Below are 60,948 nucleotides of genomic sequence, written 5' to 3' on the forward strand. Positions count from 1 at the left end.
TATAATTCATGATATAAACCCCTTATTTGCCACATATGTTGCAAATACCTTCCCAAAGTCTATTTGCCTTTTAAAATGCTCCTTACAGTATCTTTTCTCATGTGAAGGTTTTAAATTTTACATTCATAACATGCCCATGTTTGGGCTATGAATTCTGGCCCTTGTTTTCTTTAAGGCTTCCCCACTTCAAGTTTATACAAATGTTTTCCTAAAGTTGGTTTCCTAAGATTTTATATTCTACATTTAGATTTTTAATTTATCTAGAATTTTTTTGTACATGGTATGATGCATGGGTCTAACCTGCTTTCCCTCCGGATGCCAATTCTATCAGCATAATTTTCTCAATAATCTACCCTTTTCCACTTGGTCAAACATTAAGACTCATATCTACTTGAACCAATCTTGGATTCTGTTTCATTAATTTCTTTGTCTACTATTGTACCAAGTCCATCATTGTTTTAAGTTTATTTATTTATTTTGAGAGAGAGAGAGAATTTGAAACAGGCTCCACATTCAGCATGGAGCCTGACATGAGGCTCATCTCACGAATCATGAGATCATGACCTAAGCTGAAATCAAGAGTTGGTTGCTCAACCGACTGAGCCCACACAGGGGCCCCTTTTTTTTCACATTTTAATCAGTTTTTATGGTTGTAGTTATGTAGGCCTTTTGCCTTTCTTGTGAATTTTATTTCTAGGCATTTTGTCATTTGATTTTTGTATTAAAAATGAGATTTCCGGGGGCACCTGGGTGGCTCAGTTGGTTAAGCATCCAACTTCGGCTCAGGTAAGGATCTCACGGCTCTCAGGTTCGAGACCCACACTGGGCTCTGTGCTGACAGCTCAGAGCCTGGAGCCTGCTTCAGACTCTCTGTCTTCCTCTCTCTCTGCCCCTCCCCCGCTCATGCTCTGTCTCCCTCTCTCAAAAATAAACATTAAAAAAATAATAAATAATAATAAAAAATGGGATTTCCGGGTGCCTGGGTGGCTCAATCAGTTAAGTCTCCAACTCTTGATTTTGGCTCAGGTCATGATCCCAGGGTCGTGGGATCGAGGTCAATGTTGGGCTCCGCGCGGAGCTCAGAATCTGCCCCTCTCCCCTTCTCGTGATCATTCTCTCTCTTTCCCTCTCTCTCTCTCCAAATAAATAAACATTAAAAAAGTAAAACTACTGGAGCACCAGGGTGGCTCAGTTGGTTAAGCATATGACTTCGGCTCAGGTCATGATCTCGCGGTCCGTGAGTTCGAGCCCTGCGTCGGGCTCTGTGCTGACAGTTCAGAGCCTGCTTCAGATTCTGTGCCTCCGTCTCTCTCTGCCCCTCCCCTGCTCATGCTCTGTCTCTCTCTCCCTCTCTTAAAAGTAAATAAACATAAAAAAATTTTTTTTAAGTAAAACTAAACTTTGCATTTTAATTTTGAGTCTAATTACTTTATTCAATTATTTTAATAACAATAGCCTAGCAATAACAAGAAATACCAATGGGCTAGGCATTTGTCTAAGTTTTTTATGCATATTAGCTCATTTAATCCTCAATATTTCTAAAAGCTAGATACTATCATATCAGTTCTACAGATGAGGAAACTGAGACCTAAGGTAGAATTTCTTAGTCTTTCTAGGAAAACAATCTTCTAATCTGAAAATGAAAATTTTACTATTTACCAATATTTATACTAATTGCTTCATTTTATTTCCTTATTGTATTGGCTAAAACTTACAAAACAATACTGAATAAAAGAAGAAATAATAGGCATTTTTTCTTCTTCCTGATTTTAATAGAACTGATATAAACAGAAATTACAAGTAAACCCAAATGTACACTAGAAATATGATAAAGAATTATTTACAAATAATGATATAATAGTAATAACATTATAATTACTATTATGGAACAAAAAAAATAAAGGGCTTTATATGTACAAATATCTCCCATCCTTAAAGAAACTCTTGCTCAATCCCACACCCTGTTAGGATTTCTTCCTCTGTAAGTAACAGAGTGCCCGCCCCACAGCAGTTTAAACTACAAGAAGTCCAAAAGAAAGTGATCTCAGGGCAATTTAGCAGCTCAGCAAGGTCATCAAGAAGGCAAGACCTTTCTGTCATTTCTGTCCAACTGTCCGTGACACGTTTGACTTTCCTCATCATGTCTGTAACTTCCGGAGCATGAGATGGTAGCAAACGTCCACAGTTGGTAAGAGGGTTTAATTCAGGACTACCTGTTCCATTTTGTTAGAGGCGAGGAAGTTGTCACATTGAGTGTCAGGGATGAACTAGGCCTCACGGGAGCTTCTGCAGTAACAAGGATGCTATTGTGGGCTTTTCTGGGTCACTGCCCTTGGACACTAGTTACAGTCTCTGACATTCAGAGGCTAGGTCCAGATGGGAAAGAAGGTGTTTCTATTATGATGAAGAGTGAAAGGGAAGGAAATCCTGCCATTTGCCACAACATAGAGGAACCTGGAGGGCATTATGCTAAGTGAAATAAGCCAGACACAAAGGCAGATACTGTATGGTCTCACTTACGTGTAGAATCTGAAAGAGTTGGACTCACAGAACCAGGCAGTAGAACAGCGGTTGCCGCGGGCTTGGGAGATAGGGGGAAATGTTGGCTAAAGAGAACAAACTATAAAAAAGTTATAAGAAGTTATAAGAAGAATATATTGGGGGGACCTAAGGTACAGCAGGGTGACTACAGTAAATAAAACTATACTGTATGCTTGAAATCTGCCGAGAGTAGATCTTAAGTGTTCTCGCCACTGAAAAATGTATACATATATGAAGTCATCACATTGTACACCTTCAAAAAAATCACACTGTACAACCTGAACTTATACAACTTCCGTTTGCCATTTCCACCTCAATAAAGCTAGCCAAAAACATTTTTTTTTTTCATTAAAAGAGCACAGTGGAGATGCCCAGAAAAAGGCTGAGGCTCTAAGGGGACTCCCCAGAGGAAAGGTTGAAGGAAATGACCTAGACAAAGTGACAGCGAGTGACGCGAGCGGAGGCAGTGCTGCTGGGCAGTGATCATGGAGGCGGGCGAGGGTGACCAAAGGGAAAGGCAGTGACACTGGACTCGGGAGTTACGGCACCTGAGTGAGGCGCAGTCCAGCTGCCACAAAATCACCTTCACGGCGCGGGGGAGGGCGATGACTTGTCCGTTCGTCCACTGATGGCCCAACTGTTTACCGCAAGCCAACTATGCCCGGCAGCGATCCACGTGAAGACTAACCACCGGTCAACAGGACGGGTTTCCTTCTTTCCGTGAGCTTCCCTCCTGCCAGAGCCGAGGAGATAAGCAACAAGCGAAATAGGGCGCGTTTTTATAAAACTTCAGAGGAAGACAGGCGGTATGAAGACAACTCAAGCCCGGGGAAAGGCCGGAGAGTGGCTGTGGGCGGGGGGGGGGGGGGGGGGGGGGGGGCGTGCCCGTAGCAATTTAGGTGGACTCCTCAGGGCAGGGCTCTCGTTAGAGCAGGGACTTCAAATCAGTGACCCAGAGAGGCTGTGTGGGTTGGAGGAATGAGGAGAGGCCACCCAGGCCAGAGCCCAGTCAGTGATGGGGGAAAGGGGGCACGAGGTGGCGCGGGAAGCCAGGCAGCCCGGAGTCCCTGGGGCCTTCAGCTTGGTCTCATCTTCTCCAAAGACCTCCTACCTGAGATACCCTGCCATTCTTCACGGTGGGGTGAGTACTCCTCTTCCCAAAGCAGGGCTGTTTCCCTTCGCGGGGCTCTCTTGCCCACCTGCAAGGTACTTTGTCTAGTGCATGGTTGTTTGCAGACAGTTGAGAAGTCAACAGAGCTAAAAATAACAGTCTGGGCTGGAGCACGGTGATTAATCTGCTAAATTCTGCAGAGAGCCAGGAGCAGCAGGGAGACAGGCGGAACAGGCCGCAAGCACCCTGGGCAGTCTCTTTCCGGAGAAATCATCACAAAACTTCTGGTCCTGATCTATTGATTATTCGCTCACCAGTGAGAAATGCACTTCTTGATGTAAAGAAAAACAGCTCTTGGAAGGTTTGCTCCTTCTGAAGATGGCGAAGAGCACCAGCTCTTGTAATAGCATCTTCCTCTGTGACGCTGATTAAAAGAGAGAGAGAGAAGAAAAACAATGATATTTACCTAATTATGAGAGCAATATTTATGGTTGGGGAATTACACATGCAGAAAAGTATGAGGAAAAATCACCCAAGTATCACCACCTAGAGAGAACTATTATTAAGGTTTCTAATTTTATATAACTGTACAGTTAATATATATTTGGATATACCTGAGATCATTTGGGAGCTACAGTTTTGTATCCTAATTTTAAATTTGGCATTACTTAGCAATCGCTTTCCCACTGACAGTATCTTTTATAATTTCCCAAACTGGGCTCCAGGCTCCAGCCATACCAAGGGAAATAAGGCAGAGAGAGAGAGAGAGAGAGAGAGAGAGGGGTTGGGGTGGGCAAAAGCCAAAAATATGTCCCATGTGGTTGTTTTCTGAGGTAACACCATGGTGTTAAGCCTTGGCAGTTTCCTGGCTTTCCTCCCCAGTTCGTAAGAGGATGTCATACAAAGAGAACAGGAGAGACTCAGAGACCCAGGGACTGGTTTTTAGAGCAGATGATTTTATTGGGCGTATAGTGGTCAGACTTCTGGCAATGCCTGGTAGATGCATTGCTGAGGACCATGCGCAGACACACGCACACAAATGGCATGTAAACAAAATTTTGACCACCTGTATCGTGGCACACGTCCTGACTTTTGCCCTGCTAAGCGGGCCTTTCTAACCAGGGAAGCTGGCTGATTTTTAGTCTTAAGACGTAAGGAGAGCTGTCTTCAGTGAAGATACTATCGGAGATGAACTGTTGTCTGCCTGACTCGGAACCACAACTCCAACTGCCTCCTCATTTTTGGCCCACGTGAGCTCCTTAATGGTATTTGTAACGAGTTCGGCCTATGGAACATTTTAATCAGCTTTTGCATTCTTACAATTTTGGTGTCTTTGCTGTAGTTTTCATTGCTACTGTTGGCCAGGCTAAAGCAGGAGCCGAGCATAAACCCAACTCACTTCTTGACCGGCCCTGTCACAGCATGTATGTAACTTTATTGTCCTTTCTTACTTATCAGAGTGCAGAGGGTCACGTGATGAACCATTGTCACTTGAGGAACAGGCACTGTTAGCTGCCTGTCCAATAGTCATTTCCTCCTTTTGCAGCCTTGACCACGGTAAGAAAGAGCTAAAAAAGCACTGAAAAGGTAGGAATAAAAAGGCTGAATAAATATAAACTGTGACTGGTCTAAGCCAATCATGGGAATCTTAAACCTCTTTGCCAGATAATCACTTTTCAGCCTGCCTTGCTGTTTGACATGGCCGTGTGATCCAGCTCCCATGATGGGCAGAGGAAAAAAATCTGGAAAATATTTCCTTCCTGATGAATAGGATCCTTTGCCCCCCTTTTCTCATCTTTGAATGTAGTAGGAAGACCTCATGCCTAGAGCTGAGGGAGGCAGCCTAGCCATCTGGTGACGGTGAGGTGACAGCAGGAGGGTGAAAAGCTACCGTGCTCAGGACGCCTATGCTGAAGGGCGCAAAGGAACTGGATCCTTGATGACATTTTTGAGTGAGCAGTCAACTCTGGAATTGCCCACTTGGGGAATCTTTCTCAAGAAACAAGAAAATTCCTTCCAGTTTAAGGCACTCTTTCTTGCAGGTGAACCTATCCTAATTGATACATGCCAATGGCGGCCAGTGCATGAGAGGCTCAACTTTTCTGAAAGGCGGTGTTGATATTGTAGTAGCTGCGAAACTACAAACTAACAAATCCAATGTCAGGAACTGACCAGGTGGGTGAATAGGATGCATTTTTCTTTCAACTGGTGGAAGCTGATCTTTCCAGAAGATGGACAGATTAAGATGAAGGAGTGGGCAAAAAGGAATCATCCAGAATCTATATTCCACAATCCTTGAGTACAGTTAAGGTGGCATACTTTTTAGCTGTGTTTTCTGTTGAGCCTAAAAACATATGTTTTTGACAACATTTAACAGAGGGAAGTTAACCTATATGGTCTAAGAACAGGGAGTCAGACTCACAAATGGAGACCTCTCAAAGAGCTTGGGACAGGCGCTAAGGAACAACATGGGGTTTAACTTGAGCATGCGTTCATCCCAGAGCAGATGGCACAAAATAATGTGTATTCAGGATCAAAGGAAATTAGAAATATCTCTTAATTTCAGCTCTCTTACAACCATACATTTTAGTTTCTATCAATTTTTAGTGAGTGGTTATTCATTTTGCAAATTTGTTCACTGACAGTTTTAAATGGCCATCTTCCACACAGCATCAAAAATACTGTTGGATCTATACAAAAACTGAATTATGGAATCTCTTCAGGAATATGGTGTTAAGGAAAGTTCCTGAACTTTGAAGTCAGACCAACAAGAATTCAACTTTTCTGCTATTAACTAGCTGTGACCTTGGACATATTACTTTACTTCTTGAGCCTCATTTCTTAAATGAGGATAATAATATGCATCACAAACGTCTATTGGGTGATTGAAGCAAAGAATTTAAAGTACAGGGGCACATGGGTGGCTCAGTCCTTTAGGCAGCCAACTATTGACTTCAGTTCAGGTCATGACCTCACAGTTGGTGAGAGGGAGCGTCACATGGGGCTCTGTGCTGGCACCAGGGAGACTGCTTGGGATTCTGTCTCTCTGAAAATAAATAAACTAAAAAAAAAAAGTAAAGTACAGAACATGCAGATGATAAGTAATAGCTTCTCTGTCAATTAGGGTCTAACAGGAAATAGATGGAATATGCAAATTAGGATGTTTTAACATTTTTTTTTTCTTCCTTACAAATGGAGTTATTTCCAAAGGAGGGAAGTACCGAGGGGAACCACATCTAGGAAAAATTTCCAGGTTAAACAAACAGAGCTGCTGTCCAAATTTAATTTACAAGGCTGTTTATCACCTCATCGTTGTCTTATTGAAAACCAGGAAACAATCCAGATGTCTGAGTATGGTGAATTGATTACATCCATACAGCTGAGTATCATAAAACTACTAAAAATAACATTGTAAAAGTAAACATCTTGACACCAAATATATTAGTAATATAGTGCTAAGTGAAACAATAGTTTTTAAGATATTATAGAATCTATTTTGTGAAAATTACATTTCTATTATATTTCTAATCTAAATTTATATCTAGATATAATTATTTAAAGCCAGACCCTTAAGATTCTTTGGGGATCTTTTTTTTTTTAATTTTTTTTTTCAACGTTTTTTATTTATTTTTGGGACAGAGAGAGACAGAGCATGAACGGGGGAAGGGCAGAGAGAGAGGGAGACACAGAATCAGAAACAGGCTCCAGGCTCTGAGCCATCAGCCCAGAGCCCGACGCGGGGCTCGAACTCACGGACCGCGAGATCGTGACCTGGCTGAAGTCGGACGCTTAACCGACTGCGCCACCCAGGCGCCCCTCTTTGGGGATCTTTTATAAACTTCCAGCCTTTTTTCAGTCCTGAAAGTGGTAGAGAGTTGATTTCACATTTTTTAGGGGAGGGGGGGGTAGTCATCCTTGATTCACAATACTTGGTCAGTATTGTGTTTGGTAATAGGCCCTCTCAAGTGTGTTTGAACCAGAGCTGTCTCTGAGTCTCTGTAACTTCTTTGGGGTGGGGCTCAGGGTCAACATGGAAAAAATGTTGTCGTTTGCCTAGTGGATTTAGAAAGCACTCCCTTGCCAAGTGTTGCTTTTTTTTTTTTTTTGTTAATTACGTGCAGGGTATCTGGAGCTAGGAAACCAATCTTCCCTTTAGAAAAGAGACTCTAAAAAGTCATTGGACTGACCATGGTTTAGCTCCACGTGGGCCAGATGACTGATGTCCATGTGTGGAATTACTTAGAATAACCCAAAAAGTACAGCTGGGGGACTATTGTGATCTGTTTTCATTGTCTGGCTGGAGCCATACCTCTGAGGGTGGAGGGATGAACTTTCCTCTACAGCAAGGGAAGTGAACTGAAGTGGTTACAGTGTGACAGGTAGTAATGATATTAATAGGAAACATACATGTCCAAAAGTGTTGTAAGGATTCTACTTGAATCACCCCTTTAAATCCTCAAAATACCCTGTGGAGAAGATACTATTATCAGTGTAATTTTACAGAAGGAACCCATACATAGAGAGGTTAAGTACCTTGCCCACAGTTAAAGAGCCAGAAAGTAACAGAGATGGAATTCGAACCTCAGTTTGGGTGCAGAACTGGGTTCTGACATTATGATCTGTTGCCTCTGTGAAGTGTGTGTAATGTCCTTGAGTGAAGCGGGCAGGACATAAGCAAATGGGAGAAGGGGGAAGTGGGCAAACTGGAGATTAATGTCCTGCCTGAAGAGACAGCTACCAGTCAGCAACTGCTGTTGTAGAGGAATGTGGGCTCAGTGTTTCCAGATGATGTGAGTTTTCAAGAGAAAACGGAAATCTGGATTTTTAAGTAAAATTCCTAATTTCAGTTTTTAAATTTTTCTATTTTTTTAAAGTTTAATTTTTTTTTGCAAGAGAGCGGGGAGGGGCAGAGAGGGAGGAAGAGAGAAAATCCCAAGCAGCCTATGCGCTGTCAGCACAGAGCTCGACGCGGAGCTGGATCTCACAAACCGTGAGTTCATGACCTGGGCCAAAATCAAGAGTCAGATGCTTAACTGACTGAGCCACCCAGGCACTCCAAGTAAAATTCCTAATTTTATTTTTATTATTTTTATTTTTTTTCAACGTTTATTTATTTTTGAGACAGAGAGAGACAGAGCATGAATGGGGGAGGGGCAGAGAGAGAGGGAGACACAGAATCAGAAGCAGGCTCCAGGCTCTGAGCCATCAGCCCAGAGCCCCACGCGGGGCTCGAACTCATGGACCGCGAGATCGTGACCTGAGCTGAAGTCGGACGCTTAACCGACTGAGCCACGCAGGCGCCCCTATTTTTATTTTTTTTTAATGTTTTTATTTATTTTTGAGAGAGAGAGAGACAGCATGAGCAGGGGAGGGGCAGAGAGAGGGAGACACAGGATCCAAAGCAGGCCCCAGGCTCCGCGCTGTCAGCGCAGAGCCCGATGCAGGGCTCAAACTCATAAACCACGAGATTGTGACCTGAGCCGAAGTCAGACGCTCAACCAACTGAGCCACCCAGGCGCCCCTAAGTAAAATTCCTAATTTTAAAGTACACTGCTGGCCAAAACACACACATATGTAACACACATTCATACTACAATGGACTAGTAATTTCTGAACCCTGCATTAAAGAGGATGGACATTTCCATGTTCAATCAACTCCAAAAAAGAAGATAGCCGAGTTGATGGACCTTAGATGGGAGGGAGGAAAAAAACTCCACCATTTATTATGTTGTCATGTTAAGTAAGTTAATTTATGTCTCTGTTTTCTCATCTATAAGTTGGTGCGGAAAACAGTATTATCTCATAGGGTTTAGGTGGGGGTTAACTCGGATAACCAACTTTTTAGAGTACCAACCTGGGACACAGCCAGGCCAGACTAAAATATATGCAATATATAATGTATATTATAAGTGCATAGAGTAAATGTATTACATACAATATATAATTATGATTAACATAAATATGCTTTATTAGTTTAACAAAAAATTTAGAAGATAGGTGTTTATTTGAAATTATACATCATTCTGTATTATTTACTTTTTTAGTTTACTTTTAAATAATTTTTATTTTTTTTAATTTTTTTTAATGTTTATTTTTGAGAAACAGAGTGAGAGTGGAGGAGGGGTAGAGAGGGAGGGAGACACAAAATTGGAAGCAGGCTCCAGGCTCTGAGCTGTCAGCACAGAGCCCGATGTGGGGCTCAACCCCATGAACCATGAGATCATGACCTGAGCTGAAGTCGGACGCTTAACCGACTGAGCCACCCAAGGGCCCCCATACTTTCAAATACTTTTAAACAATAGCCTGTTGGGGCACCTGAGTGGCCCAGTCAATTGAGCATCTGACTTCAGCCCAGGTAATGATCTCATGGTTTGTGGGTTTGAGCCCCACATCGGGCTCTGTCCTGACAGCTCACAGCCTGGGGCTTGCTTCAGATTCTGTCTCCCTCTCTCTCTGCCCCTCTCCCACTCATACTCTATCTCTCTCTCTGAAAAATAAACATTAAAATTTTTTTAAAAATAAACAATTACATAGTGCTACTATTATTAACATAATTATGTTAATTAGAACAATAAGAAGCTGTCCCAGAACCATTTGTTCAAAAGACTCTCTTTCCCCCACTGAACGGTCTTGGCACCCTTGTTGAAAATCAGTTGCCCATAGACGCATTGGTTTATTGTGTATGTTAAGACACCTAAGACTTTTTTTTTAAAGAAGCATGTAAATCAATTGGACTAATTAGACAGGTATTACCTATTTAACTTTTTAATTATTTAATTAAAATAATAATGAACTTTATCTTTCTGTCCCGTATTTTACTGTTTTCCTTTCCCAATAATACTTCTCTGAACTCCTTACAACCTTTAGAACCTGCTTCTCTTTTTTAACGTAATGGTAAAATTGAGCGGTAAAACATAAAATTCACTTTGACTTGCAGTTTTGCTCTTCTCAGGCCTGCGTGACTCAGAATCTAGGTATGGGTCCAATGTGATGACATCAAGCTAAATGTCATCTTTTTTTTTTACTTTTTTTTTCAACGTTTATTTATTTTTGGGACAGAGAGAGACAGAGCATGAATGGGGGAGGGGCAGAGAGAGAAGGAGACACAGAATCAGAAACAGGCTCCAGGCTCTGAGCCATCAGCCCAGAGCCTGACGCGGGGCTCGAACTCACAGACCGCGAGATCGTGACCTGGCTGAAGTCGGACGCTTAACCGACTACGCCACCCAGGCGCCCCAAGCTAAATGTCATCTTTTTTTTATTTAAAAAAAAATTTTTTTTTCCAACGTTTATTTATTTTTGGGACAGAGAGAGACAGCACATGAACGGGGGAGGGGCAGAGAGAGAGGGAGACACAGAATCGGAAACAGGCTCCAGGCTCTGAGCCATCAGCCCAGAGCCTGATGTGGGGCTCGAACTCACGGACCGCGAGATCATGACCTGGCGGAAGTCGGACGCTTAACCGACTGCGCCACCCAGGCGCCCCACTAAATGTCATCTTAATGAAAGCATGTGAACATGGAATACTGAGGATTTTACTTCCAACCAGCAGATTTTCAGACTCGTAGAAATTAGTTTCCAGTGCTCCAGAAATGTCTATCCACATGTTTCCATAGGGCTGTTTTGACAGATTAGTTCTTTGTCAATTAATTAGGTCCTTTGCATCTATGGATTCATCATATAGGCGATCCAGGTCTTAAAAATATTCTAAGGGGTGCCTAGGTGGCTCAGTTGGTTGAGCAACCAACTCTTGATTTCAGCTCAGGTCATGATCCCAGGGTCATGGGATCAAGCCCCGCATCGGATTCTGCAATGAGCATGTAGCCTGCTTATGATTCTCTCTCCCTTTGCCCCTCTCCCCCACTTGCATTCTTTCTCTCTAAAATAAATAAATAAATAAATAAATAAATAAATAAATAAATAAATAAATAAATATTCTGAAACACATTAAATGCTATCGTAATTTTAACCTCTCTCAGGAAAAATAGTTTAAAATCTGTTTCTTTAATGTTTTTATTTATTTTTGAGACAGAGAGAGACAAAGCATGAGCAGGGGAGGGGCAGAGAGAGAGAGAGAGACACAGAATTTGAAGCAGGCTCCAGGCTCTGAGCTGTCAGCACGGAGCCTGATGCGGGGCTTGAACTCACAGACTGTGAGATCATGAGCTGAGCCAAAGTCGGACACTCAACCAACTGAGCCACCCAGACACCCCTCAGGAAAAATCATTTTAAAGCACTGATGTAACTTAACTTGTGAAACTGAATTTGGAGTCCACATAAGTTACCATGTAGTAAAGAAATTCAGAAGTCCTGTTTAACTCGGTGTCTTTTTCTGGTAGCATTTTTTTCTTTTGAATTGTGGAGCAGTCTTATTTCCAAAACATGGATCATTTTTCACAGTATCAGTTTTTGTCACAACTAACAAACATCAAACTCTGGTGGCAATCAGTTTATTCACTTTTAGGCCTCGTAGGGCCTCTTCAGAGATCATCAAACAATTTTAGAGAGCAGCATATACATTTCTGTTTTATCGGAATCCTTGTTTTCTTCAACGTATTTCCAAATTAGAGAAGGATATTCTTCTCATCCCACACTTTGAAGATTTGATTTTATGGTAGGCCAACATTTTAACATCTTTTATATGGAAGGCAACAATGATAGCTGTCTTATAGGCACATGCATAATGAGGCTATCTCCTGTTCTGTAAAATAAAAAAATCTCATTAAGTGCCTTTGTACATTTTGAGAGCTGAAAAAAGACTAAAATTTTTCATGATGAAAGCCTCAATTTCACAGGTAAACAAGCCACCTCTTGTTAGCAGTGTTAGATACCAAATGTACAGTCTACTTAGAAACTATGGTATATTCATTTTCTTTGGTAAGATATTTATGGACTGAATGGAACTCGGCAAAACTTAACTTTGCACTGTCTGGTGAATGTGTAGCTAGACGAACAAGTCTAGTTTGTATTTGGATAAGATACCAATAATCTTTTGTCTTATTTTTGTGTGTGTGTGCTTCCATTAAAATCTTGGTAGAAATCAAGAAGATGAGTTGAAACTCCAGTTTTGAAATCAAAGTACACGAGAGCTGAAGGGGACATTTTTTTACATTTCAATGATTCGAAGCATCATCTACTATTCCCTAGAAGCAGGATCTTGATGAGAACTGAAGAATTGACTCCACGCTGTAAGGCGTCAGCACGTCTGTCATGAAACTTTGCCCTTTTGTTTGCCCATCGGACTTTCTAGCTGCAACTTTTGAATCAAGAAACGTTCACTCAATTTCATGGAGCAGTCAAGGGAACTATAATGATAATGTATTTGTTTTTTCCCATGGGGCACCCAAGGCAATTCAGCAGCTATACTTTTCAAGTTAGCATTTGTGTCTTTTGTGGGAGGGACAATAAAGTTTTTATTGATTTAGAAGTACTTGCCTACCTCATCCCAGATTTGTGAGATCATTTCTCTATGTGCTTTCACTCTCCATCTCCACCATGCCCAATCCCACAGACTGTGCAGTATGTTGTTCTGGTTTTGTATCTCCCTAACCCAGTTGTATGTACGTCTTTCCATTTATTATTTAAGTAACACATTTTGCTTTATTTTTTAGTGAAGTTTGGGACATGCTGGCTTTGGCACTATAATCATACTCATTATCTGAACTCTTAGAAAACATGGTCACAATATTCACAATGTGAAACAACAAACTAGTGCTACCTTCATAAAAAGCAAAACAGTCCGGAGGCAATTGAGCGCAAACTGCTAACAGTCATGGTTACAATGCACTTGAGATGCACACTTCAGCTGCATCACTGGGAGTGACCAAAATGGGTGATCCATTACTGTGGAGTGCAAGTCATGGTTGCCCACGTCGGTGGACAACGGGAAATCAACAGTGGCTACAAAAGATGGGTAGTCTATGCTATATCTCTTTGACACTAAAAAGCAATGTTGCTTTCAGCCTCTATTCTTTGGGCCACTCTATGAAGTTTGTACTTTTCCTTCAACCTTCTGTACTCATCACTGAAAATCAGGCCTTTTTTCTCAGGGAGAGGGTCTACTAAGACCAGGACTTACAATACTAAAATTGAACTCCTGACAGCAAACCGAGAGGGTTGGTCACTCTAGCCAATTACATAAGATACTACACATAAAGCACTTAGCACGATGCCAAGGACAGAAGTGTTCATTAGGGCCTCAAGGAAGTTGAATCTGGAGTTAGGGCACAGAGATGCTCCGAGGTTTCCCAATGATGGGAACGAACTGGTCCTGCTATATGGAGGCAAGGAAGGAGACTGGGAAAGAGGTGCCCAATAAGGACTCTGAGAAGGGTCTAGGTTGGTAGCTTTATTTTATTTGTTGTTTATGATTCTCCATCAAGCTGCATATAAAGCTTTAGCTAGGTTTTTTTATGAGGCCCATCGGCAAGGGAGACAGCAGTGGGGCGGCTAGATGCCAGAGAAAGACCACGCTGGAGCTGTTCCTTAACAAATGAAACTTAGAAAAACCTGGGGTACACTATGAGTGTATTAAGTCCTTGCACGGTAGAACCGCCAAAAAAAATTCAGGACACCCTGTGAAATATGAATTTCAGACAAACAGCACTTTTTAAATATAAGTACTTCTCAAATATTATATGGGAAATAAACTAAGCAATTATTCATTTCATTTGAAATTAAAACTTAACTGGGGATACTGTATTTTTACTTGCTAAATCGGATAACTCTATTGCATTGGGCAAGTGGGACTTTATGAAATGTAACTGATTTTTTTATCACAATATGGGAAAGCCCAGAGATAGAGTGATCAATTGACAGACAACTGAAAAGTTAGAAACTAAAGGTTAAAAATGGTTATAACTGAATAGCAGTATTATAGTGATTTTAATGTACTTTTCCTAAATTCTACTTTTTCTAAATATTTTTATATTAATGTATAATTCAAATAGTATAGTGCTTGTGTTGGGGAGATCTAGAGAAGCACCTAAAGGATGCATTACTCAGAACTAGCTAGCCGTTGTAATATACAATCCCCAACTTCAGTAGCGAAACCCAATGAAAACTCCTTCCTCACATAAAAGTCAAAATGGGTGTTTTATTTATTTATTTATTTATTTATTTATTTATTTATTTATTTATTTAATGGACTCATGGATATTAATTTTATACTTTGAGCTACAATCTTATAGTACATTATTTACTAAGCTGCTCAAATATTTCAGCTTTGGCCATTGGTAGTTCTTTCCGTTGACTCCTGGTGCCCCTTTGACATACCTATCAATGTGAATTTACATTTTTTTATTACTTAAATGTTTATTTTTATTATTTTTTATTTTTAAATATAATTAATTGTCAAGTTGGCTAACATACAGTGTGTAAAGTATGCTCTTGGTTTTGGGGTAGATTCCCACGGTTCATCGCTTACATACAACACCCTGTGCTCAACCCAACAAGTCCCCTCACCCTCAATGCCCATCACCCATCTTCCCCTCTCCTGCCCCCCCATCCACCCTCAATTTGTTTTCTGTATTTAAGAGTCTCTTATGGTTTGCCTCCCTCCCTCTCTTTTTGTAACTACTTTTTCCCCTCCCCTTCCCCCATGGTCTTCTGTTAAGTTTCTCAAGATACACATATGAATGAAAACATAAGATATCTGTCCTTCTCTGACTGACTTACTTCACTCAGCATAGTACCTTCCAGTTCAGGCAGCTCTCTTCCAAATGGGATTCAGGGACCCAGGTTACTTCCATATTGTATGGCCTTCATCTTTAATCCAAAGTTGTCATGGCGTTGTTTCTACCTCCATTCCTGCCAGATCAAATGGGAAAATGAGCATGAAGGATTTTAAGTGAAAGAATTTTGAGTGGGAAGATTTTTTTTTTTTTTTTCAACGTTTATTTATTTTTGGGACAGAGAGAGACAGAGCATGAACGGGGGAGGGGCAGAGAGAGAGGGAGACACAGAATCAGAAACAGGCTCCAGGCCCTGAGCCATCAGCCCAGAGCCTGACGCGGGGCTCGAACTCCCAGACCGAGAGATCGTGACCTGGCTGAAGTCGGACGCTTAACCGACTGCGCCACCCAGGCGCCCCGAGTGGGAAGATTTTTATGAGCCCAGGTTGGAAGTTCCATCATCAATTTAACCCACATTCCACCGACCAGCATTTAGTAGTTTATGCCACCAGAGACATGAATGAAAAACTTGAACTGAAAGAGTTACATGTTCCTAGAATGTTTCATGTTTTTATGGCCCCTTGATAAAATTATTCTGAAAGTTATCTAGAAGGAAAAATAAGGGCGAAAACAGTCAAAAACTTCTCAAAATAAAAATGATGATGATGGGGGTGCCTGGGTGGCTCAGTCGGTTAAGCTGAGTCCGACCTCAGCTCAGGTCATGATCTCACGGTTCGGTTCATGAGTTCGAGCCCTGCATTGGGCTCTGTGCTGACAGCTCAGAGCCTGGAGTCGGCTTCAGATTCTGTGTCTCCCTTTCTCTCTGCCCCTCCCCCGCTCATGCTCTGTCTCTCTCTCTCTCTCTCTCTCTCTCTCTCTTAAAAATAAATAAACGTTTAAAAATTTCAAAAGTGATGATGACAAGTGCATGGAGGGGGTATTTTCAGTATCATATATAATATTAAAAGTTTACAATATTGAAATCACAATGAAACTCGTATCAAAAATAGACACACACACACACACACACAGAATAGAGTTCAGAAAGTGACTTAAGTATGAATTAGAAATTGCTTTGAGTAGAATAAATGGACTTTGCTTCCAAAGCCAATATATGACATGCATTCCCTTTAAAGGGTCCTACCTGGGGTTTGCACTGACTTTGGCCTCAATGAATTGTTGATGTTTTTCATTATCTGCTAGCCAACACCTCCATCCAGACCTTACTGCCCTTTTATTCAACAATAGGAAGAAGCCACCCGCTTATACTTGGGTGAAGCATGTTCAATGTCTTTGTCTGGGTAGTGGTTACACAGGTAGTTACCCATGTAAAAATCCATCAGGCTGTACATTTAAGATCTGTCAAGTTTATTTTATGTAAATTATACCTCAAAGAAAGATATTTTAAAAAGAAAAAAGTAGAATGACCTTTGAGCATTTATAACCAGGGGATCTGATTAAGCCTGGATAATTAAGAAGACTTTGCTGGGCAAGTAACATATGAGCTAGAATTTGAAGTGCAAGATGCTGTTAAACAGGCAGAAGGCAAGGCAGACCATTCTGGATAGAAGGGCCAGCATGTATGAAGGCCCTGTATTGTAAAGTGTCTTGTAGAGGCATTCATCTATATGGTCTTTTAGAACTTTTATAGAGTTGCCTTTGACATTTAGATTCTTAAACCATCTGATATTAATTTTTGCATATAATGTGAGGTATGGGTATAATTTTATTTTCCGTCATATAGATAACCAATTATGCCAGCCCTGTTTGGTAACAAATAATCCTTTTCTACTGATCTATGCTAACTCTATCATATACCACGTTTCAGTATTTGTGTCTCTTTCCAGGCTTTCATTTTATTCAACTAGACTCTACATCTCCACCAATGTCACACCATCCTTAATTACTATAGCTGTATAAAGACTCTTCATATCTTGTAGGTAGGTCTATTCATCTCTAAGTTTTTCTACAAGAGTGTCTTAGTTATTCTTGGCCTTTCCATAAACATTTTATTTTATTTTACTTTGTTTTATTTTTAAAGACATTTGGAAGGAAATGTATTATATTTACAAGCAAAACTGGTGGCCTATGTTTTCTTTGTTCTGAAACAAAAATATTCAAAGTTTGGCATTAGCATGTAATGAGTAATAACAAACCAGAATTATACTGTGATAGGAGTCTCAAAGCACGTTGATCCTTTATACTTCTCAGGTTATAGTTTAAAGCTGTGGATGTTTTTCACTAGTTCATTATGAAATTACTACTACTTCCTTTCTCTGCATCTCAATTGCCCTACAAATGTGAAAAAAAAAAAGAAAGAAAAAAGGCAATACAGACCCCAACAGTAGCTCACAGAAATCTTGAAGACTTCAGCCATCTATCCACGTTTACCTATGGCTATTCAGTTTTGCAAAAGAATCAAATAACCTCATTTACCATTACAAGAGAAACATTAGGTAATTTTATACCTTGGAAGATCTAAATTAACTGTGGTATGATTAATGTGTTAGTGGTTTGCACACTATACAGTTAAATGCTAAAACAGAATGGGCATATAATAATTCCACTTACAGAGAATTTCAAATGAAGAGGAAAGTTTCAGAAGCCATATTATTTAAAGCTGAAGAGAAAACCCCTTACATTTTAATTTCTGCAAATCTCTCAACAACAAAAAAACTATTTCTGAAGAGTCTAACAGACCAACTAAAAGCAGAAAGAGCTTCTTTTCACTCAACCAAGGGGACACGTCTTCAGAAAAAATGAAAATGTAGACAATTACAGCCAAGACTCTGATCAAGATCTATGCAGGGAAGTAATGGGGCATAATTTAGAATTATATACTTGGAGCAGTTTGAAGAAGTTCTCTTGGGAAGAACTGGTGAATTGGCAGATGAAATGTATGCAGTGATGCACAATGTGGAGCAGAAAAGCTGAGTAGACCCCCTCCTCTGAAGATTTTTTTTACAACCAGAACAGGAAACCTGAATAGCTGTGGTTGAAACCGAAGGAAGTATTTTCTTCCTACCAGATGATGTCAGAGAAAGCTGAATGAATGCCTGTAGCCAACTGTAGAGTGTCTGAAAACGTCGTGTTTATTTTCAGTTCATTCTCCTAAGTTTGGGGCTGCTGGGCTTCACAACACTCCCGAGCACTGTCAGCTTCTGTCTTCATTTCATCAAGCCGCCTCAGTTGTGGTGCCACTGCTTTGTCATATTCACCAACTATCGGTGACTCTTTTATCTTAGTATGTGATGCAAAGGAATCCTCCAGTTCCAAACTAATGAATTTCTGCTTGGGGGATAGTATTCAGGTTCCAAAAATAAAATATGAATTGATTGAGAGTCTGATTTTAAAATTAGTCCTTTTAAATACGGTAATTTTCTGGAAGCACAAAGGGACCTTCAACAGCTTGGACTCAAGGTTCCTTCACATACCAACACTGGCTTTCTTCCCTTCATCCATTATTCCCCAACAGGGCTGTGCTTTATAATTCTCTGGTAGACATACCTCTGTGCTTTCTTCTGGGACCAGTCTTCTCCACTTCTACTTCCCCAGGCCTGACTATAGCATAAGCTACCAAACCCAGAAGTTTACTTGTAACTTATTAAACAGTCTTAGAAAATGTAAAGTCTTCTATCCAAGGTTAATCCAAATATCTGTAATCACTACCTCTCCCCGACCCTAAACATTTTAGAATTAGCTTTTAAGGGGTGCCTGGATGGCTCAGTCAGTTAAGTGTCCAACTCTTGATTCCGGCTCAGGTCACAATCTCAGTCGTGAGACAGAGCTGGCGTTGGACTCCATGCTCAATGTGGAGCCTGCTTAGGATTCTCTCCTTCTGCCCCTCTCCCACTTGCACATGCACTCACTCTCTCTCAAAAAAATAAAAATAAAAATAAATTTTAAAAAATAGAATTAACTTAAAAAATTTTTTTTACTTATTTAAGTTTATTTATTTACTTTGAGAGAGAGTAAGCACAAGCAGGGGAGGAGCAGAGAGAAGGATAGACTGAATCCCAAGCAGGCTCCACACCATCAGTGCACAGCCTAATGTGGGGCTCGAACTCATGAACCGTGAGATCATGACTTGAGCTGAGATCAAGAGTTGGATGCTTAACCAACTGTGCCACTCAGGATCCCCGAAAAAGAATTAACTTTTAAGATCAGAAAAACATTTATTGGATTTTGACTGGAATTGTATTGAAAAAATACAAGTATTTGAGAGAGAACTGACAGCTTTATGATAATGTTTTCCAATCCATGAACATGGTGTATCTCTTGTTTTATTTGGGCAACTTTAATTCATTAAAGGTTTATCTTTTTTTTTTTTTTCAGTGAAAGTGTTGTGCATCTTCTGTTAGCTTTTCCTAGGTATTTATATTTTTGAAGTTTCCATAAATATTATTTTTACTGTTTCTTGTTGCTAAATAAAAATGTAATAATTTGTGTAATTACATTTTACCTAACAGACTTGCTAGATACTCTTTAATAATTTGCCTTTAGATTATTTTGGATTGTCTACAAAGAAAATCATGTCATTTATGAATTATGACCATTTTATTTACTTCTTTACAATACTTATAAATTTATTTATTTCCTTGCCTGACTGTGTTGGCCTGGGCTCCAGAACAATGATTAATGGAAGTAGTAATAGATAACCTGTGTCTTCTAATAAATCTTAAGGAGAATGCTTCATTTTTTTCAGAGGTAAATATGATATTTGTTGTAGGCTTAATTTTGTTCCAGCAGGAAGTTTCCTTTTGTTTTTAATTTGCTAACAATGTTTTTTAAAAGTCATGAAAGAGGGGCGCCTGGGTGGTGCAGTCGGTTAAGCATCTGACTTCAGCCAGGTCACGATCTCGCGGTCTGTGAGTTCGAGCCCTGCGTTGGGCTCTGGGCTGATGGCTCCGAGCCTGGAGCCTGGAGCCTGGAGCCTGTTTCCGATTCTGTGTCTCCCTCTCTCTCTGCCCCTCCCCCGTTCATGCTCTGTCTCGCTCTGTCCCAAAAATAAAAATAAAAAACGTTGAAAAAAAAATTTTTTTTAAATAAAAGTCATGAAAGAGTGTTGAAATTTAACTAAGTAGTTGTATAACTTGAACTGGTTATATGGTCTTCTTCAATCTGTTAATGTTGGAAATTATATCAATTGACTTTCAAATGTTGAACCAATGTTGCATTACCAGAATAAATTAAACTTAGTCATAAGGTAGTATGTCTTTTATATGTTGCTAAATTCAGTTTGCTAATATTTTATTTAAAAATTTTAAATCCATGTTCATTATTGAGCATTACCTATAATTTTCTTTCTTATTTTTTCTTTCTTGGATTTTAATTATCATGATTATACCATTCTCTTAAAATAAATTATAGAGTATTCTCTCTTTTATAAGTTTCTGGAAGAGCTGGTTTAAGATTGGAATTATCTATTTCTTGACTGTCAGGTAGAATTCAACACAATCATTCAATAGGATCCTGTTGATTTTCTGGCTGGTAGTTCTATCAGTTTCTGAGATGGGCTGTTTAAGTCCCCAGCTGTAATTGTGGTTTGTCTATTTCTCCTTTCAGCTAGATCAGTTTTTGCTTCATGTAATTTGAAGCTCTGAAGTTGAGTGCATACACATTTAGGATAATTATATCTTCTGTTAAGAGTTGAATTGTGTCATCCAAAAAGATATGTTGAAGTCATAACTCCTGGTATCTGTGAATTTGACCTCACTTGGAAATAGATGCAATCAGGTTATAGTGAGGCCACGTTGGATTAGGGTCAGCTTTATAAGAAGAAAAAAAATGGACACAGACACAGGGAGAAGGTAGCTATGTGATGAAAGAGGCAGAAATTGAAGTGATGCATCTACAAGCCAAGGAATGCCAAAGGTTGCCAGAAAACACCAGAAGCTAGAAGGCAAAAAGAAGGATTCTCCCCTACACGTTTCAGAGGGAGCATGGCCTTGCCAACACCTTAATTTCAGGATTTTACCCTCCCAAACTGTGAGATAATAAATTTATATTGTTTTAAGCCACCCAGTTTGTGGTACTTAGGAAACTAATGTATCTTCCTAGTGGACTGATCCTTTATCATTGTGTAATATTCCTCCTTGTCTCTAGTAATAATCCTTTGCTTTGAAATCTACTTTATCAGATATGAATATGCCACTCCTGGTTTTTTAGATCAATGTTTGCATCGTAAGTCTTTTTCAATCATTTTTTTCAACCTACCTATTTCATTGAATTTGAAGTGAATTTCTTGTACACAGCATATTTTTAAGTGATGTTTATTTATCCATCCCACTTATCTTTGCCTTTTAACTGGTATATTTAGACCACACTCAAGGTGATGTTGTTAATGCTTAAGTCTGCAATTTTATTATTTGTTTTTGTTTCCACTAGTTCTCATTCCTTTGTTTCTTTTTCTTGCCTTTCTGTGGGTTATTTGAACATTTTTTTTTAGGATCTTATCTTATTTGTAGTGTGTCTGAGTGTGTCTCTTTGTATACTTTTCATAGTGGTTGCTCTAAATATTACAATATAAATATATGACTTATTATGTTCTACTGGCATCAACATTTGAGCATTTATAGTGAAGTTTAGTAACCTTACTTCTATTTAGGTCCCTTTGCCTTCTCCACTTTCAAATATCATTGTCTTGAGTATCAGGTGGTGTTACAGTTTTTGTTTCAGTCATCAAATATAACTTCTAGAACTCAGGGGGAGAAGGGCAATCTACTGTATGTACCCATATTTCTAATCTTCCCATTGTTCTTCCTTCCTGATGCTCCAAGATTCCTTCTTTTATCATATCTTGTCTCTTTGAAGACGTTCCTTTAGCTAATAAGGGTAGGTCTGCTAGAGACCAATTCTTGGCATTTTCTTTCCTTCAAAAGTGTCTTTATTTCCTCTTCATTCCTGAAGGAGAGTTTCACAGGAAATAGAATTCATGGTTGACAGTTCTGTTCTTTCACCACTTGAAAAATGCACCACTTCCTTCTGGGCCTGCATATTTTTTATGAGACATCTTCTGTCATTGGAATTGGTGTTCTTTATAGGGAATGCATCATCTGGAAGCTGCCTTGGCCCTTCTGGCCAACCTGGTAGTTCTCAAGCCTCAGCAAGTACCTGCAGCCGGGGTGATTAACTAAATCTTTCTTCGTATATCTATAGATCAGGCATTCTTTTCAAAAACAAAGCCCATCTACACATCACCAAATTCTCTTGCACAAACCTCCCTCCCCTCTGGGCACCAAGGAACTAGACCCCCTTGCACAACCTCCAAGCTGAGATAACATCTGTAGCTGGCACCATCAAGTCTCCATGCAATCAAAAAATGCTATGGATTGGGGCACCTGGGTGGCTCATTCAGTTAAGCATCCAACTCTTGATTTTGGCTCAAGTCATGATCTCATGGTCGTAAGCCTGCTTAAGATTCTCTCTCTCTCTCTCTCTCTCTCTCTCTCTCTCTCTCTCTCTGCCTACCCCCCTCGCTCTAATAATAAATAAATAATAAATAATAAATAATAAATAAAAAGAGTAATGTTACAGATCAATGCACTCTCTTTACTGATTAACTGCCCTAAACTCCTTTAAAAACCCCTGCAACAGGCAGAAACCTTAAAGCTGGCCTTTGGACAAGATTCTGCCTTTTCCCCAGATTGCCAGACGCCTGAAAAAAGCTCATACTCTTTTTCAAACAAAACTCTTGAGTATTGGCTTTTTGAGTAATGGGCAGTCAAACTTGGGTTTTGGTAACAATTTCTATTTTCAAGATTTTTTTTCTTTTTCTGAAGTTTCCATAAGTTTAATTATGCTGTGTGTTGGCGTAGACCTCTTCGGATTTGTTCTGTTTGGGATTTGTTCATCTTGAATATATAGGTTTGTGTCTTTTGCCAAATGTGGGACGTTTTCAGCTATTATTTCTTTGAATACTCTCTCGGTCTCACTCTCTTTTTCTGGGACTCTGATACGAATGTTTGCATTGTCTCACAGGTCCCTGATCCCCTGAAGCTCTATTCTTCTTTTTCCCTCAGCCTATCTTACCTCTTGTTCATACTGGGTAAGTTCTATCGATTTGTGCTAAAGTTCACTGCGTCTATCCCCGGTCATCTTCATTCTACTATTTAACCCAGCAATATAAAAGAAATTTTTAATTGTATTTTTCAGTTCTATAATTTTGATGTTTCTTTTTTATATAACTTCTGTTTCTTTGCTCACATTTTCTGTTTTTTTCTTGTTTGAAAAGAATGTGTAATGATTGTTAAAGCACTTTACAATGGCCTCTTTAAAAATCCTTGTCAGATAATTCCAACATCTGATTCATTTCCATATTGGTATTAGATGATCGTTTTTTCTCATTGAAGTTGTGATTTTCTTGGTTCTTGGTATGATGAGTGATTTTCAATTATACCCTGGACATTTTGCCCATTATGTTAAAAACAACAACAACAAAAAACCAACTCTGGTCCCTATTTAAACACTTGATTTTAACAGGCATTTACCTTGTTTAGGTTTAGCATGCAAGTTCTATCCAACTTTTGTGAGCTCTAGTTTCAGTGACAGTTTAATTTTCAGGGCCTTTGTGGTATTATTTTGGTCTACTTGCTTTTTATCAGGGGACACTGGGATTCCCACTTGTTCCTGCTGTTGCTGCCTAAGAAAACAGAAGGATTTGTGCAGACTGGGCCATCTAGTGTCCTCCAGCAAGGAGAAGGGAGCCTTAGTTCTACAGGGACAAAGAAGCTTCCTGGCTGGGCAGCCTGTTGTGGTGGGGTCCCTCTTGCTGATCACCTGTCCTCCCACTCCAGTGTCTCTGAATGGAGAAGGGAAATCTCAGGCCCATGAAGACAAAAAGATGTGCCATGCCTTGCTACTGTTGTGATAGCACCTCTCCTGTTCATGTTATGTGGCCTCTCTAGTGTCTCTGACTAGGAGAGGGCAGTCTCAGGCCCACAAGGACAAAGCAGACTTTCCTGCTTGGGATGCAAATTGTTGATGGGGGCCAGCGGTGCAGTGCTGCTCAGCTGTCCCAGTATCTCTTGATGGGGGAAGTGAATCTCAGGCCCAGAAAAGTGCTATCCCTAACCACTAATCATTAGCAGGGCTCCTTGCCAGTGATGCCAGGCTCGCTGGGTGGTGTTTTCCTGTTTGATACTGGTGGGGAGACGGCAGGGGGAAGGGGAATGGGAAGTGGTGAATGAACCAACCTGGGCTACTTGCTGTTGCTAAGATGGGTGTTCGGAAACACTGGGTCCGAGGTGCCGTTGGGTGAGGTGTTTGTAAAATACGCTGCTGCTGGGTATTGAGATTCCAAACCAGTTTGCCATCTTTTTACAACCTTTTATTCGAGTTCTCCTTTGGCTACCTTTTGTGTTACTTCCAGGGTCTATAGATGTATTTAGTGGGAAGGAGCAGAGAGAAACAAATCTACACCATCTTATGTGAACTGGAAATTATTTACTTATTCAGTTCTCTTACCATTTGTAGACTATTCAGGTTTTCTATTCATTCGAAAATCAGCTTTGGTAAGTTAAGTTTTCTAGGACTTTATTAATTTCATCTAAGTTTTCAAATATGCTGTCAAAAAGCTTTCATTTTATTGTCTTTAAATCTCTATAGTTATAGTTTTATTATTTTTTTTTAAATTTCTTATTGTGTTTGTTTATTCTCTTTTGTTCCCCCCCTGGTAATCTTTGCTAAAGAATTACCTATTTTTTTTAAGATTTTATTTTTAAGTAATCTCCAAAACCCAACGTGGGGCTTGAACTCACAGCCCTAAAATCAAGAGTCACATGCTCTATCAACTGAGCCAAGAGTTATCTATTTTATAAGCCCTTTTTTTAAAAATGTTTATTTACTTAATTTTTTAATGTTAATTTATTTTTGAGAGAGACAGCATGAGCAGTGGAGGGGCAGAGAGAAAGGGAGACACAGAATTTAAAGCAGGCTCAGAGCCTGATGCGGGGCTCGTACTCACAAACCATGAGATCATGACCCAAGCCCAAGTCAGTAGCTTAACCGACTGAGTCACCCAGGCGCCCCTATTTATTTCTGAGAGAGAGAGACAGAGTGCAAATTGGGGAAGGGCAGAGAAAAAGGGAGACACAGAATCTGAAGCAGGCTCCAGGCTCTGAGCTGTCAGCACAGAGCCCAACGCCAGGCTCGAATCTACCAACCATGAGATCATGACCTGAGCTGAAGTCAGAAGCTTAAACAACGGAGCCACTCAGGTGCCCCATAAGTCTTTTTGAATTGCTAGTTTATACCTTTGATGAGTCTTTCAACTTTATGTTAATTTATTAATTTCCTCCACTCTGCCTTTCTTTGGGTTTGTTCTCAATTCTTTTCCAAATTTCTTAAATTGGAGACTTAGCTTATTAATTTTCAGCCTTTCTTCTTTTCCAATATATGTATCGTTTAAGACTATAAATATCCCTATAAACCCAGCAGTACTTACACAGAAAGTTTTGATATATAACATGTGGTCTCCTATAGAGGAGGGATGCCAGCTTCACTCAAAGTTTTGATGTGGAGACTGATGACACCACACATACACTGAGAGTATGAAAAAGTTTATTCCTGACATAATAAGGTTTTCTGGGGAGTAAGGTAAGCTTGAAAGCAGCTCCAAAGATGGCTTGAGAGAGCAGGAAGGGGCAACTGGCTTGGGATTTTATGGTGGTTAAGGGGTGGGTTTGAGGTGAGAGTTCCCACAGGTTGACTAGAGCTTGTGTGGCTTGAATGTCTTACTAGTACCAGAGGAAGGAAGGAACATCCAAACTTTCTTATCTCCTTGCCCAGCAGTGAGACGAAGGTGAAGGAGTGGTGGAGCCTGAAAATTATCAGCAAACATCACCAATGGAGTCAGACTCTTTATGGCAAAGAATATTACCAGTATAATTTATTTCTAAATATTGTTAGTGCCATCATGACTTCTTCTTTGACTGAGAGTTGTTTAGAAGTATGTGTGTATATTCTAAAGTATCTAACTACATGGTGTTTTTGCTGTACTTAAAAACTTCTAACTAGAGGTGCCTGAGTGGCTCAGTCGGTAAGCGGCTGACTTCGGCTCAGATCATAATCTAGTCATTTGTGGCTTTGAGCCCCACATCAGGCACCACGCTGACAGTGTGGAGCCTGCTTGGGATTCTCTCTCTTCCCCTCTCTCTGCCCCTCCCTGGCTTGTGCGGTCTCTCTCTCTCAAAATAAATAAACTTTAAAAAATAAAAATAAAAATTTCTAACTAAACCGCATTGTGATTGGAGAATGTGGTAGTACGTTAATTTTGATATGTTTCACAAGAATTTTAAAGGAATTTTAATTCTCAAATTTAGAATGTAATGTTTGAGTTAGTTTTCTCCGCTTGTTTTAAAAATTATCCTTTTCTTTGCTGTCTACGATTTCACCATGACTTGTCAAAGTTTTCTTTTATTTATTTTCTTTTATTTATTCTATTTGTGATACATGAAGGCTTTGTGTGTGTTTCTCATAAAATGTGGAAAATTCTCTGTCACTATCTCTTTGAAGATTGCCTCTTCCTCCTTTTCTGTTATTTCTGTTTTAGACTTTGAATAGATACTTCTTGGAACTTGGTGCTCTAGCCTCCTTATCTAATATTTCTTTCATTTTTCCATTTTCTGGATAATTTGAATTCTGGGTAATTTCTTCCAATGTACCTTTCAGTACACCAATTTTCTCTAAACTGTTCTAACGTGCTCCACTGAGTTTTATCAGTCTAATTATTTTATTTTTCATTTCTAGAAATTCTTGCTGGCTGTTTTCCAAATCTTAGTGGTCTCCCTTCAAATTCTTTTATTGTTTGAGCACATTTTGAGCTTTTAAATTTTTCTTTAAATATATTAAGTATGTTTATTTTATAATCTATGCATGATAATTTGAATATGTTAAGTCTTTTGGGGCCTAATACAACTGTTGTTTCTTTGGCTGTCACTTATGGGACCTTATTTCTGCCCTATTATGTTTTTCCTAGAGCTGTTTATTTGTTCATTCGTTCATTCATGTATTCATTCGTTCATTCATTCATTCATTTTGGAATCTTTGGGAATGCTTTGGGATTTCGTTGAAGTCGCATTCCTGAAAAGATGATTTGCTTTTGCTTAAGGCCACTATATCAACCTGGATAAATTAAATTATCTACTGAAAGTTTTTAGATATTTCTAGGAGTCACATAGATTGTATGCATTTGGCCTCAAACCTACTTTGGGCATGCCTGTTATTATAAATTCTCATGGGAGATTACCTACCTCTCCTTTGTTACAAGTTTGAGACAAGTAATTTTCACCCCTCTCCTCCTTTTTTTGTAGAAGGTTTATTTCTCATTTTCCTTTTGGGTTCTAGCTTTATGAAGAGATCTCCTGTTAGACTTCTGAGGTCCGACTTCACTCCTGTTCCCTGGCATAACACAGGCACTGAAACCCCCAAAGATCAAAATCTCCAGGGATTAGGAGAAATCCCTTTAGGAGAAATTAGGGATTAGGAGAAATTTCCCATTAGGGAAAAAGCAGACCTGGGTGCTCTCTTACTTATTGGGAGTTCCTCCTAGTATTACTTTTGGCCTCTGTAAATCCTTTCATTTGTCTCAACTCAGAAAATCTTTAAACAAATTTTTTAAAATAGATTTTTCTTTTTTTAAATTTTAGGTTCATGGCAAAATTGAGCATACAGTACAGAGAGTTCCCACATACCCTCTGCTTCCCTCCCGTGCCACAACCTCTCACTTCTCTGATGGATCTCACTAAACTTGTTAATTTTTCAGTTTATTTAGCGTTTCCCTTGTTGTTGAGACAGAATGCAACTTCCAAGCTTCCAAGCTTCCTCACATGGGAGACCAGAAACTAGAGTTTTACTTTTCTTTTTTATGGTTTCTCAGTGGTCTCCCCTCATCTACGGTCAACAATTTTTAAAAATATCTTATTTATGGTTTTAATTACTTCAGTCTAAAAGGGTTATTCCAGGTATCTAGTTGGCCAAAGTATCCAAAATGGAAATCCTTATTATTTTCTTTTGAATCAGAATTGTTAGCTTTCTAATTTGGCAATTTATATTGCAACTATCCAATTTATACTGCAACTATCACTTTGAGAGTTCTTGTTTCTCCTCACGCTGACCTAGGCATACCTTGAACATAGTCTGAACATCTTTACCTATATTACCTACTTCGCTGTGTCTCATCTTTATCTAAATGCCTATTGTTACTAACATTTTATTGATTTGTAAGAGTTTATTATTATAAACCTCGTTTGCCATATCTTATCTATTGTATCTTTTCCCCAGGTACTCAGTTTCCTGTGGTTTTTTTTTTTTACCTTAAATTTGATGTATTTCCTATTCCTAAGTTCCAACTCAAAAATTCTAATTCACCAGGTTTGAAGTAAGCTCTAAGAATATGTATTTAATTTTTTTTTTAATTTTTTTTTTACGTTTATTTATTTTTGAGACAGAGAGAGACAGAGCATGAACAGGGGAGGGTCAGAGAGAGAGGGAGACACAGAATCTGAAACAGGCTCCAGGCTCCGAGCTGTCAGCACAGAGCCCGATGCGGGGCTCGAACTCACGACTGCGAGATCATGACCTGAGCCGAAGTCAGTCGCCCAACCGACTGAGCCACCCAGGCGCCCCTAAAAATATGTATTTTAAAGAAATACTCAGCTGTTACTGTGAACCATATCCTGCAAAAATACTAATAGATACTATTAGTTTCATAGATCATTAGATAAATCAAAAAAAAAAAAGGTACCGTGACTCCAAGTCTGCTATTCTTCACACTATACCAGTTACACCTTTCTGACCCCATTTTGGTTCTTGCTTCCTTCTTTCTCCAACCAATTTTCACAAGACACTACCCATTACTACAAACATGAAAATCCTGTGGCAGATAAGAGAAGTATAAGCTGCTTTTCTAGTAGACATGAAGTCATTAAAACTGCAGACCTTGGGGCGCCTGGGTGGCTCAGTCGGTTGAGCATCCGACTTCGGCTCAGGTCATGATCTTGCAGTTCATGAGTTCGAGCCCCACATCGGGCTCTGTGCTGACAGCTCGGAGCCTGGAGCCTGCTTCGGATTCTGTGTCTCCCTCTCTCTGCCCCTTCCCCACTCATGCTTTCTCTCTATCTCTCAAAAATGAATAAACATTAAAAAAATTTATTTAAAAAAAAAAAAAAAAGACTGCAGACCTTAACACCAGACAGATCTGGGTTCAAGTCCTGGCTCACAGGATTATTTTTCAGCTGCTGTGTGATCTTAGCCATGATTACATAAGGAGGTTACTTAATCTCTTTATGCCTCAGTTGTCTCATTGGTAACATGTAAATAATCAAGACACTTAAACTCACAGTCAGAATAGCGATTAATGGAATAGTATTTGAAAAGCAGAGGCTTCGAAGCATAGTAAGTGACCGATCACAAATAGTAGCACTTCTGTGTTACTATTTTTTTGCTGAGCTTATGAGAATTTGCTCTAATTTTTGTACCAAGGTCAGGGCTACAGTTCTGCCTCAGATGCAGGTAATAAAGAAATATATTATCTGGAAAGAATTAAAAACCAACTGAGTAAAAGTCTGCCTGCTTTTTAAAAAAATTATTTCATTTTTTTTTTTAATTTTAGAAAGAGAACACACGAGTAGGGAAGAGGGGCAGAGGGGGAGAGAGAGAATCTTAAGCAGGCGCCAAGAGTCCAAGAGTTGGACAGTCAACTGACTGAGCCACCCAGGTGTCCCAAAGTCTGCCAGCTTTTTATCGTTACTATATAAATCTGGAATTCTAAACAAAGTACTATTCCCCGAATATTTTTTGTTGTTGTTGGACTAGGTTCTAAATAATTGCCATGGCTACTGTTAAGTTTTTATTATACGTGACCTTCAAGGTAGCAATTTTGTTGCTTATTCTTCAGTAAACATTGCATTCTACATGGAGGTTAACGATGAGAGCTCTGGCCCTTGCCATTCAGACTAGCTTCATTCATTCATTCATTCATTCATTCATTCATTTACATCCAAGTTAGTTAGCATATAGTGCAACAATGATTTCAGGAGTAGATTCCTTAATGCCCCTTACCCATGTAAACATCCCCTCTCCCACAACCCTGTTTATTCTCTATATTTAAGAGTCTTTTATGTTTTGTCCCCCTCCCTGTTTTTATATTGTTTTTGCTTCCCTTCCCTTATGTTCATCTGTTTTGTATCTTAAAGTCTTCATATGAGTGAAGTCATATGATATTTGTCTTTCTCTAATTTCGCTTAGCCTAATGCCCTCTAGTTCCATCCACGTAGTTGTAAATGGCAAGATTTCATTCTTTTTGATTGCTGAGTAATACTCCAGTGTGTGTGTGTGTGTGTGTGTATACACCACATCTTCTTTATCCATTCATCCACTGATGGACATTCGGGCTCTTTCCATACTTTGGCTATTGTTGGTAGTGCTGCTATAAACATTGGGGTGCATGAGTCCCTTCAAAACAGCACACCTGTATCCCTTGCATCTGCTGGGTCGTAGGGTAGTTCTAGTTTTAATTTTTTGAGGAACCTCCATACTGTTTTCCAGAGTGGCTGCACAAGTTTGCATTCCCACCAGCAGTGCAAAAGAGATCCTCTTTCTCCGCATTCTCACCAACATCTGTTGTTGCCTGAATTGTTAATGTTAGCCATTTTGACAGGTGTGAGGTGGTATCTCATTGTGGTTTTGATTTGTATTTCCCTGATGATGAGTGATGTTGAGCATTTTTTTTATGTGTCGGCTGGTCATCTGGATGTCTTCTTTGGAGAAGTGTCTATTCATGTCTTTTGCCCATTTCTTTACAAGATCATTTGTTTTTGAGTTTGGTAAGTTCTTTATAGATTTTGGATACTAACCCTTTATCTGATATGTCATTTGCAAATATCTTTTCCCATTCCATTGGTTGCCTTTTAGTTTTGCTGATTGTTTCCTTTGCTGTGCAGAAGCTTTTTATTTTGATGAGGTCCCAATAGCTCATTTTTGCTTTTGTTTCCCTTGCCTCTGGAGATGTGTTGAGTAAGAAGTTGCTGCGGCCGAGGCCAAAGAGATTTTCGCCTGCTTTCTCCTCGAGGATTTTGATGGCTTCCTGTCTTACATTTAGGTCTTTCATCTATTTTGAGTTTGTTTTTTGTGGATGGTGTAAGAAAGTGGTCAAATTTCATTTTTCTGCATGTCGCTGTCCAGTTTTCCCAGCACCATTTGCTGAAGAGACTATCTGTATTCCATTGGATATTCTTTCCTGCTTTGTCAAAGATTAGTTGGCCATACGTTTGTGGGTCTATTTCTAGGCTCTCTATTCTGTTCCACTGATCTGAGTGTCTGTTTTTGTGCCATCCATGCATTCATTTTGAGAGTAAGTTTGTAAGGGTTCATAATCATTCAAACTAACTTTGGGTGTAGTTTGTTTCTCCAATTCATATGATACCACACATTCTGGTGTTCAAACAAAAAATTCAAATAATGATAGCACAGTGATTGTAAAGACAAAGATACATTACTTCAACTCTGTCATTGTATGTGACCGTGAGGTTTTTATTTGTACTTAAGGGGTGCTCAGGTGGCTCAGTCAGTTGAGTGTCAGACTTCGGCTCAGGTCATGATCTCACGGTGAGTTCGAGCCCCGCGTCGGGCTCCGTGCTGACAGCTCAGAGCCTGGAGCCTGCTTCAGATTCTGTCTCCCTCTCTCTCTGCCCTGCCCCCGCTCATGCTCTGTCTCTCTGTCTCTCTCTGTCAAAAATAAATAAAAATTTATTTGTACTTAAAATTTTAGATTATAGAGATATTTAAAAGTTGCTAGAATTGATCCTGAAGAAATAAAGACATGGCAGTTTGCCAATTTTTGAATTTTGTTGTGAAATTGGATTTTCATGAATCTCTGCTTATCCTTTTGTTTAAAACTTCTCTTGGGACGCCTGGATGGCTCTGGCGGTTGAACGTCCAACTCTTGATTTCAGCTCAGGTCACGATCCCAGGGTTGCGGGATGTAGCCGTATGTCAGGCTCTGTGCTGGGCCTGGAGCCTGCTTAAGATTCTCTCTCTACTTCTGCCCTCCTCCCCCACGCCCACTGGCTCTCTTTTTCAATTTAAAACTTCTCTTAGGGGCACCTGAGTGGCTCAGTCAGTTAAGCGTCTGACTCTGGCTCAGGTCATGATCTCATGGTTTGTGGGTTCGAGCCCCACACCAGGCTCTGTGCTGACAGCTCAGAGCCTGGAGCCTGCTTCGGATTCTGTGTCTCGCTCTCTCTCTCTGCCCCTCCTGCGTTCATGCTCTCGCGCTCTCTCTCTCAAAAATAAACATTAAAATTTTTAAAAATGATAAATAAAAATAAAAAATAAAAAATAAAACTTATCTTACTAGTTTATCTTGCTTCATGTGAAAACTTTTGAAGTGAAAATTAATAAGAAATTAATAACAGGTCTTGCTATACTGTCCATTAAACAATAGTATGTGAAAATGCATTCTCATAAAGCCATTGACAAATCTGCAGAAGTCAAGGCCCAAACAGAAACTGTAATATTGTTATTCTTTACTATGATAAACTAATATGAAGGCACAAGTTTTACTACACACACACACACACACACACACATAACAAGTGTTAACCTATTCTTTCTCTCCTTTTTCTGCTCTCTATATATTTTACTTTTTAAAACTTTTTCAATTATATGATTACAAAGGGAAGTTCAATAAAAGAAAATTTACACTTTTTTCAAAGCTTTTGAAATGGAATTTTCACTTTTATTTATTTTTACTGACATGACATACTGTAAGGTTCAAAAAAAGAAATGTTCACTGTTTACATGTTTTCTGGCCATTATTATTATTTACTTCATCTCATGATTATTCCTAAAAATAACTTTGTCATCAAGAGGAAGAAATGTTAAAAAAAAGAATTAATCTACGCCAGCTGTCAAATACCCTAGATAGAACACTGGGTTTAATCCAAAAATAGGTGGAGTCTACTTCCAGAGCAGTCCAGTTACATTTTTCCCTGTCAAGCATCAGGGTTCCCACCTCACCTTCCTGTCTCTTTTCTGTTCATTCTTCTCTCTCTTCTCTTTCTCTTCATTGCCTCACCCAGCTCTGAAGTGCTGTTTTAATATGATGCACCCAGTGATAGTGGAACTGGCTCTGTGGTGAATTCATCAGAGAACAGGCTGCACAGGAAACTGAATGAAAGCCTGTGTATCACAAACCAGAAGACCAAGAAAGGTCAGAAAAGGATGCTTTATTAGGTAGCAGAGTACTGGGCTCAATTTCCTGTTGTGAGGACTCTGAATGGGGAGCACCTAGATGTCTCCACAAACTGTTTAAAGGAGCAGTCCTGTGATGGGGAAAGTGATGTGGTGGGGGAGGCCAATGATATGGGGAGGAAAAGAGAACCTAAACAAAAGGCACCACAAGAAAGAGAAATGCTTTTTCAAAACCACAATGATAAAATTCCTTTTTTTTTTTTCCACCAATGCTTTCTTGTCCTGAGAGTTGGTGGGGGTGCCATATATCCAAACAATACCAAAATGACAGAAAAAGTCAGTAGGTCTGGGTTAAAAATACTCATGGAAAATTCAAAAAAGAAATTTAAAAAGCAATAAATATGTAAATAAAACAATGAATGTTATAATGCTAATAAAATGAAATAGTCACCTCACTACAATTTAAGAAATATGAATAAATAGAGAATCAACTTGCCAAAGATTTAAAAAGTCACCAAGTGCTGGCATGGTAAGACAGAGAAATAGAAAGCTAATACATCATTTGTGGAGTATAAATTGGTGTCCTGGAGAATTTAGCAATATTTATCCTCAAAAATCTATATTCATTGTAACCTACCCCTTTAATTTGTACAGAGGAAATAACTATAAATTCTGATAATGATTTAACCCTACATAAATTAATTACACAATTATTATTTATAATATAGAAAATCTGGAAATACCTCAACTATCCAAAAATAGTGGTTGGTTAGATTATATCTTTTGACTGGAAATTTATCCAGTGACTAAAAATTATGTGCTATCAGATATCTAAGGACATGCAAAATATACTCTTAAGTAAAAAAAAAACAAATTACTAAACATTATTCCCTATGCTTAGAAATGCAACTGGAAAATATATATTGAAGTAGAAAAAAGAATCTTTATTCCCTTCTTTCACTTCACTCTCCCTACTTGCTCTTCCCTAATTCATCCCAATCCTGAGAGGGAGTTGCTAGCATTTGGGCAAATTCCGGGATTCTGTTTGGTCCAGTTACTGACTGGGAGCCATTGTGTATTAAAAGGTCCTATGTGTAGCTCCCTCTCTCTTGCTTCCTACTGCCCCCATGTGGTAGGATTGGTAAATTGAACGAAGATCCACTTGGACTAACCAACTTGCAAGTTCACCTAGTGTCTCTTTATACTCATCATTGCTTAGCCTCCTGTACCTTGTGGTGATCTAGAGAATGGAAGATCCCAAGAAATGGAATCGGGTTTGGGAAGAAGTGGAAACTCTGCTAGGCTGATAGGGAATAGGTGCTATGGCTATCCTTCAGGGTACTCAAGGTCCAGGCTGCCTGTGTAAACCACAAAGCAAGGGAGGGGATTAAAAGACACAATCGGTTATTCAAAGGCATAGGAAAAGAAAGCTCAAGGGGTAAAGGCCCCTTCTACCAAATCCTTTTGTAGCCAGACTTTGTCCAAATCACAGTAAGAAACGGTAGCAAACATCTGTTTTTATTTGTCCTGTTTTTCTTATTCTGATAAGAGCACCATCATTTCTTCCACCAAGGTTTTTAACCTGCATAAAGCTGAACCCTTTCCTGGCTTTGGGAGTTTTAACATGGCACTATCCTGGCTGAGAACAATGCATCTCTCTGTCCATGGTATTTTATTTGGAGATGAATAAGTGTACAAAAAGGGAAGATGTTTCCTTGGAACTAGATGACATGTTTGCAGCACTGAAATGAACTGCAACTCTAAAGCCTGGAAAATCTGTGTGAATAAAAGTGAAGAAGTCATCCAGGAGAAGGAGAGAACATTTGCTAAATGTGATGTCAGCAAATCAATACCTTGTACATAATAAGATATGCCATAATATTAATACCAACACAGCCAGTAGTAAAACACAAAATCTTAAGAGTATATTTAGCTTACATACCAAAATTTGATCACTGTCAGAAGAGTGGTCACAAATGAACTGAGGTTATCTTTTCCTTCTTGACTGTTTTTTGGGTTTTGTTTTGTTTTGTTTTGTTGAGTGGGGACATACTTTTCCAAGGCACAAGTTGAGTGGCTAATAACAAGAGTGTAGGATCTGGTAAAATGTAGTAATTCAGTTACGACAGTAAAAATGCAGAAAGGGCAATGATGTGAACAGAGGAAAATTCTAGGGAGTATCAAGATACAAAAATTCAGAAGGCTAAATTTGTGTTCAAGTCTAAGAGGTCAACTTTGGGTTTGAAATGAGATACAAAGAGAAAGGTCAGAATCTGCCTATACTCTGGTTCCAAGGAAGAAGTAAAAACAAGGAAATGGACAAAGTAGCAAAGGGTCAAGGTAATTTCCTGGAATATAAAATACTGGAGGGGCATCTGGGTGGCTCAGTCTGTTGAGTGTCTGACTCTTGATTTCGGCTTGGGTCATGATCTCACAGTTTGTGAGTTCAAGCCCCACACTGGGCTCCATGCTGACAGTGCAGAGCCTGCTTGGGATTCTCTGTCTCCCTCTTTCTGACCCTCCCCTGCTTGCTCTCTCTCTCTCTCTCTCAAAATAAACAAACAAACATTTACAAAATTTAAAAATTTAAAAGAAAGAAGAGAAAATATTGGAAATTCCACAAAATAAATGTTGGAGATTCCACATATGGGATGGAAGTCAGTGATAAGTCATTGTAGTTGAAAGGATCATAAATAAACACCAGCTCTCTAATGGTCTTTCTAGTGTACCTGTTTAAAAGTAACAGAATGGGGTGCCTGGTTGGCTCAGCTGGTTGAGTGTCTAGCTTTGGTCAGGTCATGATCTCATGGTTCATGAGTTCGAGCCCTGCATCAGGCTCACTGCTGTCAGCGTGGAGCCTGCTTGGGATTCTCTGTCCTCCTCTGTCTCTGTCCTCCCCCTGGCTCTTGCTCTCTGTCTCAAAAATAAAACAAACCAAAAAAAAAAAAAAAAAGTAACAGAATTAAAAAAAAAAAAGAATATAAATAAATAAATGTAACAGAATAAGCAAGCAAAAAAAAAATTGGAAAATTCAACTCCATAATTGACAGTATGGTAAACTATATGTCCAGTTCCAAGCTCACACTGCAAAATAATTTAAACATCTGGATAGTTTTTTTAATCCTCCCAACTTTTTATATGCATATAGGTATCCTAACAAGAAAGTAAGGGAAATTATCCAAGACCAAAATGGAGTAAAAGGCAAAAAGATAAATACTGTAAGATAGGTGAAAAATCCCTGGACATTAGAGTAAGAAGACCTATCTTCTATCTAATCAGAGTTTCAAGATGGACTTGGTAAGACAACAGTCCTAAAGATGGAGGCTGGAAGTTTTCCAGACTGATGAAAGATAAGAACATTCAGATTAAGATTTCCAAACCCCAAGATGGATAAATTAGACTTCCACACCTAGACACATCACACTGCATTTACAGAAGAGCAAAGAAAAGAAGACTGTAAAAGAAGCTAGAAAGAAAGGCAGATGAGATACGAAGTAATGGCAGTTTTTACAAACAGCTGAATTCTCAACAACAATGGTACTGGCCATAAGACAGCAGAATCACACCTTCAAAATCTGAGAAGAAAACATAGTATCGAATACCCAAGAAAATAAATTCTCACTCAGGAGAAAAGGGATGAAGTGAGTCTTTTCAAACAAAAATAATTTGCTATTAAAGACTCAGTTGAAGGACTCTAAAGTCTTTATGTCACGCACAAAAAGAAACTGAATTTAGTAAGAAAATGCAATGCAGGAAAACAAAGTGGTAAATGTATGAATGAATCAAAATAAATACTGACTGCAGAAATGGTATTAAAATAGTATCTATTTTGGGAGAACCATTTTCAAAAAAATAATATCCTGGGAAATATGTAAGTTCGGGAAATTAAAGTTTTCTTGTCCTTATATTATTTTAGAAAAGGCTAAAGATAATAACTTTGTATTTTGTTACAGACAGTAATGCTACTCTTCAGTATTTATGATTCTACTCTCCTTTGGGAAACGTTGGGGGCCTGTACCTCCTTGCCTACTGGAAGTTAGCATTGGCCATGAAACTAGCTTTGATCAATGAAATATGAACAGAAGTGTCACTTCCAAGAAGTACTTAAGAGTTGGTTTGAGTATCCATTCTCTCTTCCCTTTGCTGCTGTGACCAGTGACTAGTACTATTTCTGTTGAACCCTCCTCAACAGCCTGTAACCCACAGTGAGGATGAAATCTTGGTTCTTTCTGAAATTTTCAGATTGTTCATACAACAATATAAATTACTTTATCCCAACAGAAACAAGCATTGGTACTGAGAGCAGTGGGTGAAATGCATATGGAGGTGAGAACATGTAATGCCAAAATGTTTAGTAAAAAGTCATCTGCCCTATGTTGGGAGACATATCATGTACCTAATAAAGTTATGTGTGGCTCTAAGGGAAGAAGCTGGAAAACAACTTTACTAGTGAGTGTTGATAACTGTCTGCATTTGACCATTTCCTTAGTTCAGGAAAGAATTTGCATGTTTACAAACAGGAATCAAAGGGAGTAGAGAGAATATGGAAATTCAGGGACTTTCAGAAATGGAAAAGAAAACTTCCTCACCACCCCAAATGTCAAAGCTAAATGTAAAAAATATTTGAGCAACAAAGACTAATTATAACTCAGCCTTGAGGCAAAAGTCAAAATAAAGGAGTGCTCATTGTAACTTTATGAAAACTACTGGATGGATGAAGAACTTCAAATTGGGAAAAAGCCAAATAAGGGTGTCGTATCCAGCAAATTGTTCATTTAGATAAAATAACTGAAAGTAAATAGCTAAAAGTATGTGTTCTTCCCAGTGACATCGAGTAGACTCAAGTTACCTGATATTAAAGGGCATAGGGACATAGGGATATATGTGTTAGAGAAGAGAAATAGAACACTCTAAAAAAGCATATTTATTATAAAGAACTGCAGATATGGATACTGGTGCATACAGCTGATTGAAATCAAATAGAGAGCAAGTCTATTAAGTTTGGGGGAGTCTTACTGCCAGAGGAAGCAGGGCAACAAAAGGTGGAGAAAACTGCATGGCCCACAAGGAGGTTCTATTGCCCTCGTTTTCCGATGAGACCAAGAAGAATAATACAAAAGGAAGAACTTTCCAGAAGGTAGAGTCAGGGCCACAGCGAACAATGGAAAAAGAAGTCCTTTCACTCTCTAGAGTAGACTTAATCAGGAGATATTTCCCACCCCAAAGAGGGAGGGCCTTAACCATATGTGCCCACCAGAATTTCAAAACTGCTACGGACCAGTGATTGCTATGTTTCACGGAATTTTTCTTTTCCAAATGGGGGTACTTTTCTCTTTATGCTGTGCTTATTTCATCATTGTATACTGGGAGCATGTAACAAACCCAATTTTTCTTTTCGAATTAAAAAAAAAAAGTTTATTTATTTTTGAGACAGAGAGAGGCAGAGCATGAGCAGAGGAGGGGTAGAGAGAGAGGGAGACACAGAATCCGAAGCAGGCTCCAGGCTCTGAGCTGCCAGCACCGGGCCCAACGTGGGGCTCGAACTCACGAGCTGTGAGATCATGACCTGAGCCAAAGTCAGATGCTTAACCTACTGAGCCACCCAGGGGCCCCCCAATTTTTCTTTTTGGCTCAAAGGCCTTGCATCAAGAGCAAGTATATCAAGATCTGTTGTAGAGATTGCTATGTATCCATCCTACCCTACAATACAGAGGAAACCTGATCCTGAGCTAACCTTTCTCTTAGATGGGAATTTGGGGTGGCTCTCCTTTGACATGGGAGTAAGTTTAACCTACATTTGGTGAGCAAAAGGGCAAACTGTGGTAGACATTACATCTCTTCACCAGTATTTCAAGTTTTCCTTTCCTTCTACTCACACGAGAGGAGTGCATTTCCCTGCTCCCGCTAATTTGCGTGTGGTCCCGTGACTTGTGTCCAATGAAATATGAGAAGTGATCCAAGGAGACGTATTTAAGCACCGCTACAAACTGTTCATTCTCTGATCCTCCTCCTACAACTGATGCTCCCAAATGGTCAATCTTCCATCAGCCTACGGGGCAGAGGGGGCATGGAAACCTTTACAGTTGTAAGCCACTAAGAATTTGGGACGGTTTATTCCCAGTGCATAATACAGTCTCTCCTAGTGGATACTGGTATACAAGTTAAAATGTAAAGAGAAATAAAAGAATATAGAATATAACTCCAAACTGTTAGGGGAGAACAGGAATGGAAAATTAAAAATAAATCAACAAGTCTCAGAATAAAGAACAGTCCTCTACACTGAAGAAATAAAATCTTAGGAAAAGCTTGCTACATTGCCCTTCTCTTACTTCACAATAGACCATTAGAAACTGTCAATAACAATCAATCAAGAAGAAAGTACATTAGAATAAAAAAAGGAAAACAGAGAGAGAGCAACAGAGGGCAGCAAATAATATGGTAGAAATCAATTTAGATGTACAGTTGAACTTTAAACAACATGGGCCTGAACTGCATGTGTCCACTTATATTTCTTACAGTACAGTACTGTAAATGTATTTTCTCTTCCTTATGATTTTAGTAACATTTTATTCTTCAACTTACTTTATTGTAAGACTATAGTATGTAATATATATAACACACAAAATATGTATTAATTGACTGTTTGATGTTATCGGTAAGGCTTCCAATCAACAGTAGACTATTAGTAGTTAAATTCTGGAGGAGTCAAAGTTACATGTGGATTTTTGACCACGTGGGGGTCAGCACCCCCAACCCGTGTTGTTCAAGGGTCAACTGCATTAATCATATCTTGGAAGGTTTCTGCATTAATAATCTCCAAATCTCAGTGACTTACGGAATCTGTTTGTTTTTCACACACATTGCATTCCAGTCTTTGGTTGGCCTTAGCTATTCAATCTGGAACCTAGACTGAAGGAATGGCTTCAGTCTGCCACAGGTATGGTGGCAGAAAACAACTCATTAGAACAACAATGACTCAGTATATACAAGCTTCTACTGAGAAGTAGTACATTTATTTCTACTCACTTCTAATTAGTAAAAAACAAAAACAAAACAAAAACACAAAAGAAATCATTAAGGCCAAGCATCTTAATAGACTTAGATGTCAATGGGGTTATAATACTTTAGTAGGGACAGGCTAAGAAGAGACAGGGATTGTAAGGAGGGGCTGTTAGGAAGGGTCAGGGACAATTTTGATAATAATCTACTATACCAAATAGAAAACTGATCCCAATAAATGGAAATTGTCTAGACTATCCAATTTGAAGTCAGTGATTATCACACTGGATTAAAAATAATCCAACCCTCTGCTCTTTCTAAGTGCCTCACAAAACACAAGGACAGAAAAAGTGTGAAAGTCAAAGCATGGGAAAAAGAGACTAGGAAAATATTAAAGAAACTTGGGGTAGCTATACTAATGCCATACAAAATAGACTTTAAAGCAAAAAGCATTTCTAGAGATAAAGATGATCACCACATAATGATAAAGGTCTCATCAGAAAAATGTAACAATTCTAAACTTTATGGCTTAATAACATAGTCTCAAAATATGTAGACAATTTCACTATCATAGAGGAGGATTTTAACTAATTTCTTATAATAAATTAAATAGAGCAAAAAATACGGATATAAAGAATCTGAGCAACACAATTAACAAGTTAAATGGAAAGCAGAGAGAGAGAGAGAGAGAGAGAAAATACTGCACTCAACAGCTGTAGAATATATTCTTTCCAAGCACAAAATATTCATGATCATGCATACAAATGTCAGTAAATTTTCAAAAATTAGTATCACACAGAACACTTACTTAACAACAATGAAATTAAGTCACAAACCAATAACAGATGAGTAAAACTATTCGCACGTGTTTAGAAATGTTAACATTCATTTGTGGGTCAAAAAATGTGGTAATAGATGGGGCGCCTGGGTGGCGCAGTCGGTTAAGCGTCCGACTTCAGCCAGGTCACGATCTCGCGGTCTGTGAGTTCGAGCCCCGCGTCGGGCTCTGGGCTGATGGCTCAGAGCCTGGAGCCTGTTTCCGATTCTGTGTCTCCCTCTCTCTCTGCCCCTCCCCTGTTCATGCTCTGTCTCTCTCTGTCCCAAAAATAAACGTTGAAAAAAAAAAAAATTTAAAAAAAAAAAATAAAAAAAAAAAAATGTGGTAATAGAAATCAGAAAATTCTCAGAACCAAATAATGAAGAATGTCATATTCAATATTTGCGAGTAGTCAATATTTGAGAGATGCTGCTAAAGTCTTAGTTTGGGAAAAATGGATAATTGTATGTTCCTAAGTAAACACAAAAGGCTCAAAAGTAACAAACTAATAAGCATTCCAACCTTAGACATTATGGGAAAAATACAGAACTTTACAAGGCACAAAAGATATAATCAAGTTTTTTATTAAGAGAGAAATTACATAATTACATAAGAAATTTGGGGCCAAACACATGCCCCTGGATGCCTGTTTTAGACCAATCAGCATATCAACAGTATCTTTTAAGGTCCAAACTTATAACCGTGTAAGAGAAGAAAAAGGGAAAACCTGTAAGGAAGGAGGGGCAGCAGCAGAAGCGAACGGAAGCAAAGCAAGACTGTGGTTTCAGCTGGGTCTAGCCTCAGCCCCACATCTCCAGGAGCTCTGATGCACACAGCACACCACAGTCTTTCCCAACTTAGCAGGGGAGTGAGGTTTCTGTATCTCCATAACAGGCATTAGGCAGTCACTGTTTGCAGGCTGTAACAGGGATAAGTAATGCATAACTTCCAGATACCTCCTGGTGATGTTGTTCCAATCTACCAAAGGCAAGCCTCTTGAAAATGTTGCAAGTGCATTAGTAGCGTCGCGTGGAGCAGCTGGAGGAGAATGCGTACACCAAGCCAACGAAAGCAAACTCAGGACGTCTGGACACAGCACCAACATTGTCTGCTGTGCTCCACCCCTTGAACCACTCAGGTCCACTTGCTTTACACATTAGGTTCACTCCATTCTTTGGCAACTTCTCCAGGATTCTGGTTGATTACAATTTCTATGAAAACTTAAAAGAGAAGTTAGTGGGATAAACTATAGCCTCCCCAGCTGCCGTCAGTCCTGAGGTCAGAACTGACAAGGATGATTTCCTTTCTTTACTAGCCAGTCTACATTCCCCTCACCCTGTGCTTGCATTTCTGCTGGTCTAGGTGGCTTCCTGTGTGGTACTGTTACCTGAGGGGTCTGAGACTTTGGTTACCATGCTGTTGTCTGGCCACAGTTAAGCTCTGCTTGCCAATTTACAAGGTCTGGATTACCAAGAGATACCCCAGTGGCTCACATGAGTGCTACATATAAATCTTCCCTGCTACCAGTATATAGCAGTAACCTTGCCTTCCCATGAATATCAAATTCAATTACCCCTTCAAGTATGGTAACTCTTTTCTCCTCTTGCTGGTCTACTGGCACAATGAGCATAAAATGACCAGTGGCAGCCAACACCTTAAGTTTAGTGGAACTATTAATGTTTCCCTTATTGGAAGTGTTCCCTTTCTAGAAACCAGGACCTCTAGTTCTTCAACTGAAGAGCCCTAAAGTTTCAGAAACTGGAAGCAAAAGTTTCCCAAGTGGGTTGCTGGAACAGAGCGATCCTTCCCAGTCCTTGGTTCCCAGCAGTAACACAGAACCATACAGCCATCACTGATTTGAGGGGAAAATGGCAAACCTTTTCTTTAAAGTGCCAGTTGGTACATATTTTAGACTTTGTGGACCATACAGTCTCTGACATGACTACTTAACTCTGGCGACGTAGCCTAACAGAAGCCACAGACAATATATAAATGATGAGTGTGGTTGTGTTCCAATGACATCATGTTTGTAAAACAGTAGCAAGCCCGATTTGGCCTCTGAACCAGTTCGCCAACCTCTGCTTTAATACATACATATACTGTATCCTGAAGGAATACCTTTGTAAGACATCACCTTCAAACTGTTGCTTCGGCTGTGTTTCTTTGAGGCCATTCCATTGCTTTTTCAGGCTAGCAGCTTAGCAATGATGTGGGATGTAGTGGGATCAGTGAATCACAGAGACATGTACCCACTGCAGAACCGCATTTTTTTCATAAATCGAGCCCTTTGATCTGAAGTGCCAGTATGTGGGAGATCCCATGTCAGTAAATCAGATACTCTGTGAGTCCTTGAATAGAGGCGCTGACCAAGTTGGTAACAGGCAGGAAACGTAAACGCACACTTAGAAAACATGTCAATCTTAGTCAAAATGAATTGCTGCCCTCTCCAGGGTGGAAAGGGTCTCACGTAATCACTAAGTGACTCCTTAAAGATTCGCACACTAGAAGGGTCCGGCATCCGTCTCCGTGGTTGACAGGGAGGGTGGGAGCAGTAGCAAGGTCAGCTTTGATGAGGGACGCCATGCTTCTGTGCCCAGGCAGAGCCTTCATCTGTCCGCCATGGCTACTCCATTCATGAATCCATCACATCGGCACTGTGGTGGCCCAAGACCAGGGCAGACTGATATCTGCACTGCAATCTGGGTAGATGGCAGCTGTTCAGTGATCTGTTTGCAATGATCTCCTGCCCCTTTACTATCCTCTTTCCAGGCAAGAATCAGAGCAACCTCGTATGCAGGGAATAATCGGTCAGGACCTAGACACCAAGTGGTCTAGGTTTAGATGCCAGTCAGTCAGATTACTGTCAGCTGCTTTATTGTTTGTTTTCTTAAGCAGCCTCACTGAGATGTAATTCACATCCATAAAAGTCACTCATTTTCAACGTATAATTAAATTTATTATATTTCCAGTTGCAAAACCATCATCACAACCTCATTTTAGAACATTTTCATTACCCTAAAAAAACCCTCATGGTCCATTTATACCCATTCTCCAATTATCATTCCCAGCACTAGAGAGCCACCAATTTATTTTCTCTCTCTTTAGATTTGCCTTTTTTGGATATTTAACATAAACGGATTCATACAATATGTGTTCTTTTGTGACTGGCTTTTTTCACTGAGTATGATTTTGTAGCTCATCCACGTTGTAGTATGCATCAGTACGTCATTCCTTTTTATTGCCAAATTATATTCCATCGTATGACTCTACCATATTTTGTTTATCCATTTACCAGTTGAGGGATATTTAGATTCCTTCCACTCTTCAGCTACTGTGAGAAATGCTGCTATGAATATTCACGTTCAAGTCTTTGTATCAAGGTTATATGTTTTCATTTCTACTGATGATCTTAAGGAAACTGGATTCAGGCACCTTGAGGAAGGAAAGCGTCCAGTCCTATGTGAAGTTAGGCTTAGGTTTGTCCCCTGCTGCTGAGCTGAAGAGGCAGTATCCCCAAGTCCCAGTTATTTCATTTTTAGGCAACTAAGGAACACTCCCAGGATCACCATCATCAGTCAAGGCAGGGCATCTACAAACAGCCTACATACTTCCTTAATGGTGACACCTTCCTTTTTACAATCAGGAACAAGACATTTCTATATAACATTGCGCTGGAGGTTCTAGCCAGTTAAAGGCAAGAAAAAGAGTTAAAAATTACAAGAACTGGAAAGGAAGAATCAGGAGAGATGCGGGGAAAAATCAAAATAATTTACAGATAAATAACTGGAATGAGAGGTGACTGTATTTGGAATCAAAACCAAAACATACAACTCAAGTTCTTTTATATATGCCATCAAAACCCAGCTTTTAAAAGATAGGGGCGCCTGGGTGGCGCAGTCGGTTAAGCGTCCGACTTCAGCCAGGTCACGATCTCGCGGTCTGTGAGTTCGAGCCCCACGTCAGGCTCTGGGCTGATGGCTCAGAGCCTGGAGCCTGTTTCCGATTCTGTGTTTCCCTCTCTCTCTGCCCCTCCCCCGTTCATGCTCTGTCTCTCTCTGTCCCAAAAATAAATAAATGTTGAAAAAAAATTTAAAAAAAAAAAATAAATAAAAGATAAAGCCTAATTTAGAGAGAAGATTACATCTACAATAGTATATAAAAATGAGGTAGCTAGGAATAAATCTAACCAAAAAGGTGTGTGCCCTTCCAGAGGAAAACTGTACTACCTTCTTGAAGGACATTGAAAAAGGCTTCACCCGGTAGGAAGATGTGCTATGTTTATGTGTATGTGTGTGTGTGTGTGTGTGTGTGTGTGTGTGTGTATATATATATATATATATATACACCCAATATTGCAAACAAGTCAGTTTTCAAATTGACTTATAGATTCAATTCAATCTAGTTTTGGTTTTTGTTTATTTTGTTTTCTTGGTTGGTGGCTCAATAAACTGTTTCTAAAATTTCTATGAAAAAACAAAGGGCCAAGAATAGTTAGGACATTCATGAAGAAAAAGAATAAAGTAGGAATCTTGTATTAAATATCAAGGCTTATAACTAAGCTATATTCATGAGCCCAAATGGTACCTGTACAGAAACAGATAAAAACAGACTGACAAATGGGAACAGACAACTTAGAAACAGACCACATATATATGCAAACTTGATTTATGTCAGAAGTGATAAAAATGGATCAGTGGGCTAAGAGCCTTTTGATAAATGGTGCTGAAAAAATTGTTCATCCAAATAGTTAGGTATGGAGCCTGGCTGGCGCAGTCTGTATAGCATGCAATTTTTTTTAATGTTTATTTATTTTTGAGAGAGAGACAGAGACAGAGAGCAAGCAGGGGAGGGGCAGAGAGAGAGGGAGACACAGAATCCGAAGCAGGCTCCAGGCTCTGAGCTATCAGCACATAGCCTGACGCGGGGCTTGAACCCACGAACCGTGAGATCATGACCTGAGCTGAAGTCGGATGCTTAACTGGCTGAGCCACCCAGGCGTCCCTGTATAGCATTCAACTCTTAATCTTGAGGCTGTGAGTTCGAGCTCGACATTGGGTATAGAGATTACTTAAAAATAAAATACATTTTTTAAAAAACCAAATAGATATGAAATTGGAAATCAATTTGTCTTCATCAGCCACAGCTAAAACTGTGGATATTGTATGATGCAGAAATTCCACTCCTAGGTACACCTGCTGAAAAGATTTGCACATTTTCACCAGAGTTTATGTAGAAGAATGTTCACAGCATTTTATACATAAGGAAAAGATAAGGGGGAAAATCCAAATGTCCACTAAGAAGAGAATCCACAAGTCACTTGTAATATATTCACACTATAGACATACACTAGAGAAAATTAATGCATGCAGCTCTATGAATCAAAACTTCTAAACATTAACCGGAAAAAGTACCCAAATAGTTTATACAACATGATTTCATCTATATTGAGTTAATAAACACATAAAACAATATATAATTTAGGAAAACTTACATCTGTGCTTAAAATATAAAAATAAGGGGAGTGATAAATCATCAAATATCTCAAATGCCGTGATGAGTGGAGGTAGGGGACTGGTTTATGCAGGGTTAAGTCATGAAATCAGGTAAAGCACTTCAAATACAGTGGTGCTATTCTGTTTCTTGGTTGGGTGGTAGGTCTAGAACTTTTTTAAATTGTTGCTTCTATACTTTAAACATATTAACATTCCTTCACATGCATTAAATTCAATATTTAATAAAATTGTTGCATACACATTATAGGGTCAGGATGGACCCCAATTCAAATCTGATTGAAACGTGGACACAGACACCAAGAAAGTATGAAAAGATTTATTAATCATATAATAAGGGTGGTTCCCAAGCAGGCCCAAAAATGGCTTGAGAGAGCAGGAAAAGATCGGTGTAAGGCTTTTATGGTGACTAGGAAAGGTGACTAGAACAAGGGTTCCGATGCCTGCTGTGACGTTCCACAGGCACAAAGGAAAGATCACTTTGGCTTTCTTATCGGTTTGTCCATGTGTGGGACAGGTGGTGAAGAAGGAGATGGGAGGTTTAAAAGATGTCAGTTAAACATTAAAAAATGGAGTTACACTCTTTATAACAAAAATATTTTAAACAAAACTGTAACCAGAGGAAACAAAAGGGATATTTGCCATTTTGGAAGTAATAGATCTGTGTTGGAAGGAATATTACCTCTCCCTTCTAGATACCACTTCTCCCATTCTTCTCCCAGGAATATCCCACTAGAGGAATAACTATGGTCAAACAAACTTTGTAGAAAACTTAAATTCTTTACTATTCCACAGAAGAAACTCAGTAGCAAGAGGAATTATTATAATAACATAAACTTAGATATCAAGTCTTGTGGAGTGAAAAGAATGAGAATTGCTCATGATGTTTAAAAGTTCTTGAGATTATGCAGTATTATAAGTATCAGCTGGGCCTCTCTGGTACCCGAGCTGAGCCCAAAAGGAATCATTTGCTTTACCACCATGGTAGTGAAGAAATTCTGCAACTCTTAACCTACTAATTGCAAACGAGTACCAGCTTGAAGCCTTCTCCCCAAGTAAAGTATTTCCTTCCTACTGAGAAGATATAGACAATGAATTATAAGTACGTCAATTTTTGAGACACCTACTGGGTACAGCTGCAGACATAAAGATGAAAAAGATGTAATCTATGCTCTTTAGGGGCTCACAGTTTCTTGTATTACTTTTGTACCCTAAGGTGTGAAAATGTAGACTTACAGAAAACCTACGGCCAGATTGATGGCTCAAATGATAAAATAATTCATCAGATTGCTTTCAACGTACTTCAATAGTAAGGAATACACGAGAACCATTACAAACTGTATCTACTGCATGATGAATGCTCGCAGAAGGAAATATACATGCTTAAGAAAATTCTTAATAAACAGGTTGGGAGTGAATGATAAGACCCTGAGAACACAGGTCAGTGGAGCTAAAGGTGAAGGAACAGATAGCTAAATTTCTCTGCATTTATAACGATGAAAAATGTGGGATGGGCAGAGAACAAGAGGAGAGTAAATTTAAACAGGAAATGTTTGAGAAGCTTTCAGGAACAGAACTATATACCCTGAAATTGTAAGCTGTGGGCACAAATGAAATGCAAATCCCTCCATTTCCCCCATCTTTAGTACAGCGTTCTACACACCCACACACACCCATAAAACTTTTGAGTAGGGCTCTGTTGGGCAGAAAGAAAGAAGGGCCAAACATCTGGTTTCATCTACAGTATCAGGTGAGCACAATTATAATATTGTAAAAATACTTATGGGCCAAGTGGTATCCTAAGCTCTCTACATACACTAATATATTTAAGAGTTCTATAGTAACTTATTTAATAATACTCAAGGCAAACCTATAAGGTAAGCAGTAATATTTTTACCATTTCCTAAGTGAGACATCAAAAGCACAGAGAAGTTAAGTAATTTGCCCAAGGTTGTAGCAGCAGCTAAGAGACAAAACTGGCTCTGGGTGGCAGCAATATGGAGAGCAGCTATCCAAATCCTAACCAGAGTTGGAGCATAACAAGCCAGCTCCCCCGCAACAGGAATGTTAGGAGAGTTGGCCGACTGAGGACCACAGACGTGCAGAGGAAGGTGAGAGGAGACAGACTCAAGATGACCACCGGACAGAAGTGCAGAGCAAAGGCCCCATGAGCCCAGCAGTCTACACTGATGTCCCCCAGAACAGAGGGCCAGTTCTGACAATGTGTACCATGGCCCTGTCCTTTTGGGAACACCTGAGGGGCATGACTGAGGAAAGCCTAAGGTCCTACCATTTACCAGATGGGGCTGTTGGAGACCAAGAAGCAAACCGAACAAACTTCTCAGACGATCTCTACCCAGGACCCTTAACCACGGTGTCCTCCAGTACACTGTATGCTCCCGGTGCATAAATGTATAAATATATGTGCGTACATTTAATATCATTTCTTTCCACATAAGACATATGCCTTAACTCCTTTCTTGGGTGTTAGTTTCCTTTTAGATTCCTTTCATGTCCACACTTTTGTCTCCAAGCAAGTGACTTGGGTATTTTGCTGAAAATCTTTCAGCAAAGATCACCATTTTTCTAAGACAGCTTTCATTCCTGTTTGTTAATTTCTATTCTGAAATTAAGCTGGTTATTTCACCACCCAGGTTCATATCCTTATCCCCTTATTCCTGGACCATCTGCTCACCAGTCTCTCAACTTCACCTTCTCCAAGTTATTACTGCCCCCTTTGCCCTACACGTTTAGTGAATTTTCTGATTCTGAAATCTTCAAGGGTTTCCACTGCCAATGTGAAAAAGGTTTATGACCTTAACCAACTTAGTCTTCTCTCTCTAATTACCACTCCATTCTCTACCTCCCTTAACTGCAAAATACTTCTCAGAAGTTTTCCACATTAGCTATTTCACTTCCTTACTTCCCATTCTCTCTTCAATCCACTCTAACTCACCCTTATCTCTATTCCTCCTCGGAAATGACTTTCGTAAACCCTGACAACCTTCACATGGCCAAACTCAATAATCAGTTCTCTATTCTCTTCTCACATAAGTCCCAAGCATCTGGCACAGGTGGATACTGTCTTCTTGAAAAATTTTCTTCCCTTGTGTTCTATGTATGATGCCATTTCGGGATAAAACCTGTATGGGTTTTGGTTTTACTCTGATTTTTTTACCAAGCCTCCTTTGAAGCATATACTCATTTGTCTTCTATCCTCTTCATACTTCCACTTTCTTAAGAATATTGATCTTGCCTTATATTTCAACATAATCGGCTGCTTACTAATACAAACATGCAAATACCAAGACCTCAGAGAGTTTCCTCTAACACAACAGACTGTGGTGGCTCTGTGGCTTAGTTAGACCTGTTATCTTTCCTGAGTATCTGCTCAGTTGTCCTGAAAGTAACACTACCCCTCTTCAAGGTTAAATTCCCAGAACTGATCACTTCCTCCTCTGTGCTGCCTATGTCATGCCCTTATGACTCTCAAAGCCCCCAAACCCTCCATTTCACTCACTGGCCTATAGATCTGCCTTTATCCACAGATTAGAATTTGAGAGTTCCTTGAAGGCATACAATGTGTCTGGGTGTGTGTGTGTGTGTGTGTGTGTGTGTGTGTGTGTTTCTGATAATTTGCTCAGTGCCCACGACTCAATAGCCATCCAAATAATTGATGGAAAACACTTGGATGAAATGAACCAGGCCAGGAGGAGCAATAAGAGAAGTTGATGGTTGCTACAGAAGTCTGAGAAACAGGAGAGCTGGCTGGTCACCCTGCCCTGGCTTGCCTCCAGTGAACATAAGCTTGTTCATGAGCTTTGAGTATCTGGCTGTTACAAGCACCTCTGGGGTGGGGAAATGTGCTCCTCAGAGGCCTCACACACTGTTCCCATCCACATCCTCTCCTCATTTGGCTGAGGAGAAGAAAAAGCGCTGAGGCAAAAAGGCTTGAGTTGAGCCTCAGATTCACCATCAACTTGGAGGACATTTCAGAGCCACAAAAGCCCATCTGTCAGATGTAAATGACTGTCTGGATTCAAAAGGCCATTGTAAAGCTCAAATGAAGACTCAGCTGACTGTGCACTCTTACTCACAGTTAGCAGAGTACCTAGGATATAAATGGTGCTCAGTAATGTTTGTTAAACGAACAAAATGAGATCAACCTGTTCTGTCTTCTATTTCCCCCATACTGGTGACCAGCACAACTCAGAAATCTTGGAACCTCACTCACTGAAGTTTCACGCTCTTTGTCAATGCCACTTCTAATCTGTCATCCTATCTGGTTAGTTTCATGTTCTACTCCAGCTCTATATGCCTCAGCATCCTCACCCTTCCTCATGTGTTTTTCATTCTACTGATAATAGAGTTTTTGGCTGATGCCAGTTTTTTACTGCTATGAAGTATGCGGCGATGAACAACCTCATTCACGTATCTTGATGCACAGGCACACGTTTCTGTTTCCAAGTTGATTGTGCCAATTTATACCCCATCAGCAGTGTGTGAGATTTTTAGTTATTCCACATCCTTGCCAATTCCTACCATTTTCCTCTTTTAAAAAAATATTTTAGCGATTCTGCTACATGTGTAGTGGTATCTCATTGTGGTTTTAATTTGCATTTCTTTCTCTGATTAATGAGGCTGAGCCCTTTTCACATTTGTATTGGCAATTTGGATATCCTCCTTTGTGAAAGCTTTGTCCTTCTACTTTTGATTCATAATTCATAAGTCCATTTTATATTATGGACACAAGCCCTTTATTGACTTTATGTGTAGCAAATATCTTCTCCCAGTTTAAAGCTTGTCTTTTCTCTTTCTTAAAGTTATCTTTGGATGAACCTAAGTTCTTCATTTTGGTATTACCCAATTTATCAATATTTTCCTTTATAGTTAACTGTTTTATATATATATATCCTATTTAATAATTATATTATTTATAATTATATATATATCCTATTTAATAATTATTTTTCTAGGGGCACCTAGGTGTTTCAGCCAGTTAAGCATCGGACTCTTGATTTCAGCTCAGGTCTCGATCTCACGGTTTGTGGGTTCAAGCCCCATGTAGGGCTCTGTGCTGACAGTGCAAAGCTTGCTTGGGATTCTCTCTCTCTCTCTGCCTCTCCCCACCTCGCATATGCGCTGACTCTCTCTCAAAAATAAATACACTTAAAACATTATTTTTCTGCTCTTAACTAATATATTATCTAATATTACCTAAAATTTTAATAATCCCTTACATGGAGATGTATAGCTAATGAAATACTGATTTTATGTGGTAATAGGATAGGAATCTTTTTTTTTTTTTTTTTGGCACATGCACATTTCTTTGTCCTAGCACTATATACCTAGAAGTTCTTCCTTTACCTTGTGCTCTATGTTTTTAATTGTTTTCATAAATCAGGTATTGATATGTATGGGTCTTCTCCCTATAATCTGCATTATTTTTTGACCTTGGCTATTTGTCTATCCTTGCACATATACCTTAATTACCGTCTTGGGCAAATCTCAGCCCTTTGAATTTCCATCATAAACTTTAGAATCATCTTCTCAAATTTCACAAAATAGTTGCTGGGAATGTCACCAGTGTACATTGAATTTATAGATCATGCTGGATTGAGATATCTGTATGATTTCGAATCCTATAATCCATGAAATGGTAGGTACATCATACATTTATTTTAGGTCACTTTTTAGCCTCAATAATATTTTCTATTTTAGTTCTTGAATGCCTTTTATTTGATGCAAAATACTGGGTATTTTTATGCTAATATATATGGTATTGTTTCTAAAACTAACTTTCATTTTTTTACCCTGGTATATAGAAATACAATTGATTTTTGTCTTTTGATCTTGAAATGCAAACTTGTTAAACTCATTAATTCTAAAAATTCATTTGTGGAGCTTTTTGGATTTTTCACACAATCACATTCAAATAATGACATTTAAAATTTTCTTTCCGATCTTTTAACAATTATTTTCATTTTCTTGCTTTACTGGATTGGCTAGGACTTCCAGTACATTGTTGAATATAAGCGGTAGGGATAGTGTGGGAATCCTTGATCTAATCTCAAAGGGAATGACTGCAACGTTTCGCCATTAAGCCTGACATTTGTTGTAGGTTTTCTTATAATCTGGCATCAGAAGAAAAATTTTCCCCTCCATTTTTAGTACTATTGGTAGCTAGACAACCTAAAGATATTCCCTCACTGTTTTTATAGTTATTTTCCTTATCATTGGTTTTCAGCAAATTGTTTGTGATATGCACTTATGACTATTACTGCTATTACTATTCTGTATGTAGTTTGTAACAATTCTTGAATTTGCCGCTTGATGTCTTTCATGAGATTTGGCAAATTCTTAACCATTAGTTTTTTCTTTTTTTTTTAAATTTTTTTTTTTCAACGTTTATTTATTTTTGGGACAGAGAGAGACAGAGCATGAACAGGGGAGGGGCAGAGAGAGAGGGAGACACAGAATCGGAAACAGGCTCCAGGCTCTGAGCCATCAGCCCAGAGCCCGACGCGGGGCTCGAACTCACGGACCACGAGATCGTGACCTGACTGAAGCCGGACGCTTAACCGACTGCGCCACCCAGGCGCCCCAACCATTAGTTTTTTCAAACGTAGCTTCTGCCCCACTCATTTTGGACTTGCTTTCCAGAACTTCGGTTATGAACAGGGAAAGGGTTAACATTAAGCGAGGAGAGATAAGGGAGCCTCGGGGAGGCAGACTGCAGGTGCAAAGTGGGAGGCTGAAGAAGCGGCATATTCCAGACCTGCCTGGGCTAGGCGCCATGAGTGGAGCCTCACAAACTCTCTGATAAGGTCAGGGACAAAAATCCTTGACGGCTACCCAGTCAGGACCTCTCTCACTCTCGAGAGCTTTATACTTTCCCTCGATAAACTCTATCGCTTTGTTCACTCTCTGTTGTCTGCGAGACTCATTCTTCCGCTCCTTCCACTCGCCTTTAACAGTTATATGTAGATTAGACATTCTCGTGGCATCCTCTTTGTATTTTACCTTCTCACCACTATTTTTCATCATTTTGGGTCTCCATGTTTTATTCAGGATATTTTTTTCAGAACTTTCTTTCAGTTCGGTAATTCTCTGTTCAGTTGTGCTTTGCTTCTCATTATTTTGCCCACTAAGTTTTAACTATTTGTTATTATTTTTTCGTATTGCGGTATCTTTTGGCTCTTTTTCAAATCTACTACGTCTCTGATAGTTCCAGTTCTCTGCCAAAATTAAAAATCTTGACTTTTATCATCTTAAACCTATTCACACAGTTTTCTAAGTCTCTGGCTGGTAACTCCAACAGCTACAGTCCTCGTGAACCTAATACTTGTTGTTTCTGCTGGTTCTTGTTTATGTTACATGTTACTTTGTCTCTTTGTGTGCTTAGTTATTTCTTTTCGAATTTTATTGGGGCACCTGGGTGGCTCAGTCGGTTAAGCGTCCAACTTCAGCTCAGGTCACAATCTCGCGGTCTGTGAGTTCGAGCCCCGCGTCAGGCTCTGGGCTGATGGCTCAGAGCCCGGAGCCTGCTTCGGATTCTGTGTCTCCCTCTCTTTCTGCCCCTCCCCCGTTCATGCTCTGTTTCTCTCTGTCTCAAAAATAAATAAACATTAAAAAAATTTAAAAAAAAATTTTATCTAACATTACATTTCCAAAATTAGAATTAATCTGTGACCTAACAGTGTTAACATTCTCCAGAAAGAATTTCACTTTTTCTTTTCCCGCCAGTGGCTAGAGGCAACAGTAATCCAAAATACCTTGATCCAAATTCAGGGACTGAGATAATATGTGTGTGCGTGTGTGTGTGTGTGTGTGTGTGTGTGTTTAAGTTTATTTATTTTTGAAAGAGAAAGCGTGAGCGAGGGGCAGAGAAAGAGGGAGACAGAGAATCCCAAGCAGGCTCTGTGCTGTCAGCGTAGAGTCAGATGCTTAGCTGACTGAGCCACACAGGCACCCTGAAATAATGTTTTTTAAATTTTTTATTTAATTTTTTTAACATATATTTATTATTTATGAGAGAGAGAGAGTCAGAGTATGAGCGGGAGAGGGGCAGAGAGAGACAGAAAGAGAGAGAGACACACACACAGAATCTGAAGCAGGCTCCAGGCTCTGAACTGTCCATACAGAACCCAACCCAGGGCTCGAACCCACCAACTGCGAGATCATGACCTGAGCCAAAGTCGGACGCTTAACCGACTGAGCCACCCAGGCGCCCCTGTGGGGCTTTTATAAGGGCACTGATCCCATTCATGAGGGCTCCACCCTCATGACCTAACCACCTCCCAAAGGCCCCGCCTCCTAAGACCATGATCACGTGAGGATTAGGTTTCAACGTGAATTTGGGGGGGAGATACGAACATTCAGCCTATGGCAGAAATACTCCCAGGGGAAAAACAACACCAAATTCCATACTCAGCTCTCTGGATTCCTTTCTTCTCTCCATTCACAGCCTGATAATCCTTTATCTTATTATATCTTGTATGCCTCAAGTAGATTTTCTATTGTAAAATCGACCTAGATTTTCTGGTTTTCTCAGAGTTTGATCTGAATTACCTGGTCTATCACTATTGACTGTGGAAGCCCTGTAGTTATTTCTTTAGCTGTTGGTTTTCCCCCACTCCACTGTAAATTCCTTGGTCATTTCTGCAGCACCAGATCCTGTCAGCTAGCAGATGCTTTATAAACGTTTATATCAGTCTAGGTTACTGCTTTCAAGTGTGAAACAGATTCTTAGTGATCTAAGCTGGTCGCACAACCTGGGAAGGTCAGAGAGCCAACCACAGTCACTCTGAGGCCAGAACAAACCTGGCTCCACAGATGGTCCAGGGCAGATATGGGCATTGCTGCTGACAGGCCCAGGCACTGCAGACTGTATCACAGATCTCACTCACCAACACTGGATTCTGGGCACTGGTATTACAGTGTTGCTTCTGCTAAACAGGAAGACCCGCAGGGAAATGGATGGAAATAGACAGTGGGGAAAGCTGAGGAAGGGAGGGCAAGACAAGGGCATGACGTTTTGGAGAAACCTGGCTTTGTCAAGGAATTGACAAGGAATTCGATCTCTTTTCAAACACTGAGCTAGAAATCCTGTAGAACTGGAAAGTAGAGGTTTACTGATGCCAAAGTGAATTATACCATTTCCAAAGACTGAGCAGATGATACAAATGAATAAAAGGACCCAAAAAGATAGATTCCACTGTGACCACCCCAGCCCTCCTCTTCCTTGCCCTGTAATGCCCTGCTTGAGAAGACCATGATCTGTTTTACATATTCTTCTTTTCCAAAGTCCCCATACCCCTTACCATGGTCTGAGCAATTTAAATTCCACTGCTTTTCAAAAGGATTTCTTCAAAAAATAAAAATAAAAATAAATAATAACAAAAGGATTTCTTCAGAAACTGCTATGTGAGCCAAGGGTCCCAACAACCTCTATGTCAGTGCCTTTCAGGTAGATTAGACTTGTTAATAAAAATTATTATATTTCTCACCTGCTTCGATACAGCTTTCATAATAAGAGTGTTTCTTCAGAAGCACAGGACTCTGCAGGGACTATCCTCTGGTTTTCAGCCATCCTGCCCACAGGGCATTCATTCCAAAAAGGAAGGAGTAACTCTCAAGAGGCCTAGGATGGTCTGACTTCGCCATAAAGAACTCCTTTTTGTTGTTGTTGCTGAGAGACAAAGAGAGATAGAGAGAATATGAATCTCATGGAGTCGTAGGCTCCATGCTTAGGGAGGCCCGACATGGGGCTTGACCCTGAGATCATGGCCTGAGCCAAAATCAAGAGTAAGACACTCAACCGACTGAGCCACCCAGGCACCCCAAGGACTTTTTTTTTTTTTTTTAATATACTTCGCTATTTGCCAAAAGATCTGTGAGCAATAAGATATGAGGGAAATATCCGTTATCCCAAAGCCAGGAGACCACTTCATCTCATTGCTTAACTGAGTTTTAGGAGGTTCCTAGGCAGTCTGGCATCTTCTTTTCCCGTTTAAAGTCCTTCTATAATTGTCTGCTATATTATGTCCAGGGATTTTAGTTGTTCAGAGGGAGTACTAGGGGACACTCACGCTCCGTCTTGGTCAGAACTAGAAGCCCTCTCCCCATATATTTTTAAAGTGATATCATCCTAACACATAGATATAAATAAACAAAGGCCAAAGCTTTCTTTTAGATAAATAAACTACCTCCTTTTTTCGTTTCTTCAAAATTACAAATAACAGGGTAAAGAACATCTGATAAATATTTACTTTGCAGAGGCGGAAATGTGAGGTCAAAAGGCATACCCATTTTAAATTTTGATAAATGTATCAAATTCATCTCAAATTTATTAATACCAACAGTGAATGCACATATTCGTAGACATCTTCACTAATCATTTCACTAATTATACATTATCAAATGTTTTAATCTTTGACAATCCAACACATGGAAAATACTATTTAAATTCTCACTGACTCATATTTCATTAAGTTTGAAAAGAATTTAAGTGTCCAGTGGTACCTTGTGGATAAGTTTTATCTCATTATTTAACAATTTAAAAAGGTTTTTTTAAATGTTTATTTATTTTTGAGAGAGAGAGAGAGAGAGCGCGAGCAGGGGAGGGGCAGAGAGAGAGGGGGAGACACAGAATCGGAAGTAGGCTCCAGGCTCTGAGCTGTCAGCACAGAGCCCAACATGGGACTCGAACCCATTAACTGCTAGTTCATGACCTGAGCCGAAGTCAGACGCTCAACCGACTGAGCCACCCAGGTGCTCCTTAACTATTTTAGTGAGATGATGTATATGATGATATATATGTAAAAGCTTATCATTTGCTTTTCAAACATATTTAAGATGTCTTATTTTTTTAATGGAAGATTATGATGATAATGTTGATCCTTATTTGTGAGATATTTCCACCTTTTTTCCTGTCACACTTAGATAGGACTTCCCCAAAACAATAAAAATATTCTTGTGGGAAGAAGGATGATCCCCCACCACTCCCAAAGATATCCACATTCTAATCACTGGAAATTGTGCATATATTTTCCTACACAGCAAAAAGGAATTAAGGTTGCAGATAGAACTAATGCAGCTAACAGGCTGGCTACAGATGAGAAAATACTAGATTTAGAAAGTAGCAGGTCACTGATGATCTCAGCAAGGGAAACTGAGGAACAGAGAAGAAGCTGAAGCACCAAAATCCGTATGTTTTCAAGAGCATTATCTGAGAAGGAAAGGAAAAAATTATTAGTGTGTCCCTGGTACTTTAAAACCCTCTTCTGAATGTTGTTCCATAAAGATTAGCAACATTTATCAGAGGATATAATCTACCTTGAAGATGTTATAGTAATTATGGGCTTTATGTAATAACATGCCGCTCTTTACATAACATTGCTACAAGGAAAAGTGGATGCATGACTTGAGTCCATTCCAGTAATTTTGCTACGTTTATGAGCACTCAATCTAATATTTTCTGTCTGCCTGACTCCAGCTATGCCAACAGGTTAATTAGTATATTTGACACACGACCAAAGATTTTATATTTTATAATCCTTCCCAAATGCACACCATGTTGTGTTTACAATTAAATGGCCTTTGTCCACGGCCTAATTAGTGTAATTGGACTTAACTCCGATTGGAAGGCCTACCTCGCCGCCCACAGCTTTATCCAAATTATTGTGTTTATGGACAAGGCGGCCACGGAAAACAACCTGCACAAGGTCACGCAGCAAATCAAAGGAGTGGTGTGGATTCCAACTGAGGTCTAACTGGTTCCAAGGCCTAATCGTTCCATCGTTATACCAATGTCAACTTGCACTCCCTGGAGCAATGGAACAAAGTCCTCATTCTCAGGGCACTCGGTGTAGAAGAGAACACAGAACACAAAAGAGTGTCATGTGAGCAGTACTGACACAAAGAACAACACAGCCATCGCTTTGGGAATCCCTACCATTTGCCAGGTTGGGCTGAACGCTTCATACATCGTTTGGTCAGCTACGTGAAATACGAATCAAGTCCATTTCACAAACCAGGAGACTGACGCAGGGAGAGGCCGAAAATCGCACAATTATTAAGCAACCGCATCGAGTCCCCCGTGACCGCAGTCCGCAGGCTTGGAAGTACCCACACCGGGGTTAAAATCCGGCTCTGACGTACGTTAATTTTGTTACCTCCGGCAAGGGTCGCCCTCGACGCGGGCTGCCTTAAAACTCCCACTCCCCGGACCATCCCTCGAGAGCCAGGGTCCGGCTCTTCCGCCCGCTGCGACACCCGTTCCCTGCATCCGCCCGCCCACCTCTTCCTCACGTCTCTCTGCTCTCACCTCGCCACCTCCATCACCAACCATGGGCCTCGCACCAGCGCGTGTGCAAACACGACCGAGCCGTCCGACGCGGGCCCAGCGCGCCTCCCGGATCTCAGCAGCGCGGGCTCCCCCGCTACGAGGACGCCGTACACCTCCAGGCTGGCCCGCAGTCGCCGAGCTCGCCGTCCTCTCCGGACCGACCCCCGCCAGGCAAAAGCAATCGATCCCTCGCCACAAACTGGCGCCTCCTCCCGGAAATGAGGCGGCAACGCTTTGGTTCCGGCCCCTTGGCCCGCAATTGGGATTTAGAGACCGGAATTGGGTTCGCTGTCGCGTTCAAACTGATCTGGAAAGGATACTTAACATACCCCAGGCTAATTCTTAAAACACTCCCTTGCACATAGCCTCCGTGGATACTTGTGGGATGGAGAGCTTGCCGGCTTCATTTAAAAAGTGAAAATTTTTAAGTGCTATGAAAGGTTAGATCGAATGGTAATCCGTGTAGTATCTTGCTATCATTGAGCTTTCGGTGGTAGTGCTTTTACTGCCAGATGGCCTGTAATCCAGTCACCTATGAGTGTCTGTTTTCTCCTTCAGTAACCCTCCAGCACACCCTTCTGTGGGTCATCGGAAGGCCAACGGAACAGAGATGAGAAGATACCAAGGCTGGCAGTCCAACGGGCACACGAACATGTGCTTTCCTAGCTCAGGAAGCAGCCCCCACATGTACCATTTGCCAGGATGGGTCAGAGAAAGCCTCACCTATCAAGTACTATTTGAGATGACAGCGCGCAAGTGGCACGGAATAACATTTCCCACGCTATCCCTGAAATCTTCCCATCTGTCCTTGCTTCTGTTTTGCCACTGAAATGTCCCTGGTTTAACCCTTTATCTTCCCACCTATTAAAGTAGCCCTTAAGTGGTCACCAGAGGAGAAAGTCCTGAACTCCTGCTTTTAGGGCTGCTCCAGTAACACTCATGTTCACAGGACTACAGGGTCAAATATGGGGTGGGGGAGAGGAAAGAAACTTCATTGTGATTTTCAAGTCCATCTTTGACAATGCTGAACGTTATTTAAGATACAAAAGATGGTGGGATTCTTCTGCCCTTGCCTGCAGTGTTCATTCTGATTTTTTTAGCAAAGAATATCAATCAAGCCTTTTGTACTACAACTTTGAGGTCAAAGGCTGCCTTCCTGCCTGTATCTCCTATTTACTCCATACTCCGTCTAGAGGAGACAGCATTCCGAGTATTCTATGAACTTCCACAACTACAAAGTGCACCTCCAGGGAAACCAGGTTCAGGAAGCCTCTAGACGCCACAGGCAGTGTTGAATTAATCCCTCCTCAGCACCTGGGACTCCTATATATCACAAAGTACTCATCACAGTCTATTATTTTTAATGTATAAAGAGTGCCTTCACTATACAGCTGACCTTTGAACAACACGGGGGCTAGGGGTGCTGACCCCATGTAGTTGAAAATCTGCATGTAACTTTTGCCACCCCTCCCCCACAAAAAAACTGAACTATCAATAGCCTACTGTTGACTGGAAGCCTTACCAATAACATAAAGTCAATTAACGCATATTTTATATGTGTATTATATACTGCATTCTTACCATAAAGAAAATGTTAAGAAAATCATGAGAAATTATTTACAGTACTGTACTGTAAAAAACCAGCATAGAAGTGGACCCACACAGTTCAAACCCATATTGTTCAAGGATCAACGCATGTAGGGATATAAGGAACATGAAAAGAGGAGAGTACTACTGTTTGAATCTCCAACATCTAT

The 60,948-nt window shown here is 39.8% G+C and overlaps 1 long non-coding RNA gene across 1 annotated transcript; it reads right to left on the reverse strand.

Moving 5' to 3' along the window:
• Positions 1 to 1,779: 1,779 nt before the first annotated feature.
• On the reverse strand, positions 1,780 to 60,715 carry LOC125168617 (uncharacterized). The gene is made up of 5 exons (XR_007153223.1): positions 59,171 to 60,715; positions 56,352 to 56,533; positions 15,329 to 15,460; positions 3,653 to 4,076; positions 1,780 to 3,274 (listed from the first exon to the last, which is right to left on the reverse strand). It is a non-coding gene; the product is annotated as an uncharacterized LOC125168617 (long non-coding RNA).
• Positions 60,716 to 60,948: the final 233 nt, after the last annotated feature.

The sequence above is a fragment of the Prionailurus viverrinus genome, chromosome B3 (assembly GCF_022837055.1).
Source record: "Prionailurus viverrinus isolate Anna chromosome B3, UM_Priviv_1.0, whole genome shotgun sequence".
NCBI classification, from domain to species: Eukaryota; Metazoa; Chordata; class Mammalia; order Carnivora; family Felidae; genus Prionailurus; species Prionailurus viverrinus.